Here is a 63,413-nt window from a genome sequence, read left to right on the forward strand (position 1 = left end):
AGACTCTCGGACCGCCTGAGGTCAACTGTCCCATCTTGGTACCTCCACGTCAGGTAATAAACCCTCAACTATTCACTCCCACTTGAGGGGTAAGAGACTTTGCCCCTCTCCAATTCGGTAGCCTCAGCTTCTTCCCATGGAGCGTCTTGACCTTGACAGCAAGTCTGCTCCTCTCTAGAGAGACCCTACCCCCATGTGCACTCACCTCTAGATGGATTATGTCAATCCCAGACCTGGGGCCAAAAAGAAGGGAAAGAAGGAGGCCTCGGTTGTGTCTCCTCCTTCTACTGCCGAAACACTCTTCTCAACTCTCTGCCCAGCTCCTCGGGGCCATCCTAGCCCTTCCCGGCCTTAATCACCTCCTAACTGGTAATAGCTCCGGTGTATGGGCTCCTTACTACAAGCCAGGAACTAAGTTCAGTGCTTTAAATTCATAGAGCGCATCTACGAATAGGTAAACTGAGACTCTAAAAGGTAAGGTAATGTGTCTAACGCCCACAGAGCAGTCACCCAGAGCAGTGGCAGGCGCATGCCATTCACATGCCCCCCAGTCTCCTGCCTCATGTACCTCGGTTGCGATGGTGGAGGAGAACTCGGAGCGGTCGTACTCCCAGCCCTGAGGGCAGGGCATTGTGGAAGGCTCGCCCTCCAGCTGCCCAGGGCTCTGACCCGCACCCCACAACGTGGTGTTGGGGAGGGCCTGGGGGTGGGTGAAGTAGAGGCAGGAGCTGAGGGTGCCGTCGGGCTCCCGGGGCAGGCGGGCCTCCAGCCATGCGTCCTGCTGGCTGAAGTTGTCGGGGGCACCAGGCAGGGCACAGCGGTGGGCAGGTACGGCAGCCAGGAAGATGGGCAGGAGGAAGTGCATGGGCAGCAGCAGCCGGGGCAGGGCCAGCAGGGCCGTGTTCCACAGTTGGAAAGGCCCAAAGCCGCCCACCTGCTCTAGCAGCTCTTCAAACCTCATGCTGCCCACCCACCCACCAACCGATCTGAGTGCGGGCTTCCTCTGCAGCGCTCGGTGCAGCAGAGTCCGCCCATGGCTTGGACCTTTGGACTCTGGAGGCGGGAGCAATTGGACTGATGAGCAGGAGCCTGTAGTCAGAATCCAGCCCTCTGGGGCCGGGCCGGGACCGAGCCCTCCCTGCTCACCACGTCTCCAGGGATCCCTGCCTGTTTGGCCCAGTGCCTGGGTGAGGGGCTGCCATCCATTCAGAGGCTCCGTGGCTCTGGGACCAGTTGGAGCAGCCTCGAGTTGCCATGATGGGGTAGCTAGGTGTGCAGGAAGCGAGCCCCTGGTCCCGGGTTCAACAGAGCCCCAAGAGGGGTCCCCTGGGGCCTGGTGGCAACTCTCCCTGGATGCCCTTTGTCCTGTGAAGATTTAGGTCAGCCTTACATACTGAAGCCACAGCTTGGCTGAGGCCTCAGGTTTCAAGACTGAGAGCCAGGCCCTAACCAGGTTGAAGAATTGTCTCGGCTGAGCCACAAAGCCTCCCTGTGCCCCTGAGCCCTGACCTGGAGCTTGTGCCCTGGCCTGAGACACACCAGGAACTGCACTGGGCAGCCTGGGGGATCCCAGACCCATCGCCCTCCCACTGCCCATACACATAGTCCCTTCTGCCTCCCCCGCCCCTATTTTCAAGAGCTTCCCCTTGGGGGATTGAGTGGGCAGGGGAAGAGAAGGTTTGCCAAGGTCCCACCATGTGTAACTGCAATGCCTAAGACTCGGGATTTGTCTGACCTTCCCCACGCGGTTCCCATTCATGGCCCCTGCGGCAAAAGCACAGCAGAGGCAGCAATATCAGCTTTATTCTCTTCTGCTTCTCCAAACTCAAGGTCGGCAGAGCTGGGGCTGGAGGGGGGGTTGTCACATTTTTTCCCGAGGGCTCCAGATTTCTAAGTAAAGAGGCTAAGTAAAGATTTCTAAGTAAAGTTTGAAAACCACGAATTTAATGTAGCCCTCACTTTGAACAGTTAAGGAAATGGTGGTAGGGAGTGGCGGGAGGGGGGTGGGGGGTGGCGCTGGGGCCACACAGTGACTCAGCGGCAGAACTGGAGAGAGGACCAGGATCCCTGCCTCGGCCCAGGCCCTTGACCTGCTGCACTGGGGATGTTCCGTGTGCACCGTGCGCTCCCAGAGAAAGCGCCGGGGGCGGGGTAGGGGATGGGGGAGAACTCGCTCACGGACATGGTGTGTGGTAAGAGTGGTGCTAATAGCGTGGGCGCCTGGGAGCAAGGACAGTGACCTAATGGCCGTGACAGGAGGCGATAACCGTTAAGATGACCTAAGCATCCTGCAGAGTGCAAAGATGCCTCGGTCACAGCCCTGCCCTCAGGGAGAACACAGTCTAGCAGGAGGGTTAGAAGCGGGTGAACAAGGCTGCCTGCCTCCAGTCGCACTCCTCTCAGGCCACGCTCCGCACACCTGCCATAGCGGACATTCGGAAACACAGAGCTGACAGGGCAGCGTCCCAGGGCAAAGCTCCCACTGCTGGAGGGTGAAAGTCCAGCTTCTTCATTTGGCCCATGTGATTTCCCACCCAGGACTGGCACCACCCCCCTCAGCCCGCCCCTGGCTCTTCCCCACCATGCCCCCTTCCGTCCAGCTCCGCAAGCACACCAGCCTGTTGGCACCTCACACCTCAGTGCAGTCCCCTGGGCAGCGCTGGCCTCACTCTTTTTTGTTTTTTTTTAATTTTTTTTTTAATGTTTTATTTATTTCTAGGAGAGAGAGAGGGAGTGTGAGCAGGGGAGGGTCAGAGAGAGAGGGAGTGACAGACTCTGAAACAGGCTCCAGGGCCTGAGCCGGCAGTCAGCACAGAGCCCAATGCGGGGCTCGAACCCACGAACCGCGAGATCATGACCTAAGCGAAAGTAGGACGCTTAACCGACTAAGTCACTCAGGCGCCGACTGGTTCAGAAGTGACACAGCCCTGCCCCTCTTGCTCTCACCTACATGTGACCTCTACCCTGTTGGCTCCTCCCTCATAATCATATTATTTATATAAAAATGTAAAATATTGAGGCATCTGGCTGGCTCCGTTGGTAGAGCATGCAACTCTTGATCTCAGGACCTTGAGTTCAAGCCCCATGTTGGGCATGGAGCCTATTTAAACAAACAAACAAATATATAACCACAACCATTTGCAGCTCCAAGAACTAAGTTTTGCAGGCATCTTACCTCCATGCTTCATAGGGAATACCCTGAAGTTTTCACAGCCAGAGGAAACAGCCAATGAGGCCAAGTCTGGGCATTGGCTGTGGTGCTTTTTTTTTTTTTCTCCACAATGGGAATTTCTCTCCTGCCTTAACATGAGAAAGAGCTGATAGTCAGATAGCAGTTACCTCTTCCTCTTTGCCTTGGCTCCTAGGAAGCTCAGATTTAAATCTGCAGCCCCTTCCTACAGAGAATAATTTGGTATTAATTGTACTCCTGGCTTCATCTTGTTCCCTCCTTCCACCTCATATCACAACTCTCTCTGATGTCATCAAGGAGTGGTGGTGACAGGGACCATGCTGTTTGGAGGCAGATGATGGAAATAGGCAGGCAAGGTTTGAAATGACAAGGGTCTAACCAGAGGGCAGATCAGCTCTAAAATCACCAGTTAAGAGCTGGCTTTGATTAAATTCTTAACCATTCTCATCGCTCTCCAACCTGGGAATCCAAACTTGAGTCCAGCGGCCAAGATGGAGGAAACATTCATTTATACTAAACTAGATGAGAAAGAGCCTTGTGCACTGGAAAAATAGCAACTCCTTCATTGAAATTATTGCTAGAACCGTTAGGGGGTTTGGGAAAGAATCAGTTCCCCATGTGGAATGGCCTACAATACAGTTTTCGTACACTTTAAAACTTCTTACTCTTTTGCCCCTCTCTACATTGAGTGACCTCAGATGATCTTCCCTTCTTAGTTGGGGCTTCCCTGACCATTAACCACTGCTACAACCCATGTAATTCTTTCCTACATTGATGATGGTGGTAATGATGGTGGAATTCCAACTGATGGAATCCCAATTTAGTGATATATATGGTAATGGGATGGTGTAATAGCGATCGAGTGGGAATCCTGATGGTAAAATGATGGTGATGGGGATGACTGGGGTGGGGGTGCGGGCTATGTGGCTAGGATAATGGTAATACTGATGTGGTTATGAAGGCAGTGGTGGTGACAAGGGTTATATTGGAGATGGTACTGACGGTGGCAGTGGTATTAATGGTGGAGGAGGTGATGGTAGAGATGGTGATGGTGGTGGTGGTCATGATGAAGATTTGTAGGATCCCTGAGAGCAAGAATCTTATCTCTCTCGTTAATCATTATGTCATCAGAGGCCGGTAATGTTGATGGTAATGGTGGTGATTACCACCAAACTCCTAGTTTGGGAGTAGGGTATCTGTGATTTGAGTAATGATGGCCCTGGTAAGAGAGTAAGAGGTGGGTAATGGAGATAGAGGTAGTAATTGTGGTAAATTTGAAGGTGGTGGTAATGGGTGATGTTATGCCACTTTGGGTTTAACGGTAATGGGATGAGACGGATGCAGAAAATGCTACTTGGAGTTGATGAACATGTGTTCCTTTTAACCCCACATTCCCATGACCATGCAGCCTCCCCCCCCCACCCATCACCTCACCACCATGAGCTTTGCTGAGGTCTTAGAAGACCATCTTGGCCATCTTTTGGTCTTGGTTTGGCCTTGACTCCTGATTAGCCAGTGGAAAAATTTCAGCAGGCCCCAGTGTCTGATGATCAGAGGCATGGCACCCTCCACACTCCTACCCTGTCTCCTTTCTCAGGGTATAGCCAAGGGACCTCTCTCTACTAACAAAGGCCCCTCCAATGTCCTTGATCTTATGGCTCCGCTCTAGCCCCTGGCTGAGCAGCCTCGATGAAGCCGCTTATTTCTCTGTGCCCATGTCCTCAGAGCTCTCTGAGTCATAGGACAAGAGAAATATCTTTCTTGGGAAGTGGGGAGAAGGCTGGCCAGGAGCTGGGCAGGTCCTCACCCATGGAGCATCAGGTAGGCTGTCATGTTGGGCCTCAGGAGGAGAGTGTGCCCAGCAGATCTCAGGCTTGGGGAATGGGGAGGACAGGGGTTCTCTGCAGCCTTATAAAGCTGTCCTCCTTGGCACAGTCTACCCTTACCTCGGGCCTGGTCCCACCACCTTTCACTCTTCTCTCTACTCCTCAGTTCACACCACTAACCACCACACTGAATCACATGTAGCCCTCACACCTCGACACCTGGCCCATGCTGCTCCATCTGCCAAGAATGTCCTCTCCCTGTCATCTGGCCAACTTCAGTTTGTTTTTCAAAATTCAGTCTAAGAATCATATCCATCTGGAGCCCTTCCTTGAAGCACCCATTCTGGGCTAGGAGTCTCTGCCTGAGTGCACATAGCACATGGCAAGTGAAAGCTGAGGATCCACTATGTTTTGCCTCAATTATCAGACAATGCCCCATGTCTGGCAGAGCTTCTGGTACATGTGGAGCTCAGCAATGGCCTGAAGTATTAATTGAATGAGTGAATGATTGAACAAATGTTAAATAATGAATGGCATTCTTTCCTTCCTTCCCAATAATAGCAAGAGAAATCAAAAATTGAACAAGATACCATTTTTCATCTATTTGATTATTCTGGGGATTTTTCCTAGTACTAGACTTGCAGAGATAAGCAAAGATTGGAGCCAGGATGTTAACTTTGATACTATTTGAAAGTGAAAAGTTGGAAAGAATCCAATGAAAAATCAACAAGGAGTAGGTTAAATACATTATGGAATATTCATGCCATGGACTACTATGTAGCCACTAAAAAGAACATGAGAATCCTCATGTATTACCAGTGGGAATGTAAAAGGGTACAATGTTTGGTAATTCCTCAAAATGTTAAACATAGAATTACTAGGGGCACCTGGGTGGCTAGGTCAGTTAAGCATCTGACTCTTGGTTTTGGATCAGGTCATGATCTCATGGCTCATGAGGTCCAGCACTGTGTCAGTCTCTGCACTGGGATTCCTCTCTCTCTCTCTCTCTCTCTCTCTCTTTCTCTCCCTCCCCTGCTTGCACTCTCTCTCACACACAATAAATAAACATTTTTAAAATTTGCTTTTTAAAAAAAAACATAGAATGACCCAGCAATTCTACTTCTAGGCATACACCCAAGAGAAGTGAAAACATATGTCCACACCAACACTTGTAAACAAATATTCATAGAAGCATTATTCACAGTAGTCAAAAGGCAGAAACAATCCAAAGCCCATCAACTGATAAATGGATAACACAAAATATGGTCTATCCACAGAATGGAATATCATTTAGCCATGAAATGGGTGAACCTCAAAAAAACAATGCTAAGTAAAAGAAAGAAGTCACAAAGAACCGCATACTGTATGAAATGTATTTCATGTAGTATATGAACTGTTCAAAATAGGCAAATCTATACAGAAACAGAAAGTAGATTCATGGTTGCCCAGAGCTGGAGCTGTTGTGGAGATTTGGGAGTGACTGCTAATGGATAAGGAGTTTCTTTTTGGGGTGATCGAAATGTTCTAAAATTGATTGTGGTGGTGGTTGCACAACTCTGTGAATACACTAGAAACTGTATTTTAAGACATATCGTTGGGCATAAAGATCATGTTTCAGAATAGCAAGTATAATATGCTCTTCTATTTATGAGGGCTCGGAGAGGGAGAGAAAAAGGGAGGGGAGGGAGAGAGTTATTATTATAAACACAAAGAAAAAGCCATTGGGGTGCCCGGCTGGCCCAGTGGGTAGAGCATGCGACTCTTGATCTCAGGGTTGTAAATTTGAGCCCCACGTTGGGTGTAGAGATTACTTTTAAGCAAATCTTTAAAAAAAAAAATCCATTGGGCGCCTGAGTGACTCGCTCAGTTGAGCGTCCAACTTCCGACTTGGGTTCAGGCCGTGATTTTGCGGTTCTTGAGTTTGACCTCACATCAGATCCACTGTGGTCAGGACCGAAGCTGTCAGCACAGAGCTCACTTGGGATGGTCTGTCCTGCTCTCTCTCTGCCTCTCCCCTGCTTGCACTCTCTCTCTCTCTCTGCCTTTCAAAAATAAACAAATATTTAAAAAATCTGTTTGTAGGAGTTACCTCTAGATGATCAGATTCATGGACGGGGGCTTTCCTGTTTTGTTTTATATGCTGTTAACCTTCACCTTTATACTACAAATATGACCTGCTTTTTAAACAAAAAGGAAGGTGAAAGCATGTGGAGGCCCCACTGAAGCCTGGTAAATTAGAACCTAGAGCCCCCTGGCACGCTTGTCAGAGGAAAGGGGATCCCAGGAGGTGAGGGTGGGGAACAAGAAATGGTTACACAGGGTTTGGAATGTCAGAGCTGCAACTGAGTGGTTAAAGTAGGACTTCAGAACCCGGTCCCTTTTACCGCCAATCCCAGGCACAGCCAGAAGCCTGTCCTGAGACAGAAATTGTTTATGTACTGCCTAGGTGAAAATTTTACACCCGGTGAATGCAGGGTCCAAAATACAAAAGGTACCGCAAGTACACCTCAGCGAAGCCTCCCTTCCCCCACAGCCTTCCTCCCTGAAGCAACCAGAGACCCTCACTCATCTATAAATAGCTGTACATTATACACATGGTTCTTTTATGTATTCTTAGTCTTAGGGACCAGTCCTCAAGTGTATACTAAGTGTCTACGCCTCCTTCACTGTAGAGCCTCCCAGAACACTGTGATCTGGTCCCCATCATATGGCTGGCCATGCTGTATTCATCAGCCCCAACTAGTGGACTTTCAGATTGCTTCTAAACTTTTGCTTTTATAGGTCCAGAATGTCTTATCCAAACCATTGGGATTAGTATATATAATATATATACACATACTTAGTGCATATTCCATACATTATGAAATACCCTAATAGGATCAAACACACTGATATTTCCATTGCAAACATGTATGATAAGTGGAATTAATGAAGACTATAAATGGTCCTGTCAAGTTCTGATACCACATGGGTTTGTGTGAATCTAATGAAAAAAATGCCCATTTCCAGACTGTTTTGAGTGTGAGCTAGCAGCTGAGGTTTGGGGGGCTCCGTGGAGAATGCTGCAGTGAGTAACTTTGGACACATGGAATTTTTGCCAGTTTCTGAGTCCGTCGATAGGATACGTTTCTGGAAGTGGTGATGCTAGGTCATAGGCTACATTTATAATTTTCATAGATTTTGCTAGAATAATGACCTTGCCTGTGAGCTTTTTAGCTTTACGGTTTTCCAAACTCACTTGTGTCTGTTAACTTCGGGGCAATGAACATTCTTCCTCCCTTCCTCTCGGCACAAAGCTAGACTTGGAGCCTCCGGCCTTTGAAGAGACAACCAGGGAGCTGAGAGAGCAGAAGTGTTGCTATCGGACACAGGGAGTAGCCTTCTTCCACCAGTGTGACCCTGTGTCGGTGCCTGAGCGTCTGTTTCCATCTCTGTAGAGACGCTCTGCTTCCGTGACAGGCCACTCCCACTTGCTCACCAACTTGCATTCTTGTCCCCTGCCGGTTCTCAGCCCCAGGGCCTAGGCTTTTCCCTCTTCCCCAAAGGAAGAAGAGTCCAGGCCAACAGAACGAAAGGTCCACAGGCTTTTTAATGGTGTGATGGCTACTTCCCTTCCGAGACCCGATCTAATCATGACAGCGGCTTCCAGGGTGTTGGGGTGGGGGTGGACAGGTGCAGGGTGGGCAGAGGCCATGCAGTGACTGGGAAGAGGTGGGGGAGGGTGTTACATTCTGTTTGGCGTGTAAACATTCTTCAGTGGCTTCCCTGGGGGAGGGGGAGGGCACCTCCCTGCCCCCCACTCCATGCCCACCAGGGCTGATCCCCGGAGCTGAGAAGACTGAGCCAGGCCCCTGTGAGGAGCCCAGAAGGGGGGTGCCCATGTGAATGGGACATGGCCCTTCTCCTGCACCCGCTTCGTGCACAGTGTGGCTTGGGGAGGGGAGGCATGTTCTGGGGTGAGCAGACCTGTGTCTGAGCCAATGACACAGGTTTGTCACGATGGGGAAGTGCTAGAGGGGTGGGGTGGTGCTAGGGGTGGTGTGACACTCTTTTAGAGAGAAAGGGCTCAGGACCAGGAGGGCTTGGTGGAGGGGATGGGTGCTCAAGGGGGAAGAGGCTGCAGCTGGGGGTGGGGACACTGGGAGGCATGGTTTCCTCTGCCCTGGATCCTTCCTGGGGAGAGGAGCAGAGTGAATTCCCTCGTCCCCTCCCACCCTCGCTCCTTCCCTTCCTCCCCCACCTTGGTGACATTCCATGACACAGAGGCCTGAGGTCAGTTGGAAGCCCTAGGGAGGTCTGGAATCCCAAGAGCAGACAGGGTTTTGCGTCTCTGCCCAGCTCCAGTGCTGGGTGAAGCTAGGGGTGGGATGGGCCTGGGGCTCTCTCAGGCCGCCCCCTTTTCTTCCCAACACCAAACCAGGGTGCTGTTGGTCCTGGGGCAGGGGTGAAGCTGGGGGCCCTACATTCACGGTTCGGTTGGTGGCAAGGAGCAGGCCCAGGACTGGGGCACCAGGGGGTAATGCCCTGGTCCCCACCTGGCACGAGCTGATTGTCATTCGGAGAAGCTCTAGGTGGGAGGGAGTGGCCCCTCTTCCACCCCCTCTGCTAGACCCAGAGGGCAGTAGAGGCCTTGGGAGGGTCTCGGGTTGACAAAGAGGGCTCTGTCCGGAGAGGTTTCCTGAGTGTTCTGAGAGCTTCTGCGTCAGCATGGGATGGACCTTGAAGGCCGTCCACCCTGGAGTCCTCCCCTGGGCTGGTTTGCAGAGAAGCCACCACCTTGGTGTGGAAACAGCTGCCCAAGCCTGCTGACTCTCCACGAGGGGCTTTGGCTGGCACCGCCAGGCTGCTCCCAGGGCCAGCTTCCTCAGGGGCATCCTTCTAAGCGATGGCGGCCGGACGCTGCCTCACCACTGGGACATGCTGGGGCCTTTCTTCCTCTTCCCCTGGTTGCCTTGCCTTGCTCTCTGTGACCCACAGAAGAACAGAGGGGCCAGGCCAGGGGACAGAGGCTGAGGATGGAGGAGGCCTACAGGGGACCTGTCCCAGATAGACAGAGGTGGCTGTCCCTTCTGTAGCCAGGGTGCTGCTTGGCCAAGACGTAGGCAGTTGAGGCTCATGATGAGGTGGGATGAGCTATGCAGGAGCCAGACCCAGGAGGAAGCCCCATGTCCGTCCATGGAGCAGCACAGCCCTCACCCTCTGCAGGGACAGCTCAGCTGCATGGGTTGGGGTTAAGACAAGAGGGGACACGCTGAAGGGTTAGCTGGGGGAGGAGGGGACTTAGGCTGGACTCATCACACAAGCATACAACCTGGAAGCTAGAAGGGCCTTTTTGTCTTGCGTCCAGGGGCCAGCTGTCTGTCTGCCTGTTTCTGCTCTCTCTACCCCCTGGCGGAGATGATGGTCTGATCCAAGCCGCTCCCCCACCCCAGGAGGACAGAAAGGGTGACCCGGCCAGAACTGAGTCCCTGAATCTCTAAAGGGCCAGTGCAGAGAAGATGAAAACCAGCCATTCTCCACCTCCACTGAACTCAGAAGAGAAGGAAGTTGGCTGAAACTGCAGCAGGCAGGATTGAGGTTAGATGGCAAGAAGGAATTCCTGATGGTGAGGGGTCCTGAGCACTGGATCAGGAGGCCAAGGGAGGGGTGAAACCTTTTTCAAAGCCCCCTCCAACTTCCCATTGGGAAACATGTGCCCAGGAAGGCAGCCCACACACACTCTATGGCTCCCTTTGAGGAACCACCCGAATTTATGGGGAGGAGGGCTTTGCACCCTAGGGGTGCAGGAGAGCAGCCTCCCTCCCGCCCCCCAATCACCTGCCCGCCATCTTCCACAGGGTGTCCAGGATGGAGCTGACTTTGGGGCGGGTCAGATCTGCCCCCCTCTCACCTGAGTAGACCAATGGCCCCTGGATCCCAGCTCCCCAGCCCCAGCCTAGCAGCTGAGAAGAGGCCTTTTGGACCACCACGGCTTGCAGGTGATTGTGGTATTATTGGTCCCTGGCGGAGGAGAGGCTTGGACTTCCACTTCCGGAATTTGAGGCCGCCTTTCTCAAAGTAGGGGTGGGTGGGCTTGGGCTGGAAGAAGGCCGGGAAGAGGGAAAGGCGCCGCGGGAGGTGTAAGCAGAGGTCCCTGGGGGAGCACGAAGAGCAGCAGAGGCCTGGCGGGTGAGCGGGGGCGTCCCCATTAGTGGAGTCCTCAGTGAAAAAGTGGCTGAGCCTTCCCCGGGGCGGAGGGTGAGCCTGCCCCACCCGAAGGGCAGCAGGGGGAGGGCAGGGGTCACGGGGAGAGGGAGGAGGCCCGAGGGGCTGGCGCNCCTCTGGGTCCTTTCTTGGGGCCCCCCGGAGACGGGGTGCCATCAGGCTGGGCCCGGGCCTGCGGGGCGCCCCGGGGCGGGGGGCCTGCGGGCCGGACCTGGTGCGAAGGGGAGGAGCTCTCTTTGCGGGACAGGGACTGGCTCCGGGGGGACGCGCTGGGATGGCGCGGCGCGGCGGAGGTGGAGGGGCCTGGGCTTCGCGGGGCGGGGGGCCTGGTGGGGGCTGGGGCTCTCCCTGGGCCCGGGCCGCGGCCGGGGGGCTGCTTGGGGCGGAGGTCAGCAGGAACGGCCGACCCGGGGGGCTTCTGCAGCTGGAGCCTGCGGGAGGAGAGGGGCAGAGGGGTGCGGAAGGCAAGAGAAGAGAAGAGGGCAAAGAAATTTAAAAAGGAGAGACATTTTCAGAAACTCTGGGCCCTGAGCCTTAGAGTCCTGCGTCTTCAGAGCTGGGTGAGGCTGAGGAACAGGCACAGGTGAATAAACCGAGGCCCGGTGCTCCATCCTCCAGGGCGGGACCTCTAGGGTCCACACGCTCCCAGGCTGCTCCCCGAGAGCTTGCTGCAGGCTTTCTTGGACGCCACTGTCTCATCGTTAAAATTCTCATGGATTTTACATTCTCCTCTGTGACGTACCCGTGTTTACATTGATAGGAATAATGTTTTCACCCAACTACTCCGGTCTTTATTCTTTGGCTTCAAATGGCTCCTGACATACCCGAGGCTGTGATGCGAGCCCCGCTGGCCCCTATTCACCTCTCCCAAGCTTGGCCCCTTGGCACCCCTCTAGACATGTTCACTGTCGCCACTCCCTTGAGCCCAGTGACAGGGCTGGGACCTGAGTCCGAAGAGACACCTAATGGGGGGGAGGCGGTGAGCGGGTGTAGCTGCAGCCTCACTAGGAACCTGACCTTGGCTCTGGGGAGGCCCCTGGCGGTGGAGGCCTTGTGTGGTCACCCTGGGCCCGCCCTGGAGCTGGCTGCGGTTTCTCACCTGCTGGTGATGGCTGTGTCCGACGCGGGGGCGGCGCTGTGGGGTGTGCCGGGGGACTGCGGGGCGGCGGCGGCGGCGGCAGGCGCGGGCATGCGGATGCTGATGGGGCGGGGANGGCCAGCCGCAACAGCAGGCGGCCCTGCCTCTTCTCCATCACCAGCCGCGCCAGGTCCTGCTGTGGTCGGGCCCTCTTGCCCCACCGCTCTTTGGCCGACAGGGAGCCCGAGGGCTCCGAACCTGTGTCCTCCTCAGACAGCAGGACAGGGATCCGGCTCCTGGGGCGAGGGCCTGGCCTGGCCTGGCGGCTGGGGGAGGCGGTGGCCACTTTCTCGGGGCCNGGCAGGGAGTCCGTGACCACCTCCAAGGGGCCATCCCCCGGGCGTCCAGACAGAGCACAGCTCTCCAGCCCCGACTGGGCCACGCCGTTCTCCAGGGGCACGGAGGCCGCCTCCTCCACAGCCCTCCCGTCAGGGGGCGCCTCCGGGCCCAGCTCGCCCCCGGCGCCCAGCTCCTCAGACCGGGAGGCTTGTCCTCCGGAAGACATGACGTTGAGGTGGGTTTTCTCTGCAATGTGCACAAAGGTCCTCTCAACTTTGGTGAAGGGTGAGGAGGTCACGGCCACTCCTCCCGCCCCTGTGGTCACTGCCCCGGCCCCCGGCCCTGTTCCGGGCCCAGGAGGCTTGGGTTCAGACTTGAGGACAGAGGACAGGGTGCCTGGCTCCGACACGTCCAGCTGGCTGCCGGTGGGCTGGGGCCGCTCTTGCTGAGGAGTGAGGGCAGCCAGAGTGCCCAGGTCAGGGTCCGGGGCCAGGTCGGCAGTGACGGGCGACTTCTTCATGTCGCCGGGGGAGACGAGCACCAGCGTTTTGGAGCCCTCCTCAGGCTCCAGGTCCCCGTCGGCCATGGAGGCCCGGCCCCTGGACTCCTTCTGGTCGTCAGCCAGCAGCGTGGAAGGGGCGCCCTCTTGGCTCCGGTCCGTGCTCCTCTCGCTCCCATCACTGCTGGAGCCACTGCGAGGCCCCAGCACCTCCCCTAGAACCACTGCCTCCTCCTCCTCCTCTTCCTCCTCCTCCTCTTCCTCCTCCTCCTCTTCCTCCTCTTCTTCCTCCTCCTCTTCTTCCTCCTCCTCTTCTTCCTCCTCTTCCTCCTCCTCCTCCTCTTCCTCCTCTTCCTCCTCCTCTTCCTCCTTCCCATTAGCTTGAGGCTGAACAGGAGCCAGTGGGACCTGGGGGGCGGTGAGCAGCATGTGGGAGAAGCCCACCCTCCGGACCCTGTTGAGCAACCGAGCCCGTTCTCGGTAATCAGAGAGGTCTTTCTTGAAGTCCTGGTAGGGCAGGCTCAGAGGCACAGCTCGTGGGAGACCATTGACCTCAAACGGGGACGCCGCGGAGAACACCTGCAAGGGGCACATACAGGGACTGGCTGAGGTCACCCACGCTGCCCCTGCCGGGGCCGAGGAGACCCGGGCTGCACCCGCCTGAGTGCCCAGACATGTGCACCAGACTGTGTGCTCCCTGAGGGTAGGCCCTGCCTGGGTCTGTTTTTGGCATTGCTCTAACCCCCGAGGCCTAGAATGGTCCCTGGCACCTCGTAAGGGCTCAGTAAATCTCTGATGAAGCATTGTGGGCATGCTTCAGTGCCCCCTGAGGCCCCCCAGCCCTGACCCTGGCAGTTTCTCTGCCTCCCACCTCCCTCACTCTTCTCCCTGCCTCCAAAACCCAGGGCCAGCTTTAGTTCAGTCAGTAGAAGACAATGACAGCTGCAAGGCATCATAGCCACCATGTAGGTCAACCCTCCCTTTGGCAGATGAGAAAACCAGGTCCGGGGAGGGGCAGCAAGTGTCTGGGTCAGCCCTCACTGTCCCCTCGCAGGGTACAGTTTCTCTGCAGCCAGGGAGCCGGCCACCAAGGCCATCAGAGCCTGTGTAGGACAAGGGCAAAGTTTGGCTGTCCTCCACACCCCCAAATGCAGGCTGGGCCCCTGGAGTCCCAGCCCCCCTTCCCTCCTCTCAGTCAGGAACCTTCCAGACCCTCTACAGGTGTGTTTTGAGTCCACGCTTCTTTCAGGAATTCACGGTCAGCTTATGAAGGGCAGTTTCTTTCCAGTTCATGAACTTTTCCCTTTTGAAGCTTTGGCCAGAGTCCTTGGCAATGTGATGGCGTGTTCTTGGTTTTCTAGACTCTTGCCACACCTCCCCTTAGCCTCCTCCCTTCCGGACTAGAAAGACCTGACCACCTTCTGAGGACCTCAGTGGCTGCAGAGCACACTATTCTGCCCGGTGGTTCTCCAGCCACTGGCGTTTTGTCCCTCCCGCACTGTCCATCCATCATTTCTGACAGGTGCTAGAGTCATCTTCTTGAACCTTGAATCTGATCCTCCTTTCTCTCTGCTTCAAACCTGCAGAAACCTACAGGAGCCCCCCACAGTCCTCAGGGGACAGTTCTAGTTCTTGGCTTGGCACATGACAACCCTGGCCCCCACTCCTTGGTCCGGCTCCTACCTTCAGTTCTGGCCTCACTTCCATCAGCGCCCTCTGATCCCCGCCTTGTACTCCAGCCATGCTGATGCCACCGGAAGTTCCCTAAGTGTATCACGGTTCTCACACTGCTGTCTTTCCCTCTGGCAGTTCCCCCTGCCTGAGGTCCCTGTCACTTTCTCTGTGCACATGACAAATACCTATTCTTCTTCCAGAACTGAGCTTAAAACAGCCTTCCAAAAACACCTTCCTGTCCACCCACTAAGCAGGCATCATCACCCTCCCTTCCACTTGTTTTCCCGCATCCTTCCATTAGAGAATCTTCTTTGAGACCCTTGAGGGTTTTTCTTTTCTTTTCCCTCCCTCCCTTCCTTCCTTCTTCCCTTCCTCCCCTCCTTCCTCCCTCCTTCCCTCCCTTCCTCCCTTCCTTTCTTCAAGACAAAGTTCTGGACACCTGGGTGGCTCAGTCGATTAAGAGTCCAACTTCGGCTCAGGCAATGATCTCATGGTTTGTGAGTTCGAGCCCCGTGTAGGGCTCTGTGCTGACAGCCAGCTCAGAGCCTGAACCCTGTTTCTCCCTCTCTTTCTGACCCTCCCCTGCTCATGCTGTCTCTCTCTCTCTCTCAGAAATAAATAAAACATTTAAAAATGTCAAAAAAAAAAAAAAAAAAGACAAAGTCCTGGAACGTCTATTGCCCCCGCCACCATGTTAGAGGCTATGAATCTGCGCATCAAGTATTGTACAAGATAGGTATGGTCCTTGTTTTCACAGAGTGCAATCTCTCTTTTAGGAAACAAAATTGGGATAATGGAGAGTCCACAGAGGTTGTGATCATAAATGAGGTCAGATAAACAGTGGGTCTGGCATATAGCAGTGGCTCAATAAATATCAGCTCCCTCCCACCCCCACCTCATGCCCCCTGCCCTGCTTCTCTGGTTTGGAGATCACTGCCTCCCTCTCTATGCCTGGATGTCACACGTAGGGGCAAAAGGGTGGTGAGAAAGGAAGGCCTCTCCCAGCTGAGGTCTCTGCAAATAGCCCAAAAGCTAGTGGGATCCCCAAGGCTGTGACTTTTCCCCTCCTCAACTGCCATAATCTTTCTCATGATCAGGCTATCGGTTAGGATGTAATGAGGGTTGGGGGGCATGCAAGATGGGGTCGCATCCGACCCCAGGCAGGTCGCCTGCCCACCCTGTCTGAGCCAGGCACCGGATGGCCTTAGAGCTTTTTCTCCTTCACATCCAGGCTGGAAGTCCCCAGCAATTGTTTTCTTTGTCTACACCATTCTCATCCATTCATTCAGTCATTCACTCATTCAGCAAATATTAAGCCCTGGTTCTGTGGCTGGCCTTGTGCTTGGGGCCCTTTGCCATGTTCAGTTACCAAGAGAAGGCTAAAGAAGACTGGGCAGAGGTGGGAGGTGCTGTGGGGCCCTGGGTGAGTTGCCACCGTGGTGTAGGTGCTGGTACTGAGTGCTAGGTACCTACAGACAGACACAGAGCTCTGATCACGTCTCTCTACTGTCTGGCTCAGAACTCACCCACCCAGCAGAACGTCTGCCTATTTCCCTGTCCCATCTCTGACACTTTTGAGCATCTGTGGCACAACTACCTTTTCCTCTGGCCTTTAGAAAACCCCCATCTGTAGGACAGACCCCTGTTCACAGTATCCATGTTAGATGATCACAGCTGGAACCCTCTCTCCATCCACTGCCAAGCCCTCCCCTTCTGTCACATGGGAGGGAGGAAGAATGAGAACTGAAATTAGGCATCAGTGACGATGTCAGATTAGGAAACCGAGGCCCGGAGCGAGGCACCGGCAAGCCCACTGCACAAAGCTCATCAACTAACTTGGCCCAGCACCCCAGACTCTTTCCATCACCTCACCCTCCCATGCAGGGAAAGCTGGGACCCTCTGCCCTTTAACAGGAAGAGCCTTAACCTCAGAGTGGGGACAGCTTTGCCCTAAGGATCACTGACAAGCCCACCCAGGGACCTGGAAATGCTGGGTTTTCCATTTCTGAGTCCCTCCACCCCTCCCCATCTGGCTCCTTGTTTGGAAGGACAGGCCTGGACTCAAATTCCTCCCTCCTCAGAAAGTGGGAGATCCCCCTTCACCGTCTCCCATCCCCACTGCATGCCTGAGCCCAGTGAATATTCATCCACTTGCCCATGCCTCCTGTGCTCATTCATTCAGCCAGAGTTCACTAGACAGCCTCTGGGGGCTTGGCCCTGTAGACTTGCAGATTCCATGGGAGGAGGACAGCAGTGACACTCTCCCATTCCAGCTCAGAGGACAGCAAGTGTGCTGGGTGTTGGCAAGGGGAAGTCGGCTTCTGGGAGGACTCACGCCTTCCTACTCGCTTCCTAGGTCAGCGACCCTTTATGATACCAGTTTACTTATTGTGGCTCTCAAGACTGGCACAGGAGTCTCTGGGGGTGCTTTTTAAACCTACAGAGCCCTGAGTCCTACTCCCCAGATTCTGTAGGTCAGAGGTGAGGCCCAAAAATCTATTTTAAAGCTCCATGGTGATTCTGATGGAGGTTGGCAAAAGGCTGCTACGGTAAGGGTGAATTCATGGAGAAGGGGGGGCAGGCCACTGGAACTGAGACCTTCAGAGAAAATGAAAGCCCCAGCCCTCCCTTTGCCTTGGCTGAGCCCAGACCCCAGGGCTGTGGCCTCACCAGCGTCAGAGCCCAGCCCTAGTCCACGTTTACTACAGTCAGCGGAAGTGGAGGGATGGATCCCCCTCTGCTCTTTCCCTGCCGCTGAGTCTCCCCCTCGGTCTTGACTTCACGAATACCCGTGACACCCGACGCGGGGACTGGACTGGTTACTCCTCATACCCATGTTCTCCAGACAGAGTGCAGAGGGCAGCTCTCCTGCCTGGACCCTGGCCAAGCCCAGACACCGCACACTACACTTCAGCCCACAGTCCAAGGTCAAAGGATGGGGGCTGCTGAGTGACCAGAGCTGTAGGATGGACCATGACACCCCACCCCTCCCCCACGAGCCTCTCACAGCAATGCCCCCCCCTTTCTCCTCCCTCAGCAGCCACCCTACGCACACCTGCCATCTCTCATCCTCCTGGGGGAGCCCCCCCACCCCGCGCCATAACTGCCCCACCTGAAAACTGGAGATGAGAAGTCGGCAGTGCAGCACCCGTTGCCTCTCCCAGATCTCTCAGCTGCCTGGATCTGCACTTGCAAACCACACCCGCCAAGCCAGGTGTTCTCCCTGCGCTCCGCCACCCCATACCAGGAGTGCCACCCACCTGGGCACACTGCCCATTGATGGCCATCTGGGGGGAAAGGGGAGAGGACCTGAGAAGGTGGCTGCCTACCCTCGGTCTGTGCACATCCTCCCACACTTGACTCCCTGATCTCAGTGTTCCCAACCCATCCCTGCCTGCCCCAGGGCAAGGAGCTCACAGCATGAGGACATTCTAAATGCTCCAGGGGTCAAGAAATGAAGCTGTGGCTTCCCTCCTTCTGCCCCCGCACTTGCTGTAGCCCCCCGGGATGAAGTGTGGCACTGTGACAGCGGAGCTGCAGGAGTGGGGCGCAGGATAGAGAGAAGGAGGGAGAGCCTCCTCCCTCTTACACCCACTCTCTCCGCAGCAATCCTCTCCTTCCAGTCCCACTCCTCACATGGACCTGGTCTTCCCTCAACCCACATTCTATACGCACACACACCCCTGCCCCTGCCCCACGCTCTGCACAATCCACTCTCTCACTGATGCCCCTGGACAGACCATCCTCCCCCAGGCCAGGCCCATTTCAGATCCCCCATCAGAGCAGAGAGGCAGGAGAAGACCCCTATGGCCCCTTCACAACCCCTTCTGGCTTCCTGGCCTCCTCCCCTCCACCCCCACACACTTGGCCTCAATAGTCTGATCCACAGAGAACAGATCTACGTGCCCACCCACCTATTTCCCATCCCTCTGCCTGCAAGTTGGCAATTTGGAGTCAGGCCCCAGAGACCAGGGTCCATCCCCAAACCACTCCTCCAGATGAAAGAAGACAGGGTGAGGGTTGCTGGAGTCCAACTAGGCCCCAAACCTCCTGGGGTCCCCCTCCCCCTCACCATTGGCCCTTGTCTTAGGGGCAGCTGAGGTAGGGGTAGGGCTGGATCCAGTTGATCTGGAATTTGCCCCCACCCCATCACAGAATCAGCAAGGCTAGCTCCTGCCCTCTGCTCAGCCAGGCACCCCCAGAGTTGGGCTCTGCATGGAGGGGTGGGTTAGGAAGGAGAAGGATCAAAGAAAGCAGGCGAGGCGCAAGTTCCTGGAAGGCGTCTTTAATCAGGTTTTGGTAGTACACAAGCTCTCCGAATTGTCTGCATTAACATACAGGGACTTAAAAAGGCACAAGATCCCTCGCACAGCGACGCGTGACGGCGGGGCGCCCCCCACCCCCGCCCTTGCGCGGCCGTGTGCGCGTGGGTGCGTGTCCGTGTCCCACCCCCGTGGCGGCGCCGCGCGTGTGCGTGTCGGTTTCAAGTGTTGGATTTGTACAGTACTCGCAGTCTAGGGGCGGGGGCTCAGTGCATGCTTTTCCACCCGGGCCCGGGGCCCCCCCGACGCCGCTATGTACACTGAGGACGCACCCCGGAGAGAAGGAGGAAGAAAAAAAAAAGCGTCCCATCTTCCTGTGTGTGTGTGTGTGTGTGTGTATGTGTGTGTGTGTGCGCGCGCGCGCGTGTGCGTGTTCTTGAGTTTCTCGTGCATGCTTACGCGGCTAGGGTTGGGGAACAGTGCAAGCTTATAATACAGTATTATTGCAGTACAAAAGGGGGGGATGTGATGGGAGGGGGGAGGCTTAGGAATAAACTGGCTGGAATTCTGGACCTCCGGAAGGGTCCTCTCCCCAACCCCCTTCCCATCCCTCGCTCCCCTCCCCACCACGATTAGGAAGCAGCTCCCAATGCTGGGAGGGGATCCTTGGGTCCCTGGAAGGAAGGGGCTCAGCTGGGCCCAGGGCTGAACTTCCCTCATCCCACCAGTCCCACCTTTCAGGGGGCAGGGGCCAGCCCTCTCCTTGCTAAATACTGGCAAATACTAGGGCCCCGAACCCCGCCTGCTCCCCCACGGAAGCCCCTCCAAATGTGGGTGGGGGAGGGGTCGACAGAGCAAGTGCAAAGGAAGCAGATGTTGGTCCCTGAGTTTTATTTTCGGGGGTGGGGAGGGAGAAGTTGGAAGTGGGGCCATGTTTGGGGACCCCCAGGGCCCTCGGTGGTGGAGTGGGGTGGGGCAGGAGACACGGACGTGGAAGCGTGGGTAAAAAGGGGGTGTTGGGTGGCTCTGAGAGACCTAGGCTCAAAGCTTGTCTCCCCCTCAACTCTGGGCTCTTTGGCATCCAATTGCAAGGCCAATTAAGGGGGGGGGGCGGTGGCTGTGGGCGGTGAGGGAACAGGAAGCTGGGGTGGGANGAGAGGACTGGCCAGCTCCCCCTCCCAGCCCTGGGTCTGCACCCCAGCCCTGGAAGCACTGAGGGGCGAGCCCCCGCCCCAGGGTCGGGGACCCAGTGGCCGCGAGCAGGCGGAGGGGAAAGCAAACACAACCTTGGTGCGAGGGAGGGGCGGCGGGGAGGGCTAACCCCGGAGACAGGGTACATTAGCAGCAGGCAGCTCGGCGGGGGGGCTAAGGGCTCTAGNCGCAGCAATGGAGTGTGCGTGTGTGTGTGCGGGCCAGTTAGTTGTGGCAAGGTGACCACCCCTCCGCACCCACAAAGCCTGTTGCAGGTGGAAGGGAGGGTGTGTAATGGGACAGACGGCGGCGCCAAGTGAAAGGAGAGGTCTAGGAAGGTTCCCATANTGAGCTAGGAAGCCCACTGGGTGGTATGGGGAACCATTGGGGATATTTGAGGGATGTGGTCCTCAGGCTAGGAACCTCTCCCTTAGGGAGAAGGATGCTTTAAAATGTTCAGAGGCTGACCCACAAGTCCCAGGAGGAACCTCTGTACCTAATGGGAATAATGCAAACTTTGGGGACTTGCCCTCCAACTTAAGGAGAGTGATTTGCAGGGCGCCTGGGTGGCTCCGTCGGTTAAGCATCCGACTTTGGCTCAGGTCACGATCTCGAGGTTGGTGGAATGAGAGTCCCATGTTGGGATCTTCTGTCCCCCTCTCTCTCTCTGCCCCGTCCCTGCTCGCACTCTTCTCTCTCTCAAAAATAAACATTAAAAAAAAGAGAGACAGAGAGTGATTTGCCACACTCCTTGTTACCAAGGACTGCCTATGGCAGTGGGCAGATTCCTGCCCTTTGGGTCGGAATCTTGGTGGAGTCTGGGGTAGGGTAGGGTGGTGTTCAGGCCCTCTTTAGGGGGTGTATGCTTCTATTCTCAGGTATCAAATCAACCCAAAGACAGCAGAGGATACTGCATTTTCCCACAGCCAGGGTCCCCCCCCCCACACTCCCTAAGCATGGTCTCCCCTGGCCACCCAATATAGACACATTTGCCACAGCTCTGCCATCCAGCGGCCCAGGCTCCCCGCCACCACTGCCTGGGCAGACAGCACCACCCCTCCTCAGAAAAAGGGACCGAGGCAGGGCAGAGGAGAGACAAGGAGGGTCCGGGGACCCTCTACAGAGAGGACCCCTACCTTTTCCTGGGATTGGAGGGGTCTACCCAATCCCCTTGGCTGGGGAAGCAAGGGTTAATGTACAGGTATGGCTCAAAGGTCCCATCGTTCCCCCACGTGCTGGGCACAGGTGTGCCCATTTTCCCCAAAACTGGAAATGCAGAGGGAGATTGATGGATTCAGGATGCTAGTGGTTGGGATGAGTGATGGGTGGTTATTGCTGTGACCCAAGCTGCCTTGAGTGTGTGGGGGTGTCTATTCATTACTGAGAATTTACTAGAGTATTTTTCACTGACCTGGGGTCCTGTGCCACCAGAGAAAATACTGCTCCTATCAGGAGGATCTCACTTAACCACAAACAAGTCCGCAGGACCACACACACACATTCAGGCACACACACCGTGAGGTCACCGACACGCACACACAGCACACAGCACACATCCCCACTGTCCGCGAGATGCCTCCTCTAAGAAGCCCACCTGATTTTTGAGTTCCCGGGAAGAACACCATCCCGCTTGAAGTGCTCCAGCCTTGGATAGAAGCGGAGGGGTAGGGAGTCCTCAGGCTCACAGAGGATGCAAATTGAGTTCAGAGTCTCTGCCCTTAAACCAGTTTTGTTTGGCTCACAGTGATTTTTCTTTAAAAAGTTGTTTTTTAAAATCAGATGCCAATAATCAAAAATTGGGAGATTTCGCCAAAAGTTGGAAGAGAGTGGCAACAATTGGCTGAGCTGAGGATGGGGGGGTGGCGCTCCCATTTATCAGAGTCTCCAAACCTACCCACTCTCTGACACTGCTTGGCCCCTGTTGAGGTATGAGTTGGTGACACTCGACTCAAATCCCCATGGCCAGTGCTCACCAATGCCAGTACCTGCCCTCTCTGTGAGCCTGAAGCCCAGGACCCTACCCCCATCCCAAATACCTCAAGGTCATGGTTCTGAGCACCTGCCTTCTCACTGTAGCTCTTACTCTACCATTTGAATCTCCAGAGCTGCTCTGGGATGGCAGGGGGTTGTGAGATAGAGAGGGTGGGGTCTCTGGAGAGACAGGGTTGGCCACTCCAATCCTGATACACTCTGGAGTGACTCCCACCTGGACACCATCCCACACCCAAGTGGGAATGGAGAAGGGAGAAGAGTCTGGCTCCTAGACAAGTCCCTGCCTCTTAGGTAGAGCAAGGAGGAGCCAAGCAGAAAGGACCATAAATAGAGCACTACACAGACTAAAACGCTCTAAGATGTCTATCAAACAAGACCTCAGTTATTCGGCATTGGTGGGTGTTTTAATGTTTTGGTAACTTAAATATTCTGATTCATCTCTTAAATGCAGGTAATACTGGAGCTACCCTCCTAGGCTATTATGAGGATTCAATGAGTTAATTTTGTAAAGTGCTTAGATCACTGCCTGGAGCAAAATAAAGTACTGTGTGCCAGTGGCCATTAAATAAAATTTAAAAAATAATCATTGGAAGTCATCACTATATGCAGGGTGTGACTATAAAGTACGAAGTACAGCAAAGAATGCTGCCTCTTTACGAAGCTGCCCCTGGGGAGGCGCTTTCCCCCAGCAGGATACCCTTGCTTGAAACATTCTGACCTCTTTTCAAAGCTGCGCCTGGGGAGGCTGTGTGTGTGTGACCTCCTCTTTGGGAAACCCCTGCAGAAAAAGAGCCTAACAACACCGCAGACTTAGAACTTCCCTACCCAGCCTGGGCCCTACAACAAGCGACTATACTGATGCATGCAAACCATGCATGGCTCTGCCAATCTGCACGTAAACTTGACCTGATACACGTAGTTCCAAATGGCCTTAGCTCTTTTCAGAAATCAGAGCCACCCTCAAAAGATAATAATGTTATCCAGATCAGCTCCTGTTAGCTCAGAGCGTTATGGCTTACAAGATACTCTCCCCACCACCAGAGAGGGTATGCAAAAGGATGTCCCCAAAAGGACAGAACGTTTGAATCATGATCTTACTTTAAAGGACACATCCTCTCCCACAGGTATCGGTTTGGGAGGGGAGGGGTGTCTGTGTGAAAATTCAGCCGCCTTTGGGATGCTTATCAGGATTCCCCAACTCCAAAAGCTTTGGAAACAGAAATATGTATTCAGTGCTAAAACAGAGGCTGAAGCTAGTGCCATCATCTTCGATAAGTCACAAGGCACTTTGGGATCTTAGAGTACCTCAGGGTTCTGGTCACCGAGTGGGAGCTGTGCTCAGGGTCAGGTAGTAGAACCCTCTGGAAAGGAATGCCGGCTAACAGAGTGCTTGATCTCATCTAACCCCGGAGAGCAGGGGCCCTGCCCCTACTGCTGCTGACTTTTAGAGCTGCTGGTGGACAGACTTCCCTTTACTTCACCCTCTGCCACTAGCTGGGGAAGATGGGAAGAGGGCCAGAGGGTAGGGGGAAGGGAGGGGGGCAGTGCCCGAATGTGGAAGGCAGGAGGGAGGCTACTGTCCATCCCACCCCCTAACCTTTGTGCTTTGTGTTTTCTGTCCTTTCTCTTCAGTGAGTCTATGGGTCAATCCTGACCTGACCACTCTTCTCCCCTCTGCCACAGCAGGGTGCAGAGTCACCCAAAACAGACTGGAGGGCAACAGAGGCTTGAACTTGGGAAGGTTCAGAAGTGAGCGGCTGGGATGAGGTGGGGGTGGGGCACAAGTACTGGGGCAGGAGTCTGGCTTTCATTCCTAGATTAGAAAGGGGCTCTTGGCCCAGACATCCTCAGATAAGAACAGATTTTAAAGAAAAGAATGTAGTGAGGGTGGGCGTAGCTCATGTGAACGAGCTATACACAGTGCCAGCCATGAGGACATTTCAGCCAAACCGCACTGACTACCCACTTATGACACCCCCAAATTAGGGCAAGGATGCTGAGGCCTCTACTCCAACCAGAGATAGCTGGGGAGTTGAAGGGAGTTGACATGGGAAGGAGGAAGAGTCAAGGGGAAAGGGGGATAGAGAGAGGAGCCAGAATGAGAGTAGGTACATAGGAACCTATCAAGGACTCCACAAATATTTTTCCGACTCCCTGACACACACACATGCACACTCACACACACCCACACACATATGTGGGCTGCAACACTGCAAATTCAGTGGGTGTCACTCACATTAGGGTCTGTGTAAATGGTACCCCCTGGAATTGCGCAGTGCACAGCCTGAGCATCTGTCCATGGCAGCCCTGCCACATGCCCAAATGCTCATATATAAGCACACTCACACTCACAAGTGTACATGCATGCCCACAAGCTTATTCACAGACACAGTCTCACTGCAATAAATATTTTGCAAACCTTCAAGCCTCAACCCTTCCTTCCCTTTCTAAATAGGCACTACCTTTCCTGGCACCCTCCCCACCACTACTCCATTACCCAGGGAAACAGAGGTGCTGGATGACAGGGCCAGGAATGAGGAAAGGGGACCTTGGGAGTCCCTGCAGTGGCAGGTTGGGGGCTGAGAAATGAGCAGAAAGGCCACAGCAATCTGGCACTCATCTCCAGAACCCCGTCTGATCTGCCTACCCTGTGCTCTGTCTTCACCATGGCCCCTGAGGGCCAACCAGCTTGGCTGAGCACTTACAAGCAGGAGCCACCCTCTAAGAGGGACACTGGGGCTGCTGCTGTCTGGGTTGTCCTGAGCTCACAGGTGCCACCTCATCCTTAACAACCACCCTCTCTGCCACTGCTTCTAGACCGAGTCCCCTCACCGGAGTCTCCAGCTCCCTCTGAAGGCCAGACGCCAGGCCCCCATCCCTCCATCCTCAGCTCCTAGGGAGCTGGGCCAGGCAACCAATCTCACCAGGAGGTGGTGGCGTGTATGCCTTGGGCCAAGGGCAGCCTATGGCGGACTGGGCTCCGGGCCTCCTGGGTCAGAGGTGGGAGGTAGGGGCTCTGTCCTCTGTGATGATGGCATGGGGAAGACTGGATCACAAGACCGCCATCCCTGCCCGTCACTGAGTACGAAGGCACTCCCTACCAACCTCCAAATCTGGCTGACCAGGCCCCCCACACAGGGTCACACGCCTTGCCCCACACAAACAGACACACTGTGGGAGAGGGTCTCAGCCTTCTGCCCCCTCCCCCAGGGGTGGACCAGGCCCCACCGCTGTGCCAGGAAATCACAGATTAAACAGAAAGAACTTTCATGCCAGACTGACTGTGACCCGGCATGCCTTATCTCCCTGACACCTTGCTTTCTCCACTGGACTCTGGACCCACTAGTGGCTCCAGCCCAGCGCCTCCAACCCGTCCCTGAGGCTGCACCGACAGCCCCACCCCTCCCTGCACCGTTTGGCTGGCACCAAGCAAAGGGGGACGTTGGGGGGTGGGGGTGGGCATTACAGTACCTTGGGCCAACGTTACATGGGGCCGTATTGCATGATGGGGATGGGATGGGGTGTATGAGTGTGTGATTATTGCGACCTGGGAAGGAACCGTGATCTCTGCCTGTTCCCCACCCCCCCCACCTGCCCCCTCCAGGAGGGGGGGGAGCCCAGCCTAGGTCTTGTGGGTGAAGCGGGCCCACACCTGCTGCAGCTGGGACCGCGAGATGCGGAGCACCGAGGGCACGAGTCTGTGGTTGCCGGCGGCGAGGGGCGCGTGGCGCCGGTGGGGCGCCCGCACGGGGCTGCTCTCCGCCGAGCGGCTGCGCTGAATGAGGGAACCGGAGGAGCCGCCGCCGCCAGGGTGAGGGTAATGCTCGGTCTCCAGCGTGGAGGAGGAGAACACGGAGGACGCCAGTCGTCGCAGAGGGCTGTACCGCGGGAGGGAGTGCCCCGAGAGTCTGTCCTCCTCCAACTGAAAGAGACCAAGAGAGTGGAGGGAAAAGAGGCGTCAGGCACAGACTCGACAGCTCCGTCTCGGGGGCCACCCACCGCTCACAGCCCCTGCGGCGCTGGCGTCCCGGGCAGGGGGGCGGGGCAGGGTCGGCCAGGTGGAGGGGTGCACACTGCCCCGTCCAGCCTCAGAACCTAGCCTCTGGCCTCCGACTCCCTTCCCAGTCCTCCTCCTCTCTGGCACTTCTCATGCCACGGTCTCTGCAAGGAGACCTTGGTCACTCACCTCCCCTGGGCGACCTTCCTGCCTTAGCCCTGCAGAGCTCAGAGATCCCCCTGGGCTGAGGAATCCTCCCCCGTGCCCTCCCCCAGGAAGGCCCCTCTGCAACTGTTACCTGCCATCTGTCTCCCCAGCTGTACTCCTTACTCCTCATGACGTGGTCCAGAGAACATTCCCTGCACCCCCTCTGCCGGCACCCCAGGGGCGTGGCAGGGTCTCAGTGACTAAATGTAGCAGAAGGGTAGGACTCTGGAGTCTGGCTACACATGTTTGAATCCCAGCTCTCCCACCGACTACCTGGGTGACCTCAAGCAAGCTACTTCACTTCTCCAGCCTCAGCTCCCTCACCTGTAAATGGGGGTAACAATGGTTCCCACCTCATAGGGCTGTCACGCGGACTAGGTGTTTATAATGTGCACACACTTAGGACTGCCATGGAGTAAATGCTGTGTCATGTGAGCTGCTTGATTATCCTCTAAGTCACTCTTGAGGGTGAGGAAAGGAATAGAGGACTGGGAGGAGGAGGGGCAAGCTGAAACCATTTCTCCAACGTGGCTTTTTCCCAGTCCCCTCCAAGGCTGAGCCACAAGGCAGCCCGTGGGAGGGGCGTGGCCGCCCCACTGACATCGGGAACAATCCTGTTTGTGCCCTCTTGCCCTCATGCCCCGAGAAGGAAAAGGAAAAGTGGGCCTGTGCATCCCAGGCCTGTGGGGATGGAAATGGTGACCTGGATGTCCCCAGACCTTTCCCATCCTGACCCCTAGCTCCTCCTGTGACTGGAGTCAGTTTAAACACACAGCTTTTGGTGGGGCCTGAGCGCGAAGCTGGGCCAGGTGCCAGAGAGCTGAAGGGGTGGGGGTGGGGGGTGGGACCAGGACACTCAGCTCCAGTGTCCCCTGACAGATGTCAAATGGGGACATGGGGACCCAACATGGAGCCTCCATCAGAGAGGAGAGCAGAGAGAAGGTTCTGATAGGACTGGCTTTGGCCCCACCCTGCTTTCCCTTCCCTTTCTCTTTGGCCAAGTCTAGGATCTTTCCGAGCTGGCGGTCCTGGCCGTGCTGAGGGTTAGGGGTCCGAGGCCCTCCATGCACAAGATAGAGGCACCAGCAGTTGCCCACAGCTCCCCTCGCAACACCCCAGCCAGAGCCTGGCAGCTTCCAGAGGGACTTGATCCCTGCGTGCTCCTGCCCCTTCCCTCACCTTCCAGGCCCACCTGACGTACCGTCTTGACGCGACCACCCACCTTCCTAGGCAGGCTCCCTGTTCTAGCAAAGAGTTCCCTGCTCTCCACCTGATGGCCCTCGCCGACAGACACCCACGTCCACAACTGTGCAGCCCCACCCACGCCTGTGAACTGTGGGCTCTGAGAGAGCCGGACCATGACGCCTCATTCATCTTTGTTCCCCAGCCCCCAGCACGCTGCCTGGCACGTGGCGGAGAAATGCCCCAGTGGCGGCCAAGCAAATGTCCATGCGCTCAGAGAATGCTGACCTGCTGTGTTATCAGCCAGAGACAACTGGCCAAGGATGGCAAACATCCCTCCCCCAAATCACACACACCCTGTCGGCTGCTTTCCCCTCGGCCTTAGCTTGCCAGCCACTCCTCATCTGCACCTTACAGTCCCTGTGGAAGAAAGCAGTGTGTGTGTTCGCATAAAGAAAAAGTTTCAAGTATCATGGCATTCACACTGAGGAGCAATACATGCTCTAAAATTGTGCCTGGTTCCACATTATCTTTGTCCCCGCTCCCCACAGGGGGTAGGTGACAGCATTGCAGGTGTCACAATCTTTAAGGATTGCTGTTAGGAGGAGGTTCGCAGACCAGATGTTGAGCAGAGCAAGCTAGCTCTAGAAGGGTCTTCCCCGCAGAAAGGTGACAGGGTGGTTCCAATGCGCAGCCAGTCTTGGGAGCCCCCGAGTAGCCTGGACTCGGGATTCCTTCCAGACCAAGGAAAGAAGGAACAAATGCACCAGTCCATTTCTCCGTCTTCCTATGCCCTTGACAAGGAAGATCTCTGCCTCCTTCACCTGGACTGCGCTTTACTGAAATACTCAGTAAAATATGTCCCGCCCCATGTGCTCACACATACATGCGCACGTGCACACACACACAGGCCATTGTGCACACTGCTGTGCCCAAGGCCGACCTGCTGACATGGCCCAGCCAGCGGGTGAACACCTACGTGTGCATTCACACACACACACACACACACATGCACACACGCATGCACGCACTCGGGCTTTGACACTGGACAACGCCGCTCTCTCTGGCCTGTGTTTGCNACATTCACACACACACACACACACACACACATGCACACACGCATGCACGCACTCGGGATTTGACACTGCACAACGCCGCTCTCTCTGGCCTGTGTTTGCTCTTCTGAACTCACAGGCCTCAGGCAGCACTCACCCAGCTCTACCTCTTGCCCCCTGGTGACCTTGGGCTAAAGGCTTAGCCCCTCCCAGCCTCGGTCTCCTTACCTTTTGAAGGGGGGGGTTGTCTTATTCGCGTTAATTGTTGTGAGGAAGACACATGTGAAATACGGAGGCCTTATTAAGAGCAGTGCCCCTCTGGTCACTGCCTCTGGAATTTTTGCTCTGATGATTATCAGCCCCCCGGCTTTGCTATCCCGGCTCCCAGGGTTCTCTGCGCTCTTGCAGACCCGCTGCACGCTCCACAGACACGCCACTGCATGTGCACACCCACACCCATGTGCACTCCTGAGCTGAGCGGGTACAGAAACGCACACACACAGCCAAAGAATGCTAACCAACCTGGCCGCCATGCACGATGGGGAAACCAAGGCCCACAAACACCTAACACCCCCTCCAGACACATGCAACTCAGCACCTGTCCACAGCACAAGCAGGACCTGAGCCCAAGACTGAGACTGAACATGACTCCCGTGCCCGCTTCCCCAACTCTCTCTCCTTACCCCCTTGGCCGGAATTCCCCAATGTAAGGATGTTTCCCAGTGCCTGGAAGGAACCTGAAGGTGAGAAAAACTCCCAGATAGCTCAGCTCCCTCTCTGAGACCTAGCTGGCCTGCAGTCACCAGGAGGGGACCAACAGAGAGCCCAGGTCCAGAACTTAGGCCTCCTGACTTGGATTCTGGGCTCTCTCTACCCTATACGACCCCTGTCAGTCTCCCCTCCTAGACTGCACTTCCTGTGGGTGCAAATGGCCTCTGGTGCCTCGGGGCCCCACCACAGGCTACATGCTCAGCAGGTGTGGAGTGACTAGGTATTGAACACACGAATGAATGCAGGAAAAGATGAGAGGGGAGCAAGAGGGAATCATAAACAGATCTTGCTCTTTCTCCTGCTTACCCAGTGCTGGCCTTGGTGGGCACAACGTCTAGGTCAACAACGCAGTCATGCTAGCCCACACTCTGCCCTGGCTGAGCCTCCAGTTTGGGTTGGCTAGGACCTCTCTCAGAGTCCCCGCTTTTTGAGTCCCCAGTTTTCCAGAGTCCAGGGCACAGCTGAGACGCACACCCCTCGGGATCCCAGCTCAGAGCCCCTCTCTCCTAGACGTGGGGATGGGGCCTGAACACAGCCCTGCCCGGAGCTGCCCTTCTCCAGGACACCCGCGTGCTCCCAGGCTGGGCCTCCCAATCTGCACACACAGCAGAGCTGCCCCTGGCCCCAGGCCCCATACCTTGGCATTTCCCAGAGCCACCTGGTGCACAGCCCTGACGTGGGGCAACTGAGTGGAACGCGGCACGACCCCAGAGTCCCCCAGCATCACCTCCTTGGCTCTTCCCAGCCCTTCTGAGGAGACGTGCTCTCTTCGAAACCACTCCATGACGGCACTGCTGTCCACCCAGCCCTCTGGACATCGGCTGGGAACCCTCTGCCCACAGCCCCCTCAGTCCTTTCCCCAACACCTCTTGTTCTGTCCACCTTGCCCCACGTCCAGAGCCCCCCACCGGGTCTAAGCCATCAGGGCACTCTCTGGCTGGCACTGCCATGTGGCCTTCCTGCGGGCAGTTCTGTACCCTTTAATCCATTTCCACACAGCAGCCAGAAGGCTCATTCAAGAGTAGCAAGGTAATCATACATCACACCCCCATTTAAAAGCTCTGGGTGGCTCACCACCCCCTCAGAATCAAGCTCTAACCCTTGAGCTCAGCCCCAAGGCCCTCTGGAATGGAGCCAGGGACCTACCTCTCAGCCTCATCTGCTGCAACATGCCATCAGGGCAGTGCTTTCTGACTGCCACCTCCGGGCCTTTGTACCCACTGTCTGCTTGGCCCGGGGGCCCTTCTCCTGCTTTGTCACCTAGCTAACACTGCTCATAATGCGAAACGCAACTCAGAACATTTCGGGTTCCTTCTCTGGAAGCTCTGATTGTGCCTCAAGCATGGTTTTGGACCCTAAAACCTATCTACCTTCATCACAGCCTGCAACGGTTGGGTGCCAGTCAATAACCCCCATAGAGCACACAAGGGTGCCAGTCAATAACCCCCATAGAGCACACAAGGAGCACATGGAGAGCACTCCAGGCAACACTATGGGCATTCAGGGGTGGAGGGTGGGGTGCAAGCCCAACCTTACCTGTCTCTGCGGGCCTGTGGGATCCGACTCTCTCCGTCGAGGGCGGGGTCCCGAGTGCAGGGGTGAGTGGGAAGGACTGCCGGGCGTGGGGGGCTGCGACGTCTCTGACCGGCCATCAGCCTGGCTGAGCGGGGGTGGTAGGGGCTGGGATGGAATCTGCCGAGGGTCCTCCTCAGTCAGCGTCTGCATGCCTCGTCCCCGGGGCCTGACGGCGGGCTCTGCCCCTGGCCGCCGCCGCTCCTCGCCCTCCTCGGGCAGCGGCCGCAGCTCCTCGGGCTCCTCGTCCGTGGTGCCCGACGTGCTGGGCTCGGCCCCCGGGGGGAAGTCCTTGAGCTCTGTCTCCTTGTCAATGATGACCCACTCCTTGCTGTCAAAGTCCTCCTCCTCGGCCAGCGGCACCGAGCGGAAGGCGTTGCTAAGGGCCTCCTGCTCCACGGAGGCTGACACGTCCATGCGGCCGCTGGCCTGCCGATCGGCGTGGCCTGTGTCCACTGAGAGCATCTGGGCCGGCTGCGAGGAGCAGGCTTGGCGTGAGGGTGAGCCGGGCAGATCCATCCGTGACCTGCAAAGCCAGCCCACGGGAGGCTCAGTGCCGAGCCTCTCCAGTTCTCCAAGGAACTCGAGTAGGTGGCCAGGTGCAATGTGACACCTACTGACCATTGTATCTCTCTCACTCTGGGCCAGGCCCGGTCACCTCCTAGATTACCAGCCCCCCACCCTCACTCCCCACAAAGCTCTCATTCATTCATTGTTTCATTCATTCCCTGCAACACACATAGTTGAATGATTACGGTGTTCCAGGAATACAAACATGCAGAAAACCTGGTCCCCGGGCCCAAGAAACGCTCTCTTCTGGAGCAGCCGGGACACTGACTCTCCCTAAGGGCCACTTATGCTTGCTGGTGCAGCGCTCACACTCCGTCAGAGGCTCCCTCCTGCTGCCGCCAGGGCAAACACACCCATCTGGACTTTGAGTTTGCAGATGGGTTTTCAAGCTTCTTCTGCCACCACCTCCCAGGCCTGGCTGGCTGGTTTCACCACCCCTAACAGACTCCGGTGGCTCCCAGCCCCGAGGACAAAGTCTATATTCCTTAGCTTGGCACTCAAGCGGCCAGGCTAAGGCCCAGTATCCCCATTCTCCCAGCCAGACCCATCTCAGATCCACTGGCTTTTCCCGGAACTGTGCTTGTGTTCATATTTCTGTGCCGTCACAAGTGCTGCTCTCTCCACATGGCCTGAACTTCCGCACTTTGCTGTCCCAAGCACCTTGGATGTCACCTCTTGAGGGGGGAGCCTTTCCATCCCGCCTGGGGGGCTGGCCTGCCTTCCCAGCACTGTCTGTGCGCCCCTCTCCTCACAGAGTGGGCCACGTGTGCTTACATACCTGTCTCCCCACGAGGCTGTGAGCTCCACCAGCCAGGGACGGGGTCCCATCCCACTTTGGGGCAGTGATCCTACCTTGGGACACCTCTTCTATTGTTACCTTACACTGGGCCGTGAACCTCATATCACTGCCAGAGGTTCTCAACTGGAGGGGAGGGTACCAGCCCCAAAGCGAAGGTTTTGCTGGCTGGAGGAAGCCACACAAACACCAGGTGCCCCCACCGAGGACGGTGGAGGCTCAGCTCCCCTGGGGCTGTACACACCCTCACGCTCGGGCTGTGGGCAGGGGCTGACTCTTTTTATCCCCCCAGCCTCGAGCCTGTGAGAGAGAGGGGGGCAGTTCAGAGCCACTGTGGGGCGTTCTCAACATCGCCCTGCCCTGGTCTGCGGGACCTACTGACTCCTCCCTCTCCACAAGATCTGTATTGATTTAATAAGGCTTTAAATGCAAACATTCCTGAGGTTGGTCACCCAGGGTCCCACACTGATACTCCCATGTGAATGGCTGATGTTGCTTCCTCTCCTGAGAGCGTGGTTTGTTTTGATGGACATAAAGGACACAGGGACTAAAGGCGGGGGAAGGGAGGACGAGAAAAGGGGGGAAGGAGGGAAATCCAAATCCCATCTGCTTTATACTTCTTTCTGCTCCCAGGTGCCCCAGAGCCCACCCAAACCCTCTGCCCCACCTACGAGATCCTGAGCCTTCCCTTCCAGAAAATCTCTCCTCAGCCGTCTCCCTGTCCCATCATCCCTGAAACATGGGTTCACTCTGAATCAAACCAGCTTGCTCTTCAGGACTGTCTTTGTTTGGGGCATTCCCACCTCTCTTCTCCACTGATATCCCTTCCAAACTGCCATTCCTCAGTTCTCCTTGTTTCCTGAACCCTCTGGGCTACCATGGATGAAAATGTGGTCTTCAGTCCCAGGGAGGCCAACCTGTGTGAGTGTGAGTATGAGTGTACGTGTGAGGGCTGTTGGCAGCCTGAGCACAGGGCCCACATCCCTTTGTCCTGGGGGTGCCATGGGGACTGGCATGGGGCTCTCCTGTCTTGAGCGCTGCTGTGCTTCAAAGGGGCGCTGTGCCCCATCCCAGAGGTGGAGTGCAGTTTGGAGCAGAATCCAGAGGAGGGGCCGTGGGTGAGGTGGGGATGACGGGGCACACTGCATGTGCATGGTTGGGGAGAAGACCCCATCCTCCTAGGCTGGGCCTTGGGAAAAGACCCCTTCCCTGGTGTGGAGAAGACCTCAGGCCTGCTGTGCGGTGACGCCCCACCCAGAGAACCAAGCTGTCCCACCCACTGCACAGCTCAGCTGAGCTTCTGACTCTGGTCCCTGATGGCCATGGGCCACCCTCACATTTGCACCCCCCTCCTGTCCCAAAGGATCATTTTGGCTCTCAACTCTCCCTCCCACCAACCAGGTCCCCACTGTGACATTCAGATCCCTGAGCCCTGACCCCCAAAACTGGATCCACCACCTCCTGGAGTTGAGTACTCCTTGGGCTCTCCTCCCAGGCCCCTCCTCCATAGCTGAAGGGAGCCTAGTCAGCTGCTCTGAGGCATCTGTAATTAGTCTCTAGGGAGAGGTTCTGGAAGCACACCCACCTACCAACTCACCCCTCGCCTCCTCTTGGGCCTAGGGACCCAGCCTCCCCTTCCTACAGCCTGCTTCCACCCCACATCCCTTTGCGGCCTGAGCTGGTACCTCTGCATCTGCTCCCTCTCCCCCAACTAACCAAGGCTGACACCCCAGGCCCTAGAATAACACTCTCAACACTCCTGTGGTCCCCCCCTTGCATCTAATCTTTCCTACAGACCAGCCATGTGAAGGCTGAGGGGGCCAGAGGGCCCTTGGCCGACCCCCTGGCCCCAGACGTACCTCCTCTCATGCAGTTCTATGCGCCCATCCGCTGTGGAAAGCCTCTCAGACTCAGGGCTGTTGACCCTCCGGTAGCGAAGAGAACGGACCGGGGTTGTCGGTGAGTCTGGAGGGGCACGCACCGGGGAGCTGGGGACCCCCACGCCTCGGCTCTGCTCCTCTTCCACCACACAAGGCGTCTGCAGGAGAGGGGAGTGCCATGAACTGGGGCTGACCGGGCGGCGGTGGGTCAGGTGGTTTTCCCAGGGTGAAGGAGACAGAGGGAAGTCGGCGCTGGTGATCCTGACACAGGGCAAAGCCACGGAGACAGGGCAGGTGGGCACGTGGCTGGGGAGAGGGCACACAGGAGGAGCGGGGAGGGGGCCACGGGAGGGGGACCAGGGAGGGAGCGGGGGAAGGCCACCCACGTCCTTCTCTCTGGCTGCAGTTACTTTGCCGATGTTGATCCGGAGTTTGTTCCGGTTGACGTCCGTCTCCTCCCAGACTTCAGCCTCAGGGCCCCCGGGGTGGGGGGCCAGGTGGGGGCTGGGGCCCAGCCCCTCGGGGGGCCGCCCAGGTAAGATTGGGGGTGCGTTCTCCTGGTCACTCAGGTGCTCGCCCTGCAGCACATCCTCGGTGTTCTCCCGGAGCAGGTCCCCGGGCACCGGCGTCACGTTGACCACCCTGGAGGGGCCAAGAGGGGCCGTGGGCAAGGCTGGCACGGTGCTCTCCTACCACACAGGCCCTGGAGGTCACTGCCACCCATGGGAGTAGGCACAGAAGAGGCCTTGGCAGGGGGTGGGGCTGTCCCTAGGCCCATCCCCATCCCCCAACCCCCAACAAAGCCTGCAACTAGACCGTCCTCAGTCGGGCAAAGGGCTGCAGGGAGATGTGGCTGCCCAGGACGGGCACCGCACCACCTCACCCTAGTAATTTCAGAGACCCGTCGCTTTCCGGGCCTTGCCAGATTTCCATTGCCGTTCACGGGCTGACCTCATTTAGACCAGCAATGGGTATGAAGAGAAGAGTCACTTTGGAACCCCTTGAGCGGTATCTTTACAGTACGGGGCACCGTCATATGCTGTCGAGTCCTGCAGGGTCTCTTTCCTTGTCTCTCCCTGGCTGCTCCCACTGTGGGGTGGGGGCCCCTCCTCACTCCGGCACCTCCCCAGGTGCCTCTGTCTTTGCGCCTGTCACAGGTTCTGAAATCGCTGACCCATCCGTTACAAATATCCTGGACCCAACCAAGAGCACGGGGTGGGGGAGGGGGTGGCAGCTGCAAGTTTCTTCTCTGAGCCCCCTCAGGCCCCGGTGCTGGGGCACAAGACATGTTCACTAAATGGATGCACGTAAGCCACAGAAACACACAGTGGGGCTCCGGTAGTTTCACTCAGGGCTCCCCACACCCCAGACAAGTCAAAAACTCCAAGTGAGGATGGGCACCCCGTCCCCAGATTGAAAAGGGAGATGGGTCGGAACCCCTGGGGCTTGAGAACCCTGCTGCTGAGCGCAATGAATGGGAAAGACAGCTAGATGTGTCCAGGTGAGAAGAGGAGGAGAGAGCTGGCTTTTTGGGCGACGTGGGCAGAGGCTGCTTGGCCCCCCCACTGAGCCATCATCCCTCCCAGGACTCACCCGAACATGGCTGCCGTCTGCCGCGTGTTCTGCTGGGGTGGAGTGGAGGTGCTTGTGGACAGGAGGGCATCGGTGCCCGCCTTCTCCCAGTCAAAGGCCTCATTCTCAGCGATGCCCCGTTCCTTCATGCTGTTCTCAAACACCGACATGATCAACTGCAGGGATGGGGGTGGCGGGAGGACAGAGAGGTGACCCTGGGGCTAGCCAGGAGGAAAGGGCAGTTGCCGGGATTGCAGAGGGAAGAGAGGGGCCTTCCAGGACAGGGAGAGGCCGAGAAGGGGCACTGGAAGGAGAAGGGCACATTGATTTTAAATGAAAACATGCACATGATATGCAAATCAGCACGCAAATCACTGTCGTGGTTTGAGCCCCGCTGGCTGGACACAAGCCCTCTGAGATCTGTCCCCTGCACCCCCAGCCTGCTCGTCCATTTCCACCATCTCAGGGGAAGGCTCCACAGCCTGGAAGTGCCGGTAATTTCCCAAAGCCACCACTGGGGATCATGCCTCTGCCCAGGATGTTTCCTCTGCCGCCCACACTGCCTTAACCACCCGTCCTCCCTGCTCCTCAAGCCTTCCCTGATTCCCCCTCCCACACGTTTCCTGATCTGCAGCTCAACTTTCCTCAGCAGCCAGCACAGGGCCAGCACACCATGTGCTCGCTCACTCGCAGCTGTCTGGGTCCGGGGAACCCCAGGAGGCTGAGGATTGGGGTGGGGGGCAGGGCCTTCTACTGCCCAAGTGAGGCATCTCTGCGGACAGGCTCTAGGCTCTAGGCTCAGGAGGCAGTGGGCACCTGTAGAACATCAGAGGCCCCCAGACCATTGCACTTTTTATTTTTTAATGTTTCTTTATCTTTGAGAGAGACACAGAGAGACAGAGTGCAAGCAGGGGAGGGGCAGAGAGAGAGGGAGACACAGAATCTGAAGCAGGCTCTAGGCTCTGGGCTGTCAGCACAGACCCCACCAACAGAGAGATCACGACCTGAGCCAAAGTCGGACGCATAACCGACTGAGCCACCCAGGTGCCCCAGACCATTCCACTTCTGACTTATCTCTCTCCAGAATACAGGGTCTCTGCTGGCAGGCCCCACTTCACTGAGGACCCACTGTGGGCCTGATGCTATGCTCCCTGTGGTGTGCAGACTTGTGCCTGGCACATAGTGGGTCCTGGGCAGAACACTGCTGACATATCCCCATTCTCCCATCGGGGCCAGAGGGTCCCCTAGGGGTGTGGTGGTGGCATCTTGGAAAAAGCACCGGACCTAAGCCCAGCCCTGCTCGCAGCCCTGCTATCAGGCTTTCGTTACCTCCTCTATGAAATGGGGGCAATGCAGAGTTTTGGTGACAAGTACTTGAAAGCACTTGGCTTTATTAACTGTTAAGTGTTAGAATAATAACATAAGGAACACACGTTATCACCGAAGGCTCCTTTTGAAGCTTAAATGAGTTAATGCATGAAAGGCACTGAGAACAGGGTAAGCTGTTGAGAAATCTCAGCTATGAAGACTGTTCACAAGAGCACAAAGCAGTATCATGCAGTTGGAGGACCGGGGGAGATGCACGACGCTAAGCCGGCACGGGAGTGGGGCCTCAGCAGTATGGGTGCTCCCAGGGAAGGTCACCCCCAGAGAGACATCTGCGGGTGCAGGGACCAGGTGGCAGGCTCCCACCTGGTAATCAGGCTTGGTGAAGTAGTCGAGGCTAGCGATGTGGTCCAGGAAGAGGTGAAACTCGGAGGGCATGTGCTTCAACAGCATCCGGTGCTCATACTTCTCCTTGATCATCCCTACCTGCTCCTGGAGGCAACAGGGCACGGGGTAATGGGACCCCAGCGCCCACATGCCCCCCACCCACCCTCTTCAGCCCCAGTTGCACAGGGCTCACCTTGTCCTTGATCTTCCTCCAGGGCAGCTGCCCCACTGCAAACTCCACCAGCATGTAGAAAAGGGACCACAGGTCATCGTGGCGGCCCATCTCCTGGAGGGGTGGGGACAGGAGAGTCACCCACACCTTTCAGGTCCTTCCTGGGAGTGGTGGGCTGACCGTTCACAAGGGGGCACCCTTCAGGGAGGCCTGATACCCCAAACCCTTGAAGGTCTTCCTGAAACCATGGCTCTATCCCTGACCCTCCAACAGACAGAGTCCCAGTAGCGAAACTTCTGTCCACACAGATTGATGGTGGGAACAGAGAGGAGGGAATCCCGAAAAACAGGAAGAAAGTAAAGTCACGGGGAAATGGCCAGTCTTCTTCCACTCGTGGCCTCTGGCATGGCAGCTTCTGGGTGCTGCCCATACTTCTCTCCCCACCTCAACAGCTGCCCACCCAACCTTCTTCCCCTTCCTCTGTCCCTGACCTGGGCCCTGCTGCCCCCGCATCCGCGGGCCCAGCTCTGCCACTCACCCGGTTCTTGTGGGCATTGACCGAGGCATAGCGAACAGTCCCTCGAAACCCGGCCACATTCCGGGGCTGCAGAAGGGAGAACACGGCAGGATGCTCACCCGCGGCCCCTGACTTTGGCCCCATCTCAGCCCTGCTTACTAAGCCTAACTCTGCCTGCTTTAACCCTGACTGCCTTCCCTCTCCACCAACCCACACGCTGGCCTGGTCAGGGGCAAGCCTGACACACCAATCCCAGTCCTGTACCTGCCTCCTGGTCTTGCTCGCTGACCCCTGTCTCCATCCCTGACCAAGGTAGGCAGCCAGATCACAAGTTGTGAATGGGGCACCCACCAAGAGCCCAGGGAGCCAGGGGATGGGCCAAGCGTAGACTGAGCTGGGTGATACCCATACTGACCACGGGCTGGGCCTGCTTAGGTAGCTGCAGGAAAAACTGGGGAAGGGTCCCCAGGTCAGAGGCCGGGCGAGGGGGCCAGGGATTCCCATGAGCAGCGATACTCACGGGCCGAACGTCCCCCGTGGTGTTGGTGTACTGCCGGGCCAGCCCGAAGTCCAACATGTAGCACTTTCTGTAGGTGGAGGGCAGCCTGCCCATGGCAAAGTTTGACTGGGAAAGACAGTGGCTGTGACCCGTGGGGCTTCAACCCCACTTGGCCCACCTCAAGAGGGGCCAAGAAATGTGTTTAAGAGTACGCATCGGGGCGCCTGGGTGGCTCAGTGGGTTAAGTGTCTGACTCAGGCTCAGGTCATGATCTCACAGTTCATAGAGTTCAAGTCCATCTTTGGGCTCTCTGCTGTCAGCACAGAGCCTGCGTCAGATCCTCTGTCCTCCTCTCTCTCTGCCTCCCCTTCCCGTCCCCCTCCCCCACACCTGTCTCAAAAACAAACATAAAACAAAGAGTAAACAACAGCATGTGCCATGGGCCATGGCATCCCATCTGAGGAGCAGGTGGGAGCACCTCATTTTAGAGATGAGGATACTGAAAGCTAAAGAGCTTGCAGGGCCTCTCCAAGATCACACAGCAAGTGATGACCCAGCTGGGAGTTGAACTGAGATGTGTCCAGCCCTCAATCCTTGGGACTCCCCAGCAGAGCAGTGTGGCTTAGTGTCACTGTCCTGCTGAAAGGCAACTGGAGACCTGCATTGTACTTGCTGTGCGACCCTGGGTCATTCAACCAATCTTTCTGGGCCTCAGTTTTCACCCCTTATTTAAATTGGAGGTTCTTACAAACAGCGGGATCCAAGATGCCACAAAATCAGCTACTTGGAATTTCTTACCAAGCCCAGCCTCTCCATCCCTTTAAAACAAATTTTTTTTAATGTTTATTCATTTTTGAGTGACAGAGAGAGGTACAGCGTGAGCGAGCATGAGCAGGGGAGGGGCAAAGAGAGGGCGAGGGAGACACAGAATCCAAAGCAGGCTCCAGGCTTTGAGCTGTTGGGGGCTCGGACCCATGGGCTGTGAGATCATGAGCTGAGCTGAAGCCAAATGCTTAACCAACTGAACCCCCAGGGCACCCCATCCCTCCACCCCTTTTGATCAATTCCTCTGTGCTTCCCCAACCCCTGCACCTTTTGAGGTTCAAGGACTAATCAGGGCATGGGTAAGGGAGAAGAGAGGAACAGAGGAGAGACATGGGAAAGGGGCAGGCAGGGTGTGTTCTCCCAGCAGGCGAGGAGAAGGGGCTTGGGGTGGAAAGCAGGAGGAAGGGACAGGTAGGAGAGGCTGCTCCTGCCCAAACCTCTGTTCTGGGGGAGAAACCATGGGCCCCAGAGAGGGAGAGGGCAAGGGGCGGGGGTGTGCTTTGGAAGAGGGGGCAGGTGGGGCAGCCCTCACCGGCTTGATGTCGCGGTGCAGGAAGCCCACGGAGTGGATGGCCTCAATGGACTCCAGGATCTGCTTGCCCAGCCGCAGCGTGGTGCTCAGCGTGAAGGTGCCTCGCGGTTGGCTGCGGCGCAGGTCGGCCAGATTCCGGCCCTGGGGGTGGAGAGGGGCAGGGGGAGGGCCAGGCTCAGCTGTCGTGCCAACCAGCACCCCTGTGACACTCTGGCCAGCCTCATCCCCAAAGGTTTGTGCCCACTCCCCACCCCAGGGGTCACAACCCAAGCTTTGGGGGGAGAGTGGAGGGAGGACCCCTCAGGGACTCACCTGGAGCTGCATCACTACGTAATTAAATTTCTCATTCCGGCCACAGCCAATGAACCTGCACACATGGCTTTTCCCTGTGGGGGCACAGACAAGGGTCTCCCAATTCCTACTCCTTCTCCCTCACTCCCGATCCCAAGGTGTCTCTGGTGCACTCTGGATTCCTGGTCCCATGACCACCTTTTCTGCCACCTCCCCCTGCCCCTCTCCCCATCACCGCCCTTAGACTCTGATTCCATCTCACCATCCCCCTCAGCTCTCCCCTGGCTCCTCCTCTTCCCTCCCATCCTCCTGCCCTGGGCCCGCACCTTGCAGCTTTTTGAGCACAGCCACCTCCATCTTGAGGACCTGCTTGGGCTGCTGGGCTGACTCCACCTTGAGGGCCACATTCTCCCTGGTCAGCAGGTCCATGGCCTCGTAGATCTCACCAAAGCCCCCGCCCCCGATCTTTTTCAGCTACGGAGATGGAAGAGGGGGATAGGAAACCCAGGGGTCAGGCTGAGCAGCTCCTCATCCCACCCACTGCTGGGTCATACCCTTTGTTGGTGGGGGTAGGGCTAGTCTTGAAGGGGGGGACCCTGTGTCTGCCTTCCTAGCCCCGCCCACCCGTGCTCCCACTTCCCCTCCTAGTGCCGGAGACAGCTCAGCCCATGCAAGCACGTGCATGCACACACTGGGCTAGGTGTCAGACTGGGAGGTGGGAGAGGGTATGTGACCTCTGACCCCATGGAGACATGGAGACAAGCCTGTGTAGGATTCTGAAGAGATCATGGCCCATCATAAATCCTTTCTTCTCTGGAAGGACACTAAATATCACACTCTCCCCATCCCCCAAACTAGACTGAACCACCACCATCCAGAAGGAAAACTAATTTCCAGAGCCTCCTGGCTTCAGAGTGGATCCTTCAGGGAAGCTGGCCCTTCCTGGGGATGGCAATGTCCTGACAGGTGTCATTAGAGGGAGAGCGTAATCGGGGACTGGGGGGGGGGTGTAAGTATTTGGGGTAAGAGGATTCAGCAAAGGGTATTCAATGCCCATCCTGCTGTTGAAGCTCACAGCACTCTCTAGACCCCTAGTCAGATGCCTCAAACCAGGGTGAGCCTCCTCTGGGGACAGGGGGTGCTGTGGGACCATGGTGGGAATGGAGGTTTGGCGAGTCTGTCTATCCCCCCAGGGGAAAGGGCAGTACAGACCTGACCCTCTAGGCCCTCCTCCTCCAGCATCCCTGGGCAGGCAGTGAGAAAAGGCAGAGGGAAGAATTGTGTTGGAGGAAGAGTCGGCAAGTGTGGAGGAGCAAAGCTGAGCTATGGGAAGGGATTAAGATCATTTCAAGTCAGAGGCCCCCGGGGTTCCTGGAGTGGGCTACTGGCAATGATAAAGGACAAGGAGAAGGTGCAGAGTTCTAAGTTGGGACCTGTTTGGTTTTAAAAAGATGTACAGCTCACCTCACAGGTGGCCCGCCCTCACTGAGCACCTTCCAGAACCCTCACTTGCCTGCGGTTGGCTTGTTAACTCACCAGCACAGCCAGGCTTGCTAGTGATTGGGCGGAGGCTGCTCTGACTGGCCAGCCTGTAAAGGGACTCTGAGTCTCTTGCATCTCCAAGCCCTTCCCTTAGCATTTATCCAGCACTCAGATCTCATTAAATGTTTAATGGTGGCCGAAGCATGGGGATGGAGGGGGGAGGGGGGCAGGGCTGAGCCAAGGACTGGGAGTTCCCAGCAGGTTACAGTTGAAACATCTCTAGGAAGGGAGAGAAGGGAGAAGGGAAGATTCAGAAAAGAAGTGGAAGTCTGGCTACACTTCTTAGAGTCTTGAAGGCTCTTGTGCTCAGGGAAGGACACAGGAAGAGGGAAAGGGGGAAGAACAGTCTGAACCCAGAATCTCTCTCTACTTGAGATGAAAGTCAGACTCCTAGAAGAATTTCAGAATAAGGAGGGGGCAGATGCAGACTCAAGGAAAGCAGTGGCTTGTCTTCCTCTGGGGAACTTTAAACTCAGATACTTATGGCATCTTCTAGAATCCTTTACCGTTTGCTGTATGTGAGCATGGAAGAAAGGGGGAGGGGAGGGAACAATAACCACATCTCCGGCTCTGGGCTCCCGACTCTAAGACATCATCTCAGCTCATCCCCTGATGTTCCTGACAACACATGTGAGGAAGGTCATTAAGTCACCATTTTGCACAGAAGGAAAACTAAGGCACAGAGACCTAAGTACTCTGCCCCAGGCCACACTGCTAGTAAGTAGCAAAGCCAGGTTTCATTTAAACCCAGGCAATCTGATGCAGAACCCACGCTCTTAACCGCGATATCACAGGAAACTGTTGACAGCACAGGGATTAAAAGTGTGAGCGCTGGGATTCAAGCCCAGATCTGCCGGGCTCCAGAATCCTCACTGGAGGTGGTAAGGAGGGCCTGGGGCAGCCAAGACATTTCTGGAACCTGCTCCCCAATTTCCGAGCATGGCCAATAGTATTTCTCTACCATCTTCATTTCCAAAGAGGCTATTTCTCCTCCCTTAGTCCCTTCCTTGTCCCCCCACCGCCTCATTACAGAACCTCCCGGGGAGGCAAGCTTGGTATCTGCATCCACCCACTTACCCAACACCCCTTCTCCCCAGGCCCTACAGTCTGGGCCCACTTAACCATCGGGCACAGCAGACACAGTGGTCCATAATACTTATAAGAGGCCATAAAAATGTTTCAATATTTTAAATCGGAAGGAAAACAATTGACCTCTTAGGTCAAAAAAAAAGTAGCATTTAATGTTAATTCATTCCTCTACATACCAGTGCAGTCAGAAAACATAATTTTTAGTACTTTATTATAGAGAAAGGAATCCATGAAGGCAAAAGGGTCCAGGGCCCATGAAAGTCATAATGTAGCCCTGCCCAAGCCCACTAACAGAAATCTTTTCTTAATCCACCTTTACCAGGCACTATTCCTCCCCTCCTAATTTTTTTCCTGATCCCCTCGCCTGTCAAAGGAACTCCCTAAACTGGGGGGCCAATATGACACAATAGGGCCAGTGTTTGCTCAGGAAAAAGGAAACCTGGCTTCTTGGCCAGCTCTGGGTCACCGCGAGCAAGTGTCTTAAACTGTGTGCCTCCACTTTTCCTCCTCTGTAAAATGAAAGAATTGTTCTAGAACGGGTTACAATGACTCCTTCATCTCTGTGCTCCTGATTTTGGGGTGGGCTAATTCTTGGCTAGCAGTGTGGCTTAGTGATAGTGACTCAACAGCCAGCAGGACCTGGTCCCACCCAGTCTTAAGAATCTGGCAGGTTAGCTAATCTCTATGCCTGTCTCCACACCTGTGAAAAGGGGGGTAATGACAATAGTTACTCCATTGTTTGTTGAGATAATGCACAGTGTCTGGCCACAGTAGGGGCTCAAAACAAATGCTGCTTTTATTATTATTATTATTTGCTATTCTGATTCTGAGAAGCACCCCTCAAGAGTGAAATGCTATTATTTATAAATACTTCACCGAGTGCCACTGACCCTCATTTTCTCCTAGCCAGCTCATTTTTCTCTTCGGGCAGTTTGTGCTGGGTTCCTGAGCTCTGCTTCATGTCTCTGACCCACTCCTCACAGGGAGATGGCTGAGGGAAGCCATCTGGCACCCCACCCTCTCTAGCTCTCCAGGAGCAGCCAGCCTGGCAGCTGACTAAGAGGTCAGCCTGGCAAAGATCGCGTGCCTGCCCCTTCCCCCAATTCCCTCTTGCCATTTCTCTCCCCGCTCATCTCCCACCCCCTCCCTCAAAAAGTTCTAACCCAAACTCAGTATGGTGTGAACGCCATCTTTTCCTCACCTCTTCAGTGCCAGTGTCCTTCTCCCTCCAATCTGTCAGAAACTAGGCTCTCATGTCAGGGGACCCGCGGGTTCTTGGAGAAACACTCCTCAGTTTGCCAGACCCTCATCCCTTGATTCCTGCCCTGGCTCCTCATCCCCCACTTTCCATCCTGTCACTCTCTCCTTCAGGAAGTCCTCCTCGGGACCTAGACAGCCCCTTCCCTCAGCTCTCCGGCCCTCCCCAGTCGCAGAGACTTCTCCGACAACCAACGCTGCCACATTTGCCCCTATCCCTGGGACTCTAGGGGACCTGGCCGGCGACGTGGTTGTTGCCATGGAAACCGGCCAGCACCCAGGCCCCACTCTCCTCTCAGCCTGACAGCCCAGGTGAGCTGAGCCTCCCCCTTCAACTCCCACACACCCCACACAGAGGCTCAGCGTAGGTCTGTGCTGTTCCCCCTCCCTTCCTCCAGGCTCCTCACTCTGCCACGCAGACCCACGAGATCACAAACCATCACCCCGCAATCCACCCTACACCGTCCTGCCCCCACAATAAAAGGGCACCAGAGCGCTCTCAAGCGACGGAAAGAAAGGGGGGCGCCGCAGGGATTGATTTACAATAGGTCCGGCTCCCCAGACACTGTCTTTCCCCAGCCCCTCACGTGCCCCCCTCCCGTCCAGGCCCAAACCCCCGAGGAGGCGCAGACTACAACTCCCAGCAGGCCGAACAGACTGAAGTCCTGGGCTGGAGGAGCAAGGCACGCTGGGAGATGGAGTCTCGGCGTGTTGCACCTGCCGCAGGAACCAGTGAGGGGAGGAGGGTGGAAGAAGATGGAGTGCGGCTGCGGTGGGAGCAGCCCGCAGGGCCTCTTTCCCTGAAGCCAGGCCTCTCTGTCCTCTGCGGAAGCGGAGGGACACATGCTCACTCACTGCCCTTCTCCAAGGTCCGGCAACGAGACCCCTCCCCCACCCCGCCCGCCTCCCCCACTAAGCTCTGCAGCTCCTGCTCCGACGTCCAACCAAGAGTTGTTCCAGGCTGGGCCCGAGCAACGTGACCTAGCAGGCAAAGGGGTGAGACAGGGCGCTGGGAGAAAGCGACTGTCCACCAGTGTACGCCAAAATAGTGACTGCAAGCACGATGCAAATGAGCTCAGGGGCACCCCCCTCTTAGGGTGGAAGAGTTGGGGGCAACTGTTTTAACAGGTCTCCAGGTCCTCTCCTCCCCTCCTCTCCCTACCAATCCCTTGGCCCCGCCGGGTCATTCACTCACCACCTTCCAGCGATCCTTGACCACGTAGTTGGCCGGCAGTATGTCGGCCTGCTCCCCTCCCCCACTCATGTTGGTTTCGTCCTTAAGAGCGGCCGCTAGGCACTGCATCCGCCAGCCGGAGGGAGGGGTGTCCGCAGGGCCTGCCCTGGGGGGGCCATCTACCTGGGGGAGTGGGGAGGGACTGTGAGTGGGGCAGGCTAGGGACCGGGACCACCTTGCAGATATGGAGGAGGGGAGCTCCGTTCTCCTGGCCGGCATCCTTCCTCGGCCCAGTGGGCAGAGGCTTTAGGGGTTACTGGGGGAAGCATTGTGTAAACACCCAGGTGGAGGTCAGAGGAGAAGACAGAAATACTATCCGCAGGAAGAGAGATACAAACTACAAACTGGGGATGTAAAAACCAGCAGCAGGACACACAGCAGGACACCAAAGGAGAGGAAAATGCCAGTGTGAACAGGCTATGGGGAAAGTGTTTCCCAAAGAGAGAGATGCTAACTAATGTGGAGGAGACTTGCTAACCTCCGGGGGGTGGGGGGCTGCATACTAGTCTAGGACCCATGCTTGTGTAGGGGATCAGTCTGAGTGACTTGATCTGAGGCCCCGGCACCCACACTTTCCCTGTGCCACCAAATGCCCGTGGAGCTGTGTTTCTGAAAGGGGAGACCTGCTGACCAAGGGGTGACCCATGGGAGACACGCACCAGAGTGATGGAGACCTGCTAATCAACCATGGGATGGAATAATCAAGAAAATGAGATACACGAAAGCCCCCTGAGGATGATGCTAAATGCTAAGTGAGGAGGATGCAGCTGTGAGAAACACACCATTCTCAGGGGTGAGCCCAACCCACTGACAGCCATGGGGTTCGGAAGCAAGGATGTGAGCCATGGGGTGAACATAGGGTGATGGACTCATGACATCGATTTTAGAGGGACTGCAGCCCTGCGGCCACTCCAAGGGAGAGAGACCGGCTGGATTGGGAGAAAGGGGGGAGGGGGGAGCTTGAGGACCACAGGGAGTGGGATGGGTCTAACAGGAGGCAGGAGGAATGACAGGGAGCAGCAGGTCTGGGTGGGGATGTGATGAGAGAGCTCTGACCACACCTTTCTGTGTCCGCTCAGGAAGAGCAAGAAAGAAGACAGCTCTTGTTGCCCTGGCAAAGGTAGAAGCCGAATATCAAGGAGAGCATCCCAGCTGTGAGCAAGGGTTGGGAAAGCCAGCCAGAGTCATCCCGGGAAATGTAAGTGTGTGCACGCATGTGTCCCTCTGTGAACACGTATATGTCTTTGTGTGTCTTTCTGTGTGTTTATGTGTCTGTGTGTGTGTCTTTGTGTCTGTGCCTGTACCTCTGTCTGTGTGTGCTTAGGTGTTTTTGTGTCTGTCCCTGATGTGCACGTGTGTAGGCAGGGGGCCTCTTTTTGAGATTTCTGCCAACCTAGTACAGGATTGGAACCAGGAGCTTTTCTTCTCTCCTCCCCCCACCCCCCTACACTTTGTATAAGCACACTGCTCTGCCCCTCCAGCCGGGGACAGGGTGGGGAGGAAGGGAGTTGGAGAGGAGGAAAATGCCTAAGCGATCTATGGATGGGGTGGAAACTCCATGAACCCATCTTTCCTTGAGGCAGGATACTTCCCCAAGGCCATGTCTAGCCATCCTGATACAGGGGGCACCGTGAGATAGTAAAGGCATAGAGACAACCTTCAACAGGTCATGGTGTACCATGAGGGACATGGGGGAAAGAGGAGCGACACAGTCAATCTTTTCCTATCTTTCTTCAAGTGACTCAGCTGACTCTTTCCTCCAATCCATCCAACTTCAGAGCGTCAGAACTGTGGGGATGTCAAATAGGCCTCTGCCCACGTTTTGCCCAAGTGGCACGTGGGGCATCAGGTATTCAGAGGGCAGTGAGGGCAATGGCAAAATAAAGAGAGAGGGATGGGGACAGGGGCTTCTGGAATAAAGGTGAAGACAGGTTGAGGACAGGACTGAAGAAGCAATTGAACCAGTAGGGAGGGAGCCTTGACCGATTGAACTGGTGACCTCTGGTGGGTCTTCCAGTCCCGTAATGGTGAATTCTAGAGGTTGATGAGAAAAATTGGGGTGCAGCTCCCAGCTTATAGATGGGCAGCCTAAAGGAAGAGGTGAGGTGGGAAAAGGGAGAATAGAGACCAGGGGATAAATGGGGTTTCCCTCTCCCTATCCGCCATCCTCACTCCGCCTCAGAGGACTACATTCAACTCAGACGAGGTTGGACAACAGGCCTCGAGGAACTCAGCTGCCCCATTATGGCCCCCCAGGACCCTTTGGGTGTGTGGAGGCATGGGTGTGTCGTGTGAGAGGGCTTGTGGAAGAGGTTTTTATGAATATCTGTCAGACAGTGTGAAGCCAAGTGTGTGTGTGTGTGTGTGTGTGTGTGTGTGTGTGTGAGGTGTGAGGGTGGGGGGAGACAGGGAAGGAGAGACAGGAAGGGAGGGAGAGGGAGCTCATCATGGTGTGTGAGTAGAGGTGTTGATGTGTAACTATGCAAGGTGTGGGCCAGGTGTAAGTGGGGATGTGGGAGCGCAGGTAAGGAGAGGTGAAGGAGCCCAGCGAGGGGTGGTGGGTGCAGGTGAAAAGACGTGTGGAGGGAGGCAGAGAAGAAGGGAAGGGATGGGGGGTGACAGGATCAGAGGAGGGGGTTGGGTGAGACAGAGGCAGGTGAGCAATCCTAACGACTGGTGAGGAGGCGGCAGGACACCGGGAGGGGCTTCTGGGCACCGCCGAAGGGGTAAGGGGGTTGGTAAGGCAGCTAGCGCGAGGCAGGGAGGCACAGAGGGACTGAGGACAAGGGAGAGGGGTAATGGAGGCAGCCGGGAAGGGCTTGTCAGGGTGACAGCGGAGCAAAGCCGNCGCCCGGCTCTTACATCACCGCCCTTTCTCTGACATCACATTCCACTCCGCTCTTCTCGCCACGCCTGCAGCCTTGGGGCTCTCCTCCGGATGGTCCCCGCTCCAGCTCTTCGGTTCTCCTCACTGGTTATTGCCATTCACTCGACCGCCACCCCGCAGTGCCCCATCACTTGATCCCACCCCCCCGCAGTGCCCCGTCACTCCTTACCTGTCCTCCTAAAACTCACCTGTCGCCATCATGCCTTATCTTCTCCCCTCCCGGCCCGTCCCTATCACTCATTGCCTGTCCCTATCAGCCTCAACTGACTTCCCCTCTGCATCTTCCATGTGTTCATATTACCTTCCTCTAAACTCCTTTCCCCTCACCTGCACCCATCCTCCCACAGTCCCCGTCCGCCATTTCTTCTCACACATCCCTTGCCTAGAACTCAGGGCTCCACACATGCCTTACCTCCTGGCTCCAACTTGTCTCTCTCTGTCTTTGGCCCTTTCTCCCATCTGCTGACAAATTCTGTCATTGTTTCTTATTGCTTACAAATAGGATCCACACTCTTTACCGTGACATTAAATATTCTTTCCAACATGGGTGATAATACCTTATAGAGGCTATTACCACCCTTCTTTTTTTTTTTTTAATGTTTTATTTATTTCTAGGAGAGAGAGAGAGAGACAGCGTGAGCAAGGGAGGGTCAGAGAGAGAGGGAGTCACAGACTGAAACAGGCTCCAGGCTCTGAGCTGGCAGTCAGCACGGAGCCCGACGTGGGGCTGGAACCCACGAACCACGAGATCATGACCTAAGCGAAAGTCGGACGCTTAACCGACTAAGCCACCCAGGCGCCCCTATTACCACCCTTCTGACAAATTTGATACTCAGCATTCCCTGAACATACTTTGCACTTTGTCTCTTTCAGGTCCTTCCTTCCATCCTTTGTGCCTTGAACAAATGCATACTGAGTGCCTTCAATAACAACAACAACAACAACAATAAGAGCAGCACTATTTACTCCTCCCAGACACTGTTCTAAGTTCACACATATTAACTCGTATAATCCTCATAACAACCCCATGAAGCAGCAGTACTAATGTTATGCCCATTTTATAGATGAGGAAACCGAGATACAGAGAGGTTGAGTAATTTGCCTTAGGTTACGGAGTCACATTAATACAGCAGACATGGTATTCAAACCCTGGCTTAAAGTCCATGCTCCTAACCACGATGGAAGGACTGTTGAGTCACCAAGTCCATTCAGAGCAGGATTCTCTGAGGAGGTGTGTTCAACTGTCATTTGAAGGATTAGGAATTTTCCAACAGGTGGGTAAGTGGGGCCGGGGCAGGGGGTGGGAGAGACTCTCAGGCTGAGAAGAGGGCATGAGGTGAGCTGGGGATGGATGGGCCTGTACAAGATCATGAAGGGCCTGTGCGCCATGCTAAGGAGGCTGGATTTTTTCCACTTAGTTTGTGGAAGTGTAGTGGATAATGTCATGTGTGTCCAGATCCCCCTTCAAAATCTAGGTACTCATTCCTTTGCCTGCCTGGGGTGCTGTAGTCTGGGTGATCTCAGCTGACTCCTCTGGAAATTGCCCCTGGCCAAGGGAGCTGCCTCACTCAAGATCGTGCACCCTTTCTGGGGCAACCCATATCCCATTGACAATGTGAGGACAAAGGCCTGGCTCCTCACCCCAACTCAAGACAGCTCTGAAGGGACATCCGTTTTCGTTGTTTTTTAAAAAAATTTTTTAATGTTTTATTTATTTCTCAGGGAGAGAGATAGACTGCATGAGCAGGGGAGGGACAGAGGGAGAGGGAGACACAGAATCTGAAACAGGCCCAGGCTCTGAGCTGGCAGTCAGCATAGTCCAACGCGGGGCTTGAACCCACGACCATGAGATCATGACCTGAGCCGAAGTCGGACACTTAATTGACTGAGGCACCCAGGCACCCCTAGGACATCTGTTTTCAAAACTGCTGAGAGGGTCCCCTGAAGCTTCTACCGAGGCTGCACTGGAGCTCCGCCCAGCCCTGCTTTTTTTACTCCTCCACAGATGTTGATCCTCAGAGTACCTCCTGATCAACTTCCTGCACGATCCTCTCCATCTCAGAGCCAATGTCCAGGGGAATTGGACCCTCATGCAGAAAATCACTGAAGAATGCAGTCTGATCCAATTATTGAGTCAGGATTCTAGGTGGACAATTTTGTCCCCAGTCCCATAAAAATGTCACTCTCCTCTCCTCTGACTTGCATTGTTTCTATTGGGAAATCTGCACGTACCCTTGTCTTGTTTCCCTGTATGTAATGTCTGTTAACTCCTCTGGCTACTTTTTTTTTTTAACTTAAAAAATTTTTTTTATTTATTTCTGAGAGAGAGAGAGAGAGACAGCGTGAGCAGGGGAGGGTCAGAGATAGAGGGAGACACAGAATCTGAAACAGCCTCCAGGCTCTGAAGCTAGCTGTCAGCACAGAGCTCGACGCGGGGCTCGAACCCACGAACCATGAGATCATGACCTGAGCCGATGTCGGACGTTTAACCGACTGAGCCGCCCAGGTGCCCCTCCTCTGGCTACTTTTAAGATTTTTCTCTTTATCACTGTTTTAGAGCTATTTGATTATAATGTGACCTGCCATCATTTTTTTTTAAATCATGTTTCTTGTGCTTGGGGTTTGTATCTGTGAATTTATAGTTTTCATCAAGTTTGGAAATTTTTCAGCCATCATTTTCACAAATATTTTTTTCTGCCTTCCCTTTCTTTCAGGGACTCCAATTACCCTGTTTATGAAGCCACTTGAGTTTTCTGTAGCTCACTGATGCTTTGTTCATTTTCCCCCCAGTCTTTTTTCTCACTGTGTTTTGTTTTGCATAGTTTTTTAAAAAAGATTTTATTTTTAAGTAATCCCTACACCCAACACGGGGCTCAAACTTACAACCCTGAGATCAAGACTGACTCTACCGACTGAGCCAGCCAGACACCCCCATTTTGCATCGTTTCTGCTGCTATGGATTCAAGTTCATTAATCTTATCTTTTGCAGCTGCATCCTATCAGATGTAGTTTTCATTCCAGTGTACATCTCTAGAAATTCAATCTGGGTCTTTAAAAAATCTTTCATGTTCATTTTTCCTTCTAATTTCTTAAGCATATGGGATAGCTATAATAACTATTTTAATATACTTGCCTATGAATTTTATTATCTGAATAATTTCCGGACCAGTTTCAATGGATTTTTCTTCTCACTCTGGGTCACATTTTTCTGCTTGTTTCCATACCCTAATTTTTTATTGGATGCCAAATAGCGTGAGTTTTACTTTGTTGGGTTTGGGATATTTTTGTATTTCAGGAAAACACTCTTGAGTTTTGTTCCAGGATGCCACTCATTTACTTAGAAACACTTTGATCTGCGAAGCCTTACTTTTTAAGCTTTATTAGGTGGGACCTCAGGGCTTCTAGTACAGGGATGATTTTCCCCAGTACTGAGGCAAAAGCCTTCCGCATAATTTACCTCATGCCCCATGAATGACGAGGTTTTTCCACATTGGCTGGAGGGAACAGGCACTTTTTCCATTGCTGTGTGAGCTCTGGAGATTCACTTTACTCCTTTCAGGTGGTTCTCTTCCTGCCTCAGAGTTTCCTCACACGCATGTGCTGCTCTGTCACGGAGCGCTCTCTGAAGATTCCAGAGTGCTCTCTTGGATCCTATGCTCTGTTCTACAAACCAGCTGCCCTGGCCTCCGCGGACTCCCCACTCTGCCTTCTCAGCTCAAGGAGACAGCTAGGCTCAGCCTGGTTCTTCTCTCCCCCTCCCCCCCNTCAAGTCTGTGCCATCCTATGCTGGCTAATGGCCAATGTTCAAACATCATTGCTTCATATTTCCTGTCCAGTCATTTTGCTTGTTAAACATGGGAGGTTATACAGCAAAGGAAACCATCAATAAAATGAAAAGACAATTTATGGAAAGGGAGAAAATGATGGCAAATCGTGTATCTGGTAAAGGGTTAATATCTGAAATATATAAAGAACTCATACAATTCAATGGGGGGGGTGGGAAGAACAATCTACTTTAAAAATGGGCAGGGCGCCTGGATGGCTCAATCGTTAAGCATCTGACCTTGGCTCAGGTCATGATCTCATGTGAGTTCAAGTCCCACATTGGGTGAGCTCAAGCTCTGCGTCAGGTGAAATATGAGCCCTGCTTCATGTGAGCCCCACTTCGGTGAGCCCTGCTTCTCTCTCTCTCTCTCTCTCTCTCTCTGTCCCTCTGGGATTCTCTCTCTCTGCACCTCATTCACTTGTGACCCCCCCTCTAAAAAAAATGGGCAGAGGATCTAAATAGACATTTTTACAAAAAAGACATACACTGGCCAATAGGTACATGAAAATGTACCATATTACCCAAAGCCATCTATAAATTGAAAGCAACCCCTATCAAGATTCCAATGACATTCTGTACGGAAGTAGAAAAAAACCCTCTAAAAGTTATATAGAACCACAAAAGACCCTGAATAACTAAAGTAATCCTGAGAAAGAGGAACAAAGTGGGAGGCATCACACCTTCTAATTTCAAGCTATGTTATAAAGGTATAGGAAAAAAAAAGTGTGGTACTGGCATAAAGACAGACACATAACCAAGATGCATATATGGCCAACTAATATTTGACAAGGGAGCTAAGAAGAGTCAGTGAAGAAGACAGTCTTCCATACATGTGGCCAAGAGACACATGAAAAGATACGTAGCATCACAGGGAAATACAAATCAAAGCCACAGTGAGACGTTACCTTACACCTCTGAATGGCTGGTATCAAAAAGATAAGAAATAACAAGTGTTGGCAAGGATGTGGAGAAAAGGGAACACCGTGCATTTTTGGTAGGAGTGTAAATGGGTGCAGCCACTGTGGGAAACAGTGGGGAGTTTCCTCAAAAGCTAAAAATAGGGGCACCTGGCTGGCTCAGTCAGTAGAATAGGGGACTCTTGATCTCAGGGTTATAAGTTCAAGCCCCATTTGGGTGTAGACATTACTTAAAAATAAAATCTTCAGGGGCACCTGGGTGGCAGTTGATTAAGCATCTGACTTCGTCTCAGGTCAAGATCTCATGGTCCGTGAGTTTGAGCCCCACACTGGGCTCTGCACTGACAATGCAGAACCTGCTTGGGATTCTCTGTCTGCCTCTCTCTCTCTCTCTTTCAAAATAAATAAATAAACTTTAAAAAAAAAAATGAGAGGGGCAGCTGGGTGGCCTAGTCAGTTAAGCGTTCTGCTTCAGCTCAGGTCACGATCTCATAGTTTATGAGTTCCAGCCCCACGTCAGGCTCTATGCTGACAGCTTGGAGCCTGGCAGCTGCTTGGGATTCTGTGTCTCCCTCTCTCTCTGCCCCTTCTCCCCGCCTTGTGCTCTCTCTCTGTCTCTCAAAAATAAATAAAAATGTAAAAAAATATTAGGGGTGCCTGGGTAGCTCAGTAGGTTAAGCATGCAATTCTTGAGTTTTACTCAGGTCATGGTCTCATGATTCATGAGGTTGAGCACATTGGGCTGTGTGTGGAGCCTGCTTGAGATTCTCTCTCTCTGTCTCTCTCCCTCTGCCCTTCCCCTGCTTGCTCTCTCTCTCTCTCAAAATAAATAAATAAACCTTTTAAATAATATTTTTAAAATAAAATAATATCTTTAAAAAGAATGAAATCTTGCCATTTGCCATAACGTGGATGGACCTAGAGAGTATAATGCTAAGCGAACTAAGTCACAGAAAGGCAAATAGCATATGATTTCACTCATATGCATAATTTAAGTAACAAAACAAAGGAACATATGGGGAGGAAGAGAGGAAAATTGAGAGACAGACTCTTAACTATAGAGAACAAACTGATGGCTACCAGAGGGGAAGGAGGTGGGGGATGGGTGAAACAGGAGATGAGGTTTAAAGAGGGCACTTGTGAGGAGCACCGGGTAGTGTATGCAAGTGTTGAATCACTAAATTGTACACCTGAAACTAATATTACATTGTATGTTAACTGACTGGAATTTAAAAAAAAAAAACTTGGAAAAAAATCATTAAAAAACAAACATAAGTACTGTCAGAGGATCCAGTAATTCCATTTCTGGGTATTTATCTGAAGAAAATGAAAAATGAAAACACTATTTATTTATTTATTTGTTTTTTTGTTTGTTTATTTATTTAATGTTTATTTATTCTTCAGAGAGAGTGAGAGAGACAGAGCATGAGTGGAGGAGGGGCAGAGAGAGAGGGAGACACAGGATGTAAAACAGGCTCCAGGCTCCCAGCTGTCAGCACAGAGCCTGACGCGGGGCTTGAACTCACAAGCCATGAGATGATGACCTGAGCCGGAGTCAGACACAACTGACTGAGCCACCCAGGGCCCCTGCAAACACTACTCTAAAAAAGATATGTGCACCCCTTAGTTCACTGCAGCGTTATTTAGAATAGCCAACATGTCGAAGCAACCTAAGTGCCCGTGGATACATGACTGGATAAAGAAGATGTGGTGTATATAGACAGTGGAATATTACTCGGCCATAAAAAAGAATGAGATCTTGCCTTTTGTGACAACATGGATGGACACTGAGGACATCATGCTAAGTGGAATAAGTCAGAGAAAGACACTGGATGCTTTCACTTATATGTGGAATCTAAAACAAACAAAAAGCAGTAACAACAAAAAAGAAACAGACTCCTAAATATAGAGGACAAACATGGTTTCCAGAGGGGAAGGTGGTGGGAGAATGGACAAAACGGGTGACAGGAAGTGGGAGACACAGGCTTCTAGTTATGAAGTAAGTCATGGGGATGAAAGGCACGGCACAGGGAACAGTCAATGGTTCTGTAATAGTGTTGTGTGGTGTCAGATGAGAGCCACACTTGTGGTGAATGTGTGTCTAGACTTGTCAAATCACCATGTGGGACACCTGAAACATTGTGCGTCAACTATCCTTCAATTAAAAAAAAAAATCTGTTTTTGGACAAGACAGTCTCTCCAATAAATGGTGTCGGGAAAACTGATATTCACATGTGAAAGAGTGAAATGGGGAAGGGGAGCTCCTGGGTGGCTCAGTCAGTTAAGTGTCTGACTCCCGATTTCAGCTTAGGTCATGCACTCACAGTTCATGGGTTCGAGCCCCACTTCAGGCTCTGTGCTGACACCTCGGAGCCTGCTTGGGATTCTGTCTCCTGCTCTCTGTCTGCCCCTCCCCTGCGGGTGTACACATTCTCTCTCTCAAAAGTAATAAACCTTCTAAAAAAGAACGAAACTAAACCCCTATTCTATACCACACAAGAATTAACTTGAATTTGGGGCGCCTGGGCGGCTTAGTCGGTTAAGCGTCCGACTTTCGCTTAGGTCATGATCTCGCGGTTCGTGGGTTCGAGCCCCGCGTCGGGCTCTGTGCTGACTGCCAGCTCAGAGCCTGGAGCCTGTTTCAGAGTCTGTGTCTCCTTCTCTCTCTGACCCTCCCCTGCTCACGCTGTCTCTCTCTCTCTCTCCTAGAAATAAATAAAAATATTTAAAAAAAAAGAATTAACTTGAATTGGGTTAGAGACCTAAATGTAAGACCTGAAGCCGTATAACTCCTAGAAGAAAACATAGGGGAAAAGCTCTTTGCATGAGTATTGGCAATGACTTTTTTGGATATGACACATAAAGTATAAACAGCAACAAAAAGACAGGTGGGACTACATCAAACTGAAAAGCTTCTGCACAGCAAAAAACAAAACAAAACAAAACTAAACTAAACAAGAAAACCCAAAAAGTCAGAAAACTGAGAAGACAACGTATGGAATGGGAAAAAATATTTACAAACAATATATCTGATAAAAGGTTAATATCCAAAATATATAAAGAATTCACAAAACTCAATAGCACACACATGAAAAGCAAATAATCTAATTAAAAATGAGCTAAAGGCCTGGATAGATATTTTTTCAAAGAAGACATACAAATGGCCAACAGGAACATGAAAAGGTACTTAGTATCACTAACCATTAGGGAAATGCAAATCGAAACCACAATGAGAGGGGTGCCTGACTGGCTCAGCTGGTGAAGCATGTAATCCTTGATCTCAGGGTTATAAATTTGAGCCCCACATTGGGTGTAGAGATTACTTAAAAATAAAATCTTTGAGCTACCTGGCCAGCTCAGCCAGTAGAGAATACAGCTCTTGATCTCAGGGTTGTAGATTCAAGCCCCATGTTGGGTATAGAGATTACTTTTTAAAAAAATCTTTAAAAAAAAAATCCCAAACACAATGATACATCGCCTTATGGTTGTTAAAATGGCTATGATCAATCTTAAAACTACAACAACAACAAAAACAAACTTACAGAGAACAGATTGGTGCTTACCAGAGTCAGGGGAGGCGGGACATTGAGTAAAGTAGAAGAAGGTGGTCAAAAGGTATAAACTTCCAGTTGGCTATAAGACACTTAAGTCCTGGGGAAGTAAGGTATAGCGTGGTGACTACAGTTAATACTACTGCATTGAATATTTGAGAGTTGCTAAAAGGGCACATCATAAAAGTTCCCATCACAAGAAAAAAATATTTGTAACTATGTGTGGTGATGAATGTTAACTAACCTTATGGTGGTGAACATTTCACAGTATATACATATATCAAGTCATTATATTGTACACCTAAAACTAATGCAATGCCAAAAAGATTTTAGTCACAGAAAAGAAAACATGACATACAACAAAAGGAATAGGGAAAAGCATGGTAAATATATGGCACAAAAGAAGATAATGGGAAAAAATCCAAATATGTTAGTAATCACAACAAATACAAATGGAAGAAATTTGTTGATTAATAGAGCATCAGTTTCTTAAAAGTGCAAGTATGTACTGCTTAATAGAGACACATTGGAATACAAAAAGGTTAAAACTGAAGATGTAAAAATATGCAAGTCCAAAAAGAATTTATCAGGAAAAAAGTGGGTCACATCATGAGGACAAAAAGTATACCACCAAGAACATATATAAATTCTAAACTTGTACTCACCTAATAATAGTCTCAGAAAACAGAGTAAAAATAGGTGAAATAACATGGAAAAAAATTTAAATCCACGGTCAAAGGGAGATTTTAACAAAATTCCCTCAGTGATGGATAAATCAAATGGTCCAGGAAAAAAAAAAAAGTAAAGATAGAGAAGATTTGAAAAATAAAAATATAGGGACACCTGAGTGGCTCAGTTAATTAAGCATCTGACTTTGGCTCAGGTCATGATCTGTGGTTTGTGAGTTCGAGACCTGTGTGGGGCTCTGTGCTGACAGCTCAGAGCCTGGAGCCTGCTTCAGATTCTGTGTCTCCCTCTCTCTCTGCCCCTCCCCCAGTGGCACTCTGTCTCTCTCTCTTTCTCTCTCTCTCTCAAAAATGAATAAACATTAAAATAAAAGAGAAAGATATGAAAAATAAAAATATAACCAACAAGTTTGATCTAGTGTACATGTGTATAGACGATTATATACAGGTAATATATTATCTATTATCAATTTTCTATTTTAGATATATTTAGATATTTAGATATATCTGTTATATATGTAAATATCTATTCTACATAGATTTTATATACATACATATCTATTATATACATAACAGATAAATTTATGATAGATATTATAACATATATAATACATGGGTCTGAAACAGATAAAACAAAATTTTAAGGTTTTAAAAACCTGAGCAGTGGATAGTAGGATATTTGGTATACCATTCCCCAAACTTCACTCATACTTGAAATATTTTGAAATAAAAATTTTTAATTAATAATTATTCACCAAAAATCTAAAATTGAGCATGAAGGCTGAACTTCCTGTCTTGGTCTCTACATATGTCTAACACAGAAGAGTGGACTATGAGCCTAGATGGTGCCTCCTTGCACAAAATTCCCATCACAAGTGATGCCACTAGCAGGAAAACACCCTAGCAACTGAGATGGTGAGGAAGACTCCAGGGGGCGCCTGTTGGCTCAGTCAGTAGAGCATGCAAATTAAAAAAAAATTTTTTTAAATGTTTACTTAATTTTGAGAGAGACAGAATGCAAGCAGGGGAGGGGCAGAGAGAGAGGGAAACACAGGATCTGAAGCAGGCTCCAGGCTCCGAGCTGTAGCACAGAGCCGTAGAGCATACAAATCTTAATCTCAGGGTCATGAGCTCAAGCCCCATGTTGGGCAGAGAGCTTGCATTCAAAAAGAAGAAGAAGAAGAAGAAGGGCGCCTGGGTGGCTCAGTCAGTTAAGCATCTGACCGGTTTCGTTTCAGGTCATGACCTCATGGTTTGTGAGTTCAAGCCCCACTAAGAGTGCGGAGCCTTTTTGGGATTCTGTCTCCCTCTCTCTCTACCTTTCCCCTGCTCACTCTATTTCTCTGTCTCAAAAATAAGTGAACATTTTTTAAAAAGAGAAGAAAAGAAATAAGACTCAGAATGGACCCAGTAAGGTGGCTATAGTATATATTAGGGCAGAGATCCTCAACCTGCTTTCTCTACAACATACCTGAGAAAGGAATATCACATTTGAAAAACAAACAAATGGACCGAAAATGAGCAATGGAGGGTAAATCTGGTCCTTGTTACTCCTTCCTGGTGGGAAGCAGCTGTTTGATCTGGGTGTTAACCAGCAGGAGCGTGAGGATAAATTGGAAGGTGCCTTCCAAGTGCTGGATCTCTGCCTTCCTGGAATTGCTCAACCCTTTGCACATCGCTGCTTAGCATTAAGTTGACCTCTATTCTTAAGCCAAAGCTGGCCCTTCCCCAGACCAGAGTCTAAAGTCTCAGCCTCTACTCCTTTAGTAGTGCCTTTGGTGCCCACTGAGTGTCTCACACAAAACAAATACTTCAAAAAACTGTATCTTCAAAGCTGTAGATTAAAAGAGACTTTAAAAACATAAAAAATGAGTTCATTTAAACCACAGGACTAGGGATGCACGTTTGGGTGATAAAACCGTAAAGAAACATAGGGAAGTTTACGTATGCCCTTTTTTTTTGGTCCTTACTATAAAAGTAAGGGCAATGGCTACTTTTGGAGGGAATAAAGAGTCTGTTACTGGGATGGGACACATGGAAACTTCTGGGTGGCGAAAGATCTATTTCTTGATGTGAACGGTGGTTACAGGAGTGTTTGTTTTATAATAATTAACTTGCTTTAAGATGGTTTGCTGCAGGTGGATTTTATTTTATAATAAAATATTTTTATCGGTTTGTCCCACAAATGAATGAATGAATGAATGAATGAATGAATGAATGAATGAAAGAAAAGATGAATCAGGGCGTTGAGCATCGATGGTTGCTAACATCAAAAAAGAGGGACATTCAGATACTCTGTGCCCCACAATGGGAGTACACCTGTGAAGTAGTCTTGCCCAAAATTGAATCTGAATCTGATCAGGCCTCCACACCCAATTCCAATTTACAGGACAGAGGAACACTTTATTTTTTTTTCTCTCTNAACACTTTAAATGACACCACAGGGATACAATCAGTAAAGTCCAGGCTGTAGGAAACTGCAGAACATAGGAGGGGCCTGAGAGGCTACAATATGGAGGGGTAACATATTGGTTAAAATTGTCTTACAAGAAATATCAACCAATCACAACATGTGGACTTTTACACAAACTGTAAACAAACATTTATAACATTTTTAAGACAGTTGGAGATTTGAACAGTGATAGAATATTTGATGACATTAGAAGATCTTATTAAATATTTTAGCTGCGATAGTGATATTTTGGTTATATTTTTTTTAAAAAGAGTATCTTTTAGAAGCACATATTAAGATATTTACAAACAAAATAATGGGATCTTGAACATGCAACAAAACAGTAGAGCAAGGAAATTGGACATGGGCATATAGATGAAACCAGATTGTCCACAAACAGATCATTGTTGAGTCTAATATATAGTATTTCCTATTTCCCATACTTTAGTTTCGGTTTTTATTTATTTATTAGCATTTTTTTAATGTTTAATTTATCTTTGAGACAGAGAGAAAGCATGAGCTGGGAAGGGGCAGGGAGAGGAGACAGGATCCCAAGCAGGCTCTGTGCTGATAGCAGTGAGCCCGATGTGGGGCTGGAACCCTGAACCTCAAGATCATGACCTGAGCCAAAGTCAGACAATTAACCAACTGAGTCACCCTATTTTTTTTTTAAAGTTTTACTTACTTATTTTATTTAAAAAAATTTTTTTTAACGTTTATTTTTGAGACAGAGAGACACAGAGCACAAGTATGGGAGGGGCAGAGAGAGATAGAGAGAGGGAGACACAGAATCTGAAGCAGGCTCCAGGCTCTGAGCTGTCAGCACAGAGCCGGACACGGGGCTCAAACTCATGGACTGCAAGATCACGACCTAAGCTGAAGTCACACGCTCAACTGACTGAGTCACCCAGGCATCCTTAGTTTTACTTATTTTTTTAGAGAGAGAGCGTGAGTGGTGTTGGAGGGGAGGGAGAGAATCTTGAGCAGGCTCTGTGCTCAACATGGAGCCCAATGTAGGGCTCGATCCCATGACCCCGGGATCATGATCTGAGACTAAATCAAGAGTCAGATGCTTAACCAACTGAGCCACCCAAGCAGCCCTAGTTTTGCTTTTTGAAAGAGAGCTTTACGAAGTATAATTTACACATCAATACATTCTACCAATTACAAGTGCACAGTTTAGTAATATTTTGTGAAAATTATTAAATTATTCCATTTAAATGAAATGTCTAGAAAAGTCATATTTAGAGAGACAGCAAGCAGATCATTTAATGAAATTACGGACTACGTACTCTTCCACTCTTCTTTCTACTAGGATTTAAGTTTGACATTGTCTGTAATGGAAACAATTTTGTTGAACTGAACAATGACTTGCATTTGTAGAGCATCCGTGTTTTGTAAAGTGCTCTCACATACTCAAGGGGAACTGCGCCATATTGAAAATACGTAAGTAAAGGCAGCATAACATTTCTTACTTAGAGATGAGGAAACTGAGGCTCAGAGGGCTTAAGGGACCTGCTCAAGGTCACAGAGCTAGCAAGTACCTCAACTTGGACTCGATGCTGGCCTCCTGTCATGTGGTAAGATACTGTCCTCCATCGGGCTGCCTCACCAGACTGCCCACCTCCCTGGGCACCCCCATCCCACCACTTAGTGCCCCCTCCCTCCACCCCAGGCCTCCCTGCACTGAGCTGGAGGATCTGAGTCGTAAGCCACGGCTGGTCTGCATCTTCACCCATCTGACAGTGGATATAGAACCAATTTCAGGGCTTTGTTTTACCATTTGGAGCAACAGACGCAACAGTCCTTCTATTCCTTCTCCTTCAGCCTGAGGCAGAACGGGGGATGCCAGCCACGTCACAGGTGTGAGCCCTAAGGAGAGAGAGGCTGGTTTATTTTCCTTAAGACACAGAAGCAGAAACATGATGCTCTGTGTGTGCATGTGTATGTGGGTTCCTCTCCCGTGGGAAGGTGTGAGCAAAGATCAGGAGGGTAGAGGAGGTTGCCCATCAAGTTATCTGGCACATGAAGCAGCTGCTGCTTCTTCTTCTTCTTCTTCTTCTTCTTCTTCTTCTTCTTCTAATGCTTATTTTTTAGAGAAAGAGAAAAGGAAAAGAGAGAGAGCACGTGCATGCGTGCAAGAGCCAAAGCTGGCTCTGAGCTAGCAGCAGACAGTTGGCACACGAAGCTTCTTTCCTAAAGGTGCATGTGAGTGTGTATGAGAGAGAGCCTGGGGCACTAATGCACGCTCCACATACGTGTTTGCCCCATGGTCCATGTATCTATGGCTGTGCCCATGGAGGAAAGAGATATACTAAAATCTCTTTGCTTTCTCTTTGTGTCTGCATTAAAAAAAAAAAGTATTTATTGACTTATTTTGAGAAGGAGAGCGCATGAGCATGCACACAAGCAGGGGAGACACAGAGAGAAAGGGAGAGAATCCCAAGAGAGAATCTCATCAACCGTGAGATCATGACCTAAGCCAACATCAAGAGTTGGATGCAAAGCACTGAGCCACTCAAGGCGCACTGGCATTGTTTATTTGTTTGTTTGTTTGTTTGTTTATGTAATCTCTACACCCAACGTGGGGCTTGAACTCACAACCCCAAGGTCAAGAGTCACATGTGCTTCCAACTGCCAGCCAGGCACCCTTGTGTCTTTGCATTTTTAAAAATTATTTTTATGCCAGCTCTGTAACCCCATGCTTAGGTGTTTTATAGTTACCATTCAGGAAGAATTCAGAAGGAAGCACGACAGCGCTTTTTTCTCGGGGAACGGGATTGGGGTCTCAGGACTCACTTTTCAGCAGGTCCTCTCTTGCTCCATTTGATCTTTTTGTCCTATATTTGTGTTATGTTCATAGTAAGATGAGGGGGAAATCATTGTTATCACCAGTGAACAGTGGTGTGTTTGCCTGTCTCCCTGGAGTTTCTGCTTCCACCAGCCTACTGTAGGGCTGAACAGATGATGGAGTGCTGCAAATGTAACTTCTCATTTGCATCCACTCATTCATTAACAAATATTTGATAAATCGTTCCTATGTGCCAAGTACAGTTCCAGAACCCAGGGATATAGCAGTAAAGAAAACTGTAAAAGTTCCTGCCCTCCTGGGGACTTACATTCTACTGGGTTCAGAAAGATGTACAAGGGCGCCTGGGTCGCTCAGTCATTAAGCATCCAATTCGATTTCGGCTCAGATCATGATGACACAGTTCGTGAGTTTGAGGAGAAAAGGGAAGGCAGGGAAGGGTGGTGGGGAGTTCTGGAAATAGGAGCCTGCCGTGTTGAATAGGGGGGGTCAGGGAAGGTGACCCGTGAACAGGCTTGGAAGAGCTGAGGGAGCCCTCCTGGGAGCTACCTGCGAGAAGAGCTCCAGGGAACAGCAAATGCAAAGGCTCTGAGGCAAGGGCATGGCCAGCATGCTTGGAGAACAGCCAGGAAAGCCAGCGTGGCTGCAGAAAAGCGAGCGAGAGTAGTAGGTGATGGGGTTAGAGAGGTAAGAACCACCAGAGGATGATGCACTTGCGTCCGAAATGGGTAAGGCCATGGCCAACAGGACTACGTGG

General features: G+C 53.0%; 3 protein-coding genes across 3 annotated transcripts in view; 1 reads left to right on the plus strand and 2 right to left on the minus strand.

Moving 5' to 3' along the window:
- Positions 1–961, minus strand: part of SLC22A7 (solute carrier family 22 member 7) — a 5,872-nt gene extending 4,911 nt beyond the window's left edge. The window contains exon 1 of the mRNA XM_077764919.1: positions 569–961. Coding sequence (XP_077621045.1) covers positions 569–961 — 393 coding nt within the window. The remainder of the gene's footprint in view (positions 1–568) is intronic.
- Positions 962–8,587: 7,626 nt separating this feature from the next.
- TTBK1 (tau tubulin kinase 1) lies at positions 8,588–45,648 on the minus strand. The gene is given in 15 exon segments (XM_077764920.1): positions 8,588–11,651; positions 12,320–12,434; positions 12,437–13,715; positions 31,004–31,565; positions 34,265–34,443; positions 34,696–34,927; positions 35,879–36,033; positions 37,550–37,675; positions 37,764–37,856; positions 38,281–38,346; positions 38,780–38,884; positions 40,116–40,256; positions 40,428–40,501; positions 40,733–40,880; positions 45,490–45,648. Coding segments are annotated over 15 exon segments (3,738 nt in total). The 5' UTR covers positions 45,598–45,648; the 3' UTR covers positions 8,588–11,296.
- Positions 45,649–63,360: 17,712 nt separating this feature from the next.
- DNPH1 (2'-deoxynucleoside 5'-phosphate N-hydrolase 1) overlaps positions 63,361–63,413 on the plus strand; it is a 2,585-nt gene continuing 2,532 nt past the window's right edge. The window contains exon 1 of the mRNA XM_077764818.1: positions 63,361–63,384. Coding sequence (XP_077620944.1) covers positions 63,361–63,384 — 24 coding nt within the window. The remainder of the gene's footprint in view (positions 63,385–63,413) is intronic.

The sequence above is a fragment of the Crocuta crocuta genome, unplaced genomic scaffold, assembly GCF_008692635.1.
Source record: "Crocuta crocuta isolate KB4526 unplaced genomic scaffold, BGI_CrCroc_1.0 scaffold44, whole genome shotgun sequence".
NCBI classification, from domain to species: domain Eukaryota; kingdom Metazoa; phylum Chordata; class Mammalia; order Carnivora; family Hyaenidae; genus Crocuta; species Crocuta crocuta.